We start from the raw sequence: 72089 nt of genomic DNA on the forward strand, positions 1-72089 counted from the left end.
ACAGAGTCAGGACCCCTCCTAAGGCCGGGACTCTTCCCTTGACGGACACTAAACACAGGGACACAAAGGGACAGATCCAAACTCAGTAATAGATACCTCCATATCTTGGCATGGCGAGGCTCCAGTCTCACTCCGGCGGTTGAACTTGACAGCGATACAGGCAAGGAGACAGGCGAGGTTACGGGCAAGGTAGCAGGCGCAGGAAACTGACGAAGGTTAGCGCCAAAATAACTGTTGAGATAAGCTGCCAAACTAACTGCCAGATATTCAGCCGTGCGGTGAAAGAAAAGAACAGTCCAGCTGACTGAAGCTGAATCCCGAAACGATTTATGGAGCCAGCCCAAAACGAGAATCATGTGCCGCAATTAAGGCAGCCACTGGACCCAAGGTAAACTGGAAAACCCGGAATGAGGATCGATGAATCGGACCGTGAACCGGAATGCGGGTTTCATGCACCGGACCATGACACTCACTCCAGTACAATCGCATGTTTTTTGTGATTCTTTTCATCAGTTAATCTGAGAGGGGGTAGGTTCAAAGGAGATGTGAGAGGCAAGTTCATTCACACAGAGATTGGTGGCTGTCTGGAATGCCTGGGGTGATGGTAGAGGCAGATATATTAGAGACTTTTAAGAGACGCTGAGACAGGCACATAAATGTGAAGAACATGGAGGGAGATGGACATTGTGCAGGCACAAGGAATCAGTTTAGTGGCCATTTAGTTGCTAATTTATTTGGTTGAGCTCAACATGATGGGCCGAACTTTGTTGACGTACTTTGTTACTTCAGCAATATTTCAATGTTATTTTCAGTTCGGTGCATTGTTTTACCGTACCGAGCTGCAGAAATTCTTTCAGCCTTTTGTCCAACTTTGCCAACCCATTCCTGATTTCCACACAGGATTCCCACATCACTCTCTGGGACTGGGAGCCTTTCCCCATCACCAGGTCTGAGGAAAAGCGGGGAATCCTCTGTCACGGTTTCCTTCTCTGTGAGTTCTGTGATTTCCTGTAAACATGGAACGTGTTGAGTGACGGACTGAGTGAAAGAGAATGGAGAAGATATTATCTGCTCAATGATGAGACGTCCCAGTGACTTTGATCACAGGAACAGTCACTGGGCAGCCTCTACTCCCATACTGTAAATTACTGGGTTCGATAATTAGCAGCAAAGCACACGACTGTGGAAATTACATATCAGAATATTATTAGAGTCACAGAGCCCAGCAGCACTGAAACAGGCATTTCGGCCCTTCTAGTCAATACCGACCCGTTTGTGTTTTCACTGCCAACTACCTGCATACACTTCCCATCCATGTCCTTACCCAAATTTCTCTTTAGTGTCTAACTCGAACCCACATCCACCACTTCCACTGGCAGCTCATTCCACACTCTCACCAGCCTCTGAGTGAAGAACTCCCCTTCAGATTCCCCCAAAATATTTCATCTTTCAGCCTGAGATATCAAGTGTGACAGTGGGAGAGTGGTTATGGAACCGGAGGAAATAGCAGAGGTACTTAATGAATACTTTACTTCAGTATTCACTATGGAAAAGGATCTTAGTGATTGTACTGATGACTTGCAGCAGACTGAAAAGCTTGAGCATGGAGATATTGAGAAAGAGGATGTGCTGCAGCTTTTGCAAAGCATCAAGTTGGATAAGTCGCTATGGATATGAACATTTGGAGAAGTATAATATGATTAGTAATAGTCAGCATGACTTTGTGAAGGACAGGTCGTGCCTTACGAGCCTGATTGAATTTTTTGATGATGTGACTAAACACATTGATGAAGGAAGAGCAGTAGATGTAGTGTATATGGATTTCAGCAAGGCATTTGATACGGTAACCCATGTAAGGCTTATTGAGAAAGTAAGGAGGCATGGGATCCAAGGGGACATTGCTTTGTGGATCCAGAACTGGCTTGCCCACTGAAGGCAAAGAGTGGTTGTAGATGGGTCGTATTCTGCATGGAGGCTGGTGACCAGTGGAGTGCCTCAGGGATCTGTTCTGGGACCCTTTGTAATTTTTATAAATGACCTGGATGAGAAAGTGGAGGGATGGGTTGGTAAGTTTGCTGATGACACAAAGGTTGGATGTTTTGTGGATAGTGTGGATGGCTGTCAGAGTTTACAGCGGGACATTGATAGGATGCAGAACAGGGCTGAGAAGTGGCAGATGGAGGTCAGCCCAGGTAAGTGTGAAGTGGTTCATTTTAGTAGGTCAAATATGATGGCAGTGAAAATGTCGGGACTGAGATGATGGGAAATGTCTCCACGCCGAGGGTAGTGAATGTCTGTAAATCCACACCACAGAGGGTGTTGAAGACTCGGTGATCGTCCTCACATAAAACAGAGGGTGGCAGATTTGTGGAGACCCAAGGGATCGAGAAAATGAGGATCGGTAGAAGCATGTGGCTGAGATGGGAGAGTAGTCTCCATCTTGCTGATGGTTAAAGGGGCCGAATGGCCTCCTCCTGTTGTTTCTCACTTAATGTTTCAGTGTTCCTGTCCAGTGAGGCTAGAGGAATGTGAATAGAAATGAGTGTTTATAAACATAGACTGATTTAAATGACAAACATGAGGAAATTTGCAGATGCTGGAAATTCAAGCAACACACACAAAATGCCGGTGGAACGCAGCAGGTTAGGCAGCATCTATAGGGAGAAGCGCTGTCCATGTTTCGGAAAGTTTCAGGACTGTCGAAGGGTCTCGGCCCGAAGCGTCGACAGTGCTTCTCCCTATAGATGCTGTCTGACCTGCTGCGTTCCACCAGCATTTTGTGTGTGTTGACTGATTTAAAAGAAACCAGCTCATTTTCTGTGTGGGTCTGAATTGTGTGTCGGGATCGGAAGTGAATCAAAACTATAACTCTGAGAACTCTGTGACGTGGGGCTGGAGCGAAAGGGATCGGGGAAGATATGGAGGGAAAATCTAAATACGTATGGAAATGATACAGGGAAATAATGAAATAATGTGGGAAATGCGGCGGTGGGTAGGGCAGTATGTGAAGGGCGAGGAACAGTCACCGGTCACATGGGAGACCCTCCAGCGAAACGTGATCATGTTTTACCGCAGATCGGCAGCATTTGCGGGGTTGTTTCCGTGGTCCCGCCCACCGCCTGTGACGCAATAAAGAAGCACATTGCGCATGCTCACAGGCCCGAGCCAGGCGGTGATGTTTTTTTCGTTCTTTGTGGAAGTGGGTCAGCGGCGGGTCCGGGTTCGGGAGTGGGTCCTCACCCCCTTGGACGGGGAGCCGGAGACGGATTATTCTCTGCGGGGCAACATCAACAATTTCCTTCGGTGAGTATTGAAGCCGGTCGCGAGCGGGGAGGTCTGACGTTGAGTAGTGAGTTAACTTTCCCGAACTCAAACAAGAGAAAATCTGCAGATGCTGGAAATGCGAGCAACGCGCACAAAATGCTGGAGGAACTCAGCAGGCCGGGCAGAATCCAGGAAAAGAGAACAGTCGACATTAGCGGCCGAAACCCTTCGGCAGCACTGGAGAATAAAAGGTGGGGGTGGGGAAGGGAGAGAGAAACACAAGGTGATCGGTGAAACCTGAAGGGGGAGGGGATGAAGTTTCCCGAACTGGCGGCCTCGCCTCGCTTCCTTCACAGAATCTGCCGGGGTCGGTCCGGTTTGTGAGAACTTCACACCGAACCGTCTGAGATGAGCCGCCGCTCAGCCCCTGTTGTTCTGGTCCTATTAGCAGGATGAAGTAAAACATCCGATGGGAGTAGACTCTCACATGGTGGATTGGATAGTGGACTACTTGACAGATAGACCTCAGTATGTGCGGTTGGGAGACTGTAGGTCTGATACGGTGGTCAGCAGCACAGGGGCGCCGCAGGGAACCGTACTCTCTCCGGTCCTGTTCACCCTGTACACATCAGACTTCCAATATAACTCGGAGTCCTGCCATGTGCAGAAGTTCGCTGATGACACGGCCATAGTGGGGTGTGTCAGGAATGGACAGGAGGAGGAGTATAGGAAACTGATACAGGACTTTGTGATATGGTGCAACTCAAACTACCTGCGTCTCAATATCACCAAGACCAAGGAGATGGTGGTGGACTTTAGGAGATCTAGGCCTCATATGGAGCCAGTGATCATTAATGGAGAATGTGTGGAGCAGGTTAAGACCTACAAGTATCTGGGAGTACAGTTAGACGAGAAGCTTGACTGGACTGCCAACACAGATGCCTTGTGCAGGAAGGCACAGAGTCGAATGTACTTCCTAAGAAGGTTGGCGTCATTCAATGTCTGTAGTGAGATGCTGAAGATGTTCTATAGGTCAGTTGTGGAGAGCACCCTCTTCTTTGTGGTGGCGTTTTGGGGAGGAAGCATTAAGAAGAGGGACGCCTCACGTCTTAATAAGCTGGTAAGGAAGGCGGGCTCTGTCGTGGGCAAAGTACTGGAGAGTTTATCATCGGTAGCTGAGCGAAGGGCGCTGAGTAGGCTACGGTCGATTACGGATAACTCTGAACATCCTCTACATAGCACCATCCAGAGACAGAGAAGCAGTTTCAGTGACAGGTTACTATCGATGCAATGCTCCTCAGACAGGATGAAGAGGTCAATACTCCCCAATGCCATTAGGCTTTACAATTCTACCGCCAGGACTTAAGAACTTTTTAAAAGCTATTATTAATGCTTTTTGAGATGGTGATTTAGATGCATATCATATTTTTTTTACTGAGTTAAGTATTGTGTGTAATTAGTTTTGCTACAACAAGTGTATGGGACATTGGAAAAAAAGTTGAATTTCCCCATGGGGATGAATAAAGTATCTATCTATCTATCTATCTAACATATTTCCATATTGTTACTGACAGAGAATTGTATAATTGCTGTTCTGTGTGTTATCTGAATGTACTTGCCTGTGATGCTGCCACAAGTCAGTGTTTCTCTGTACCTGTACCTTCCCGTACTTGTGCACTTGACAATAAATTCAACAGGACCTGAGAAATCTCAGTGAGATTTGATTAGTGATGATCATCTTGGCAGCTCGGTAGGTCGAATGTATGAGACAGTACACTGTTAAATGCAAAACCCTGAACAGTGTTGATGATCAGAGGGATCTTAGACTCCAAGTTCATTGCTCTATGAAAGAGACTGCACAGATTGATCGGGTGGTTAAGAAGGCAAATGGCATGGTTGTCTTTATTAGTTGAAGCATTGAGTTCAAATGTCGGGAATTTGCGTTGCAGCTTTATAAAACTCGTTAGATAGATAGATAGATACTTTATTTATCCCCATGGGGAAATTCAACTTTTTTCCAATGTCCCATACACTTGTTGTAGCAAAACTAATAACATACAATACTTCACTCAGTAAAAAAATATGATATGCATCTAAATCACTATCTCAAAAAGCATTAATAATAGCTTTTAAAAAGTTCTTAAGTCCTGGCGGTTGAATTGTAAAGCCTAATGGCATTGGGGAGTATTGACCTCTTCATCCTGTCTGAGGAGCATTGCATCGATAGTAACCTGTCGCTGAAACTGCTTCTCTGTCTCTGGATGTGGATAGACCACATCTGGAGTGTTTCATTCAGTTCTGGTCGCTCCCATTCTCGGAAGGATATCGGGGCTTTGGAGTGGGCGCAGAAAAGGTTTACCAGGATATTGCCTGGATTAGAGGGCCTGAGCTTTAACGGGAGGTTGGACAAAATTGTGTTGTTTTCTCCAGAGCCGTGCCAGCTGGGGTGAGACTGGATAGACGTTTATAAGATTACCAGAGGATTAGAAGCCATGTCTCAGAAAGGCAGCGTCCATTATCAAGGACCTCCAGCACCCAGGGCATGTGGTTTTCTCAATGTTACCAGCAGGTATGGAGGTGCAGAAGTCTGAAGGCTCACTCTCAGTGATTCAGGAACAGTTTCTTCCCCTCTGCCATCTGATTGCTAAATGGATATTGAACCCTTGAACACTACCTCACATTTAAAATATATAGTATTTCTGTTTGTTGCACGATTTTTAATTTATTCACAGAAACATAGAAAACCTACAGCACAATACAAGACCTTCGGCCCACAAAGTTGTGCCAACATGTCCCTACCTTAGGAATTACTATGGTTACCCATAGCCCTCTATTTTTCTAAGCTAATATTTCTTTATTTTTCTCCAGTGTCTCCAGGTACCTATCCAAAAGACCATATTCTACCCACCTCCACCACCGTTGCCGGTAGCCAATTCCACACACTCACCACTCTCTGAGTAAAAAAACTTATCCGTAACATTTCCTCTGCAACTACTCCCCAGCACCTTAAACCTGTGCTGTCTTTTCATAACCATTTCAGACCTGGGAAAAAGTCTCTGACTATCCACACGATCAATGCCTCTCATCATCTTATACACCTCTATCAGGTCACTTCTCATCCTCCATTGCTCCAAGTAGAAAAGGCCGAGTTCATTCAAACTATTCTAATAAGGCATGCTCCCCAATCCAGGCAACATCTGTATAAATATCCTCTGCACCATTCTATGGTTTCCACAAGCTTCTTGTAGTGAGGCAACCAGAATTGAGAACAGTGGGGTGTGACCAGCGTCACATATAGCTGCAACATTACCTCTCGGCTCCTAAATTCAATCCCACGATTGTTGAAGGTCAATGCATCATATGCCTTCTTAACCACAGAATCAACCTGCGTAGCAACTTTGAGTGTCCTATGGACTGGGACCCCAGGATCCCTCTGATCCTCCACACTGCCAAGAGTCTTACCATTAATGTTATATTCTGCCATCATGTTTGACCTAACAAAATGAACCACTTCACACTTATCTTGGTTGAACTCCATCTGCCACTTTTCAGCCCATTTTTGCATCCTATCAATGTCCCACTGAAACCTCTGACAGCCCTCCACACTATCCACAACTCCCCCAACCTTTGTGTCATCAGCAAACTTTCTAACCCATCCCTCCACTTCCTCATCCAGGTCATTTATCAAAATCACAAAGAGTAAGGGTCCCAGATATACTGTAAATGATTTAGTTGTTTATTTTTATTATTTTATTTTGTTTTTTTTTCCCTTCTATAATATGTATTGCATTGAACTGCTGCTGCACGGTTTTCAAATTTCATGACACACACCAGTGATAATAAGCCTGATTCTGATTCTGAGTGGACAGACAATCTATTTTTCCTGGGGGTTGAAATGTCTAATATATTTAAGGTGAGAGGAGATGTAAGCAGCAAGTTTGTTTCTTTACACAGAGTGGTGGGTAGCTGGAAAACTCTGCCTGGGGTGGGAGACCCGACTGGTCACGTGATCCCGTTTGCCCCTCCCATTTAACAGCAGATGGGCAGCACCTGTGCATCTGTTTCCGAGGCCCTGCCCTCCGGATGATGTGACACTCACTTCGCGCATGTTCACTGTCTCCGGCCGGGCGGTGTTTTCTTTTCCGCTCAGTGCTGAAGCGCATCATCTGTGGGATCGAGGGAAGGGTCCTCACCTCCTGGGTGGGGGAGCCAGGGGTCGGGATCTCTGTCTGTAGGCCGAAGATATTGCATTCCCATCGGTGAATATTGAGACCGATCCCAAGCGGGGAGATCCGATGTTGGCCGTGAGCCCCGAACTGAGGACCAATTACTCATTTATTTTCCGATTATCTGGGCTGGTCAAAAATGTGTAGACTACACTTAATCTGCATTGAACAATCCAAACCTGGAGCCCAGGCTGTCTATTTCCACAGAGTTGAAATGGGGGACCCACCAACAGGTCACGTGAGGCTGTTTACTGTCAATCTGCCCTACCCTTCACTTTGTGACGCAAGATGATGTGGTGTGTGCTCAGAGTCCCCGGATGGGTCAGGATGCTTCCTCTATGTTGTGTTGGGGGATCTGATGTTGGTCACTGTCCCGTTAACTTCCCCGAACTCGCCTCGTTTCCTGAGGCTGCTCACATTTGTCCTTGAGCTTTCTGGCTGTTGTGTCTTCTCCCGGACTGGGGTGGGTGAGAAAGGAGAACGTCCCAGATTGTGGGGATCTTTGATTTCACTGCCTGCTTTACCGAGGGACTGGGAAGTCTAGGGGGAGAGTGGTTTCTGTGATGTGTATGTGGCCGAGTGGTTAAGCAATCTGAAGGTCATGAGTTTGAGCCTCAGGCCAGGCAGTGCGTTGTATCCTTGAGCATGGCACTTAACCACACATTGCTCCTGCACGTTTATAGCCCAGATGGATCAAATCACCTAATCCTGTTCCTGTGTCTTATGTATTACCATGACAGAATGATGGCTCCTTCTTATCCCATATTGTTTTGTGATGTGTGAGGGGCAAATAAAGATTGTTCACTGAGATGATTATATTTGGCTTCAACGTTTAAATTTCAGTGAGTTTTGTTCTTAGTAACATTAAGCAGAAATGTTTGCTTCTCCTTTTCATTGTTAATGTGCTTCATTATCTCTCTGGTTAATGTTAGACCTGTGGTGAGAGGTTTATTGGAAGAAAAACCCCAACTGGAAGCAAACCATGACTGAAGACGTGGGAACAGCAAGAAGTGAACTGGCCCGAGGACTGAGAGCATCAACTGGAGAGAAGAACTCTGAATCAGCTGACTTGGAGTTCCCAGTGAGTCAGTGAGGAGGAAGTTTGGTGAGACTCATTTACTCAAACACTGGTCCTTTATACATTACATACCTGTACAATAGAAGGTGGGAAATAGTTGGTGAGACTGAATGTGCCCAGAAGAACCATTTATGCCTCTGTCAGGCACAGTTGCAAGCACTCCAGGTCTGGTAATGTGCTTCCAGCAGCCCAGCCCTTTAAAATCACTTGCATTTTGTGGAAGTCAAATCTGGATAAAGTGGTGGAAATCGGGCAGAATCTCAAGTTGCTGGAGATCTGCACTAAAAACTGAAAATGTTTGAAGTCATCCTGACAAAATGTTATTAACCTGAATTGTACAGATTGTTCCTCTCCCCACAGCTGTTCCTTACATGCTGAGCAGTTTGGTAATTCCAATTTCTTTTTATTACATTCACTCTGGATTGGTTTATGTTTCCTGAAATGTACCGTTTTTAATGTGGAAGTGGAAATGGCTCACTCTGTGACAGTTGAACAATGAAGTAACCACAACTTTTCCCTGCAAATTACCCTGGTGCCAATTAGTTTGTTATTCCTAGAAATGTGTTCAGTACAGTTGTTGTGAACAAGGTTTATAAGAATAATCTCAGGAATGTTCGGCGTTATGTATGAGGAGCATTTGATTGTTTTGGACCTGTGCTCAATGGAGTTCAGAGGGACGGTGGGGGTGGTGGAGGGATGTATGGTTAAGTAAACCTACCAAATGCTGAAAAGCCTGGATACAGTGGACATGGAGAGGATGTTTCCATTAGACTGTGATCTGACAGCACAGTCTTGGAATAAAGAAGCTTCCCTTTAAAACTGAGTGGAGAAAAAAATTTGGCCAGAAGATGTCTGATCTGTGGAATTTGTTGCCACAGAGGTTGGTTGAAGCTGCCATTTGGGTATATTTATGACAGAGATTAATATATTGATGATTGCTGAGTAGCTCAGGGTTACAGGAGGAAGGCAGGAATATGGTGTTGGAATGAAAATCAGCTGTGGTTAAATGGTGGGGCAGACCAGATGGATCGAATCACCTAATTCTGTTCCTGACTGAATGATGGCTCCTCCTTATCCCATATTGTTTTGTGATGTGTGAGTGACAATAAAAAAATGTTTACTGAGATCGTTATATCAGCCTTCAACGTTTTGTTCTTAGTAACATTAACTAGAAATGTTTGGTTCTCCTTTTTATTGTTATTGTGTTTCATTATCTCCCTGGTTAAAGTTAGACCTGCGGTGAGAGGTTTATTGGAAGAAAAACCCCAACTAGAAGCAAACCACGGCTGAAGACGAGGGAACAGCAACAAATGAACCAGCCTGAGGACTGAGAACATTAACTGGAGAGAACAGCTCTGCCTCAAGAGACTCGGAGATTCCATTGATTCAGTCAGGAGAAAGTTTGGTGAGTCTCATTTACTCAAACACTGATCCTTTAGACATTACATACCTGTATAAGGGAAGGTGGGATATAGTTGGAGTGAGACTGAATGATAGATAGATAGATAGATACTTTATTCATCCCCATGGGGAAATTCAACATTTTTTTCCAATGTCCCATACACTTGTTGTAGCAAAACTAATTACATACAATACTTAACTCAGTAAAAATATGATATGCATCTAAATCACTCTCTCAAAAAGCATTAATAATAGCTTTTTAAAAGTTCTTAAGTCCTGTCGGTTGAATTGTAAAGCCTAATGGCATTGGGGAGTATTGACCTCTTCATCCTGTCTGAGGAGCATTGCATCGATAGTAAGCTGTCGCTGAAACTGCTTCTCTGTCTCTGGATGGTGCTATGTAGAGGATGTTCAGGGTTTTCCATAATTGACCGTAGCCTACTCAGCGCCCTTCGCTCAGCTACCGATGTTAAACTCTCCAGTACTTTGCCCACGACAGAGCCCGCCTTCCTTACCAGCTTATTAAGACGTGAGGCGTCCCTCTTCTTAATGCTTCCTCCCCAACACGCCACCACAAAGAAGAGGGCGCTCTCCACAACTGACCTATAGAACATCTTCAGCATCTCACTACAGACATTGAATGACGCCAACCTTCTAAGGAAGTACAGTCGACTCTGTGACTTCCTGCACAAGGCATCTGTGTTGGCAGTCCAGTCTAGCTTCTCATCTAACTGTACTCCCAGATACTTGTAGGTCTTAACCTGCTCCACACATTCTCCATTAATGATCACTGGCTCCATATGAGGCCTAGATCTCCTAAAGTCCACCACCATCTCCTTGGTGTTGGTGATATTCTTGTCTCCCAGGGTTACTTTACACAGTCATCCTTTCCCTGCGTCACTGAGACAAGCCTATACTGAACCCCGTGTAACTGCTCCCTAAACAATCCCCACATATCTGTTTCGCAATACCCCGAGTGCATCATTTCCCACTGTACCTTCCTAAAATCCTGCTAGTCGTTCAAACAGGAACGGTCTGTGACTGTTCCCACCCAATCCACTAACTGACTAACAATTCCCCTTACACCACAGATATATCCATCCAGATACCCCCACACAAGACAGGCTGGAGCCAAAGATTGTTTGTCAGGAAAAAATATCCCAGGTTCCATGGTGGGATAGTCACCCCTCTCTGCAGAGTAGTTCTCTTCCTTGTAAGCCTGTCGTACTTGTGAATGTATGCTTGAAAAATTTTGGTTAGTTGGCATATATATTTCCCCACGTCTTCCCCTTGGGTATGAATATCCAATTTTGCTGGTAGACTTTCTGGGAGCAATGGTACACAAGGTCTTAGTCCCCAGGGTGTCTTCATGGGCCGTCCATAAATGATTTCAGCTGGTGACAACCCTGTTTTCCCCTGTGGGGTAACCCTCATATGGAACTGGGTGACGGTAGGACCTTCAACCGAGTCCAGTCTCCACTGTTAGTTTGGCCAGTTTACTCTTCAGAGTGCCATTGGCTCTCTGCACTGTGCCAGCGGCCCGTGGGTGGTGTACACAGTGGAATTGTTGCTTGATAGCTAGTTCGTTACGTATGCCTTTGTTTACTTTCATCACGAAGTGTGGGTCATTGTCAGAGCTCAGCATCTCTGCCAGGCCGTACCCGGGAATTATTTCCCGTAATAATACCTTCACAACAGTCATAACAGTATTATTGGTAGTTGGAACAGCTTCAACCCATCTACTAAACACATCTATAATATCTAAGCAGTATCTATAGCAATGTACTCTAGGCAATTCAATAAAATCAACATGTAGACACAAAACGGTCCACCTGTCAAGGGACTCGTACCCGGTGTGCAGGGTACAGGTTACCAACCATTACCTCCTTTCCCAGGTGTGTACAATTATGTATATAATCGACCAATATTGGTAAAAACTGTGTAGGAACACAAACCTGTCCCGCTGGGTGATCCAAAAACCTATGTTGGGGTCTTTCTGGCACCCCATCTGGGACCACAGTTTTCACTCCTCCTCAGAGGCGTCCCCCTGAGAAGAACAAAACTCGATGTAGCTGTAGAGCGGTGAGTAAGTTGTTTACAAAGGTGGCATTACTAATGGGGTGGCCAGAGGAAGTTAGGAATCCCCACGTTCCCAGAGAGCCCCGTAGTCATGTACAATTCCAAATGCATAACGGGAGTCTGTGTAAACGTTCCCACTTTAGTCCGTTGCTGGGATACAGGCACGAGTCAGAGCAAACAGCTCAGCCTTCTGGGCGGAGACAGCTGCTTCAAAAGAGGCTTGCTCAATTACTTCATCGTCCGTCACTATCGCATCGATTCCCTGCTGGATCCACAAAAGAGCTTCCATCCTCATGAAACGGTGTCTCGGGATTGAGGGGATATTGCTAAATGGATGGGAGCGTCTGTCCTTCTTTCGTGGTGATCCGGACAGGGGGGCAGTTGGTGCAACAGACTTCTTGGCCTGAAATTGCACAGAGATGGGGTACAGCGTCTTGGGATCGGTCAATATTAAAAGGTTGTCTTACCAGATATCCCGTCTTCACCTCAGACTCCTTCCCATATTGGACTAGACCCACGGCCAAGTCTTGCCAGTCTCCCTCGGTGCTGGAGGCTTGTTTTGTTAGGGTGTAGGCCAGGAACCCTGGGCTCTTTGGCTTGAACCCACTGCAAACCCTAATGGTGGTATGGGGAACTACCAGTTCTGTCTGTCGCCAAAGGAAATCTGGAAATTCGGCCAGTAATGCAATACCGTCTCTTCCTTTAACCTGTCTAATCACCGTGACTGGGAACTTCTGTCCATCGAGGGGTGCACAATATTGGCTTTCCTCAGTGGCGCACCCTGTAGGGTCAAAGCACAGAGTCACATGAGGGTCGGCTGCTGGCAGAAGGAGTGGAGTCCAAATTAAGTGCCCTCCACTTGGGGGTCAGAAACTGGGGAAGCTGTCGGTTGTCACCTGTCAAGGGTGACAGCATTGTCTGTGCAAAGAATCTCGATTTCCAACAAACAGAACATGTCTCTCCCTGCTAGATTACACCCCCGTCTGGTGGTGACTGTAAATGAAACCTCACACTGGCTCCCCTGGAATTCCACCTGAGTGGCTGGGTACATGAATATGTACGTTCCGTGCCTTCGAACCCAGACAGAGTGATTGTAGCATCTGATAGCTGGAATCACTTTTCCGATACTATTTCCTGATCGAGAGTGGTTGTGGTTGCCCTCATATCAATCATAAATGGAACTGGATTTCCAGCAACTTGCAATATTACATTGGGCTCTTCCTGATAGTTGGCACTCATGGTTGGAAGCATCTTCTTGTCAATTTCTAAACGGGTTGTTGTCCCCACCTGTCCCTTGGTAGGTTTTTGTTCCCATTTCTGTTCCTCAGATATAGCCTGCTCGCGTCCTTCTTCCAGCTGAGCATATTCACCTTTAATATTAGTTCCCTTCGGGGTTGATCGATATTCGAAAGTTGGGTCCTAATGATATGTCAAAGCTCGTCGCATTAGATTTCGGTCATTGTCAGTCCAATCCATATTATTTGTTTTAATCATGTTGGTGAACTTAGTTGCTAAGCATTGGAGCAGTAGGGCATTGAACTGGGGGGACAGATTCCCATCATTAAAGTCTTGGTCTCCTGCGAAGGTGCCATAGCAGGCCACAAATCGCTCTCAATAGTCTGGTCCCGATTCCCCAGCTTAGGTTTGCATTCAGGTACTTTAGTGATGTTGACAGGTTGCTGGAGAGCCCTTTCCAAGGCTTGAATGATCTGGTCCATCTGTTCATTCTCATTATGTTTTCCCATCTGTAACTCCTGATAGGTTTGGTATCTCAATTCTGCCTTCCATTTCCACCCCTCATCAGCTGAGGGAATCATGCAGGAGAGACCGAATAAATCTTGCAGAGTCGCATTAAACATTTGTATAGTACTGTGGACACACTGAGCAAACTGTGCTGGTTTTTCTTTTCTATCTGGGTCCTGATTCATGATCATTATCATTTCTTGAGGCTTCCAGGGAGCATACACAGGATTCACTGAGGGCTGTCCCTCCTCCTAGTCCTAGGGGGAGCATTTGCTACTGCTGTTGTTACGTATTCAGGCAACAATAATTATAGATGAGTTAGACGAAGGGTTTTATAACAAATAACACGTTTATTAAACACTGATAACAAACCCCCTTCAAATGTAAACAAACCCAAACAATGATCCGAGCTCAGCTGCTCAAACAGTCCTTAATAGCGTTGCAGTCCCAAACAGTCTTTAAAGCGGTATTGAAAAGAACTCAGTTCGTTAAAACGGTATGCCGAAAGAAAACAGACTTTAAAACGATATGCCGACAGTTCAAAAGCTCACGGTACTTTTAAAAGGAGAGACTTTTTAAAGCGATGTAAATTCTCTTCCACGTCGATGTCCTTCGATTCCCAGCGTCGAACTCCCACGTCGAATTTTATTAAATATAACAACTTAAAGTGACTGACCTTCCTTCCACAATATTCTCAATCTCCCGCTTTTTCCAGCGGAGACTATCATGAGAATAGTAAACGAAATCCTTCCGAATGAGGATCACACAAGGTCGAAGTCAATCCATCGAAAATCGATTCTTCTCGATTTGTCTTCCAAACTTCACTCTCCATTAGCAAAGTAACCGTTGGCTCTGACCTTTTAAACTTTAGGCATTATATAAAACTTCATTTTTAACTAAACTGTGTCATCACATTAAATCACACAGTAATATGAAGTCATCTTGGCAAATCCTGCCACGAACTGCCCCACCTGACAGGGTGGGTCTTCCTTTTGTACCCTGTAGAAAAAACCTGTCACATGACCTCTACTGGCGGGAAAATGACATCACTCCACCATTACCTCATGTCCAGTATAACTTCAACCCCAGTCACATGACAAGGGTACCACTGTCACGTGTCACGGGTACGTAACACTCTTCAGGAGGATTTAAACTAATGTGGCAGGGGGATGGGAACAAGTGCACAGAGACAGAGGGGTGCAAAATGAGAGTAGAAGCAAAAAGTAGTAAGGTGAAAAGTAAAAGTGGCAGGCAGTCAAATCCAGGGCAAAAATCAAAAAGGGCCACTTTTCAACATAATTGTATAAGGGCTAAGAGTGTTGTAAAAACAAGCCTGAAGGCTTTGTGTGTCAATGCAAGGAGCATTCGTAATAAGGTGGATGAATTGAATGTGCAGATAGTTATTAATGAATATGATATAGTTGGAATCACAGAGACATGGCTCCAAGGTGACCAAGGATAGGAGCTCAACATCCAGGGATATTCAATATTCAGGAGGGATAGACAGGAAAGAAAAGGAGGTGGGGTAGCTTTGCTGGTTAGAGAAGAGATTAACGCAATAGAAAGGAAGGACATTAGCCTGGAGGATGTGCAATCGATATGGGTAGAGCTGCGTAACACTAAGGGGCATAAAACGCTGGTGGGAGTTGTGTACAGGCCACCTAACAGTAGTAGTGAAGTTGGGGATGGCATTAAACAGGAAATTAGAAATGCGTGCAAAAGAGAAACATCAGTTATAATGGGTGACTTCAATCTACATATAGATTGGGTGAACCAAATTGGTAAGGGTGCTGAGGAAGAGGATTTCTTAGAATGTGTGCGGGATGGTTTTCTGAACCAACATGTCGAGGAACCAACTAGAGAGCATGCCATTCTAGACTGGGTATTGAGCAATGAGGAAGGGTTAATTAGCAATCTTGTCATGCGAGGCCTCTTGTGTAAGAGTGACCATAATATGGTGGAATATTTCATTAAGATGGTGAGTGACATAGTTAATTCAGAACCAAATGTTCTGAACTTAAAGAAGGGCAACTTTGAAGATATGAGACGTGAATTAGCTAAGACAGACTGGCAAATGCTATTTAAAGGGTTGACGGTGGATAGAAGCATAGAAAATAGGTGTAGTAGGCCATTCGGGCCTTCGAGTCTGCACCGCCATTCAGTATGATCATGGCTGATCATCCAACTCAGAACCCTGTACCTGCTTTCTCTCCATACCCCCGATCCCTTTAGCCACAAGGGCCATATCTAAATACAGCCAATGAACTGGCCTCAACTGTTTCCTGTAGCAGAGAATTCCACAGATTCTCCACACTCTGTGTGAAGAAGTTTTTCCTCATCTCGGTCCTAAAAGTCTTCCCCTTTAACCTTAAACTGTGACCCCTCGTTCTGGACTTCTCCAACATTGGAAACAATCTTCCTGCATCTAGCCTATCCAATCCCTTTAGAATTGTATACGTTTCAATAAGATCCCCCATCAATCTTCAAAATTCCAGTGAGTATAAGCCTAGTCGATCCAGTCTTTCTTCATGTGAAAGTCCTGCCATCCCAGGAGTCAATCTGGTGAATCTTCTTTGTACTCCCTCTATGGCAAGAATGTCTTTCGTCAGTTTAGGGGACCAAAACTGCACACTAGGTGCGGTTTCACCAAGGCCTTGTACAACTGCAGTAGAACCTCCCTGCTCCTGTACTCAAATCCTTTTGCTATGAATGCTAGCATACCTTTCGCCTTTTTCACCGCCTGCTGTACCTGCATGCCTCCCTTCAATGACTGGTGTACAATGACACCTAGGTCTCATTGCACCTCCCCTTTTCCTAATCGGCCACCGTTCAGATAATAATCTGTTTTCCTGTCCTTGCAACCAAATGTAATGTTGCAACCTTACATTTATCCACATTAAATTGCATCTGCCATGAACTTGCCCACTCACCTAACCTATCCAAGTCACCCTGCATCCTCCTAGCATCCTCCTCACAGCTAACACTGCCGCCCAGCTTCGTGTCATCCGCAAACTTGGAGATGCTGCATTTAATTCCCTCATCTAAATCATTTATTATATATTGTAAACAACTGGGGTCCCAGCACTGAGCCTTGCGGTACCCCACTAGTCACTGCCTGCCATTCTGAAAAGGTCCCGTTTACTCCCACTCTTTGCTTCCTGTCTGCCAACTAATTCTCTATCCACATCATACCCCCAATACCGTGTGCTTTAAGTTTACACACTAATCTCCTGTGTGGGACCTTGTCAAAAGCCTTTTGAAAATCTAAATATACCACATCTACTGGCTCTCCCCTATGCACTCTACTAGTTACATCTTCAAAAAATTCTATAAGATTCGTCAGACATGACTTTCCTTTCACAAATCCATGCTGACTTTGTCCGATGATTTCACCTCTTTCCAAATGTGCTGTTATCACATCTTTGATAACCGACTCTAGCATTTTCCCTACCACCAACATCAGACTAACCGGTCTATAAATTCCCGGTTTTTCTCTCCCTCCTTTTTTAAAAAGTGGGGTTACATTAGCCACCCTCCAATCCTCAGGAACTAATCCAGAATCTAAGGAGTTTTGAAAAATTATCACTAATGCATCCACTATTTATTGGGCTACTCTGGGATGCAGACCATCTGGCCCTGGGGATTTATCTGCCTTTAATCCCTTCAATTTACCTAACACCACTTCCCTACTAACATGTATTTCCCTCAGTTCCTCCATCTCCCTAGACCCTTGGTCCCTTACTATTTCCGGAGGATTATTTATGTCCTCCTTAGTGAAGACAGAACCAAAGTAGTTATTCAGTTGGTCTGCCATGTCTTTGTTCCCTATGATCAATTCACCTGTTTCTGACTGGAAAGCTCCTTACATTTGACTTGACCAATCTTTCTCTTTTCACATATCTGTAAAAGCTTTTACAGTCAGTTTTTATGTTCCCTGCCAGCTTTCTCTCATAATCTTTTTTCCCTTTCCTATTTAAGCCCTTTGTCCTCTTGTACTGGTCTCTTAATTTCTCCCAGTCCTCAGGTGTGCTGCTTTTTTTTTGCTAATTTATATGTTTCTTCTTTGGACTTGATACTATCTCTAATTTCCCTTGTCAGCCACGGGTGCACTACCTTCCCTGGTTTATTCTTTTGCCAAACTGGGATGAACATTTGTTGTAGTTCATCCATGCGATCTTTAAATGCTTGCCATTGCATATCCACCATCAACCCTTTAAGTATCATTTGGCAGTCTATCTTAGCTAATTCACGTCTCATACCTTCAAAGTTACCCTTCTTTAAGTTCAGAACCTTTGTTTCAGAATTAACTATGTCACTCTCCATCTTAATGAGGAATCCCACCATATTACCCTTACCCAAGCCTCGCACGACAAGATTGCTAACAAATCCTTCCTCATTGCTCAATACCCAATGTGGAATGGCCTGCTCTCTAGTTGGTTCCTCAACATTCATATGCAATGGCAAGCATTTACAGATTGCATGGATGAACTACAACAAATGTTCATCCCAGTTTGGCAAAAGAATAAACCAGGGAAGGTAGTGCACCCGTGGCTGACAGGGGAAATTAGGGATAGTATCAAGTCCAAAGAAGAAACATACAAATTAGCCAGAAAAAGCGGCACACCTGAGGACTGGGAGAAATTCAGAGTCTAGCAGAGGAGGACAATGGGATTAATTAGGAAAGGGAAAAAAGATTATGAGAGAAAGCTGGCAGGGAACATAAAAACTGACTGTAAAAGCTTTTATAGATAAGTGAAAAGAAAACGATTGGTTAAGACAAATGTAGGTCCCTTACAGTTATAAACAGGTGGATTGGTCATAGGGAACAAGGACATGGCAGACCAATTCAATAACTACTTTAGTTCTGTCTTCACTAAGGAGGACATAAATAATCTTCCGGAAATATAGAGGACCGAGGGTCTAGTGAGATGGAGGAACTGAGGGAAATACATGTTAGTAGGGAAGTGGTGTTAGGTAAATTGAAGGGATTAAAGGCAGATAAATCCCCAGGGTAAGATGGTCTGCATCCCAGAGTGCTTAAGAAATTAGCCAAAGAATTAGTGATAATTTTTCAAAACTCCTTAGATTCTGGATTAGTTCCTGAGGAGTGGAGGGTGGCTAATGTGACCTCACTTTTTTTAAAAATGAGGGAGAGAGAAACCGGGGAATTATAGACCGGTTAGCCTGACATCGGTGGTGGGGAAAATGCTAGAGTTAGTTGTGAAAATGTGATAACAGCACATTTGGAAAGAGGTGAAATAATCGGACAACGTCAGCATGGATTTGTGAAAGGAAAATCATGTCTGGCGAATCTTATAGAATTTTTTGAGGATGTAACTAGTCGAATGGATAAGGGAGAACAAGTGGATGTGGTATATTTGGATTTTCAAAAGGCTCTTGACAAGGTCCCACACAGGTGATTAGTGTGGAAACTTAAAGCACACAGTATTGGGGGTATGTTATTGATGTGGATACAGAATTGGTTGGCTAACAGGAAGCAAAGAGTGGGAATAAATGGGACCTTTTCAGATTGGCAGGCAGTCATTAGTGGGGTACTGCAAGGTTCAGTGCTGGGATCCCAGTTGTTTACAATATATATTAATGACTTAGACGAGGGAATTAAATGCAGCATCTCCAAGTTTGCAGATGACACCAAGCTGGGCGGCAGTGTTAGCTGTGAGGATGCTAAGAGGATGCAGGGTGACTTGGATAGGTTAGCTGAGTAGGCATATTCGTGGCAGATGCAACTTAATGTGGATAAATGTGAGGTTATTCACTTTGTTTGCAAGAACAGGAAAACAGATTATTATCTGAATGGCCGATTAGGAAAAGGGGAGGTGTAACAAGACCTGGGTGTCATTGTACACCAGTCATTGAAAGTGGGCATGCAGGTACAGCAGGCGGTGAAAAAGGCAAATGGTATGTTGGCATTCGTAGCAAGAGGATTTGAGTGCAGGAGCAGGGAGGTTCTACTGCTGTTGTACGAGGCCCAGGTGAGGCCACAGCCAGAGTACTGTATGCAGTTTTGGTTCCCTAATCTGAGGAAAGACATTCTTGCCATAGAGGGAGTACAAAGAAGGTTCAACAGATTGATTCCTGGGATGGCAGGACTTTCATATGAAGAAAGACTGGATCGACCAGGCTTATACTCACTGGAATTTAGAAGACTGAGGGGGGATCTTATTGAAATGTATAAAATTCTAAAGGGATTGGACAGGCTAGATGCAGGAAGATTGTTTCCGATGTTGGGGGAGTCCAGAGCGAGGGATCACAGTTTAAGGATAAAGGGGAAGCCTTTTAGGACCAAGATGAGGAAAAACTTCTTCACACACAGAGTGGTGAATCTGTGGAATTCTCTGCCACAGGAAACAGTTGAGGCCGGTTCATTGGCTATATTTAAGAGGGAGTTAGATATGGCCCTTGTGGCTAAAGGGATCAGGGGTATGGAGTGAAAGCAGGTACAGGGTTCGGAGTTGGATGATCAGGCATGATCATACTGAATGGCGGTGCAGGCTTGAAGGGCCTAATGGCCTACTCCTGCACTTATTTTCTATGTTTCTATGTGTAGAAAATTAAAATCTCCCACAATCACAACCTTGTGCTTACTACAAATATCTGCTATCTCCTTACAAATTTCCTTCTCCAATTCTCGCTCCCAATCAGGTGGTTTATAATACACCCCTATAAGTGTTACTATACCTTCCCCATTCCTCAATTCCACACAAATAGGCTCCCTAAATGAGCCCTGTAATCTATCCTGTCAAAGCACCGCTGTAATATTTTCTCAGAAAAGCATTGCAATACCTCCCCCTCTTGCCCTTCTGATTCTATCACACCAGAAGAAACGAAATCCAGGAATATTTAGTTGCCAATCACACCCCTCCTGCAACCATGTTTCACTAATAGATACAACATCATATTTCCAGTTATCAATCCATACTCTAAGCTCATCCACCTTTCTTACAATGCTCCTAACATTAAAATAGATGCATTCAAGAAACTTTCCACCTCTTCCTCTCTGTTTATCCCTAACGGTGCAAATAACTTTATTATCTCTTTTTTTCCCTTCTCCCCTACATCTTTGGTCTGAGCGCTCCTACATCAGGGAGGGAGTTCAAATCATCTGTGTGTTAAAAGTTTAGCCATCATGGTGACTGAAGGCAGCTGCAGGTTCATGAGGGACTGTTACTGTCAGATTCTGCAGTTCTTGCGGCTGCTCATCACACCCAGGACTGAACCCTGGTCACTGAGCATTGGAGGAGTCTGTTCTGCTGATGTTAGCCTTAAACTAGACTGGCATTTAATATTGTGGATCTGTGAAAGATAAATCAGTTCTGTATCAAATCCCATGTCTCAGGTACTTACTGTCTCTACCACACTCACAATGTACACTAGAAAGGCCACTCGGCCCATCTGGTTCCTGCCCAAGTTTCTGTTCCATATCAGTATATCAAAATCTCTCCCTGCCATTCCCCTCTCACTCTCCCTGAGATGACAGGTTGCAGCTAGTCACCACTCCGTGGGATAGGAGATTTCCCATGAATTTCATGGAAACATATAAATTCACAACACATTACAGATGCTTTGTCCCACTTTGCTGTGCCGCCCATGTATCTTACTCTAGAAACTGCTCAGAATTACTCTACCACATAGCCACCCATTTTCCTAAGCTCCATGTACCTATCTGAGAGTCTCTTAAAAGACCCTATTGTATCCGCCTCCACCACTGTTGCTGGTGGTGCTTTCCACACACACACCACTCTTTGCTTAAAAAGTTAGCTCTGACATCTCCTCTGTACTTACTTCCAGGCAGCTTAAACCTATTCCCCCTCGTGTTAGCCATTTCAGCCCTGGGGGAAAAGCCTCTGGCTATCCACACGACCAATGCCTCTCATCATCTTAGACACCCGCATGATTTTCTCCAGGGTGAATAAGACGATGAGCTGACTGTGGTTTTGACGTTCTCTCTCTCTCCCTCTCTCTCTCTCTCCTTGTGTCTGATGTCACAGCCCCGCCTCACTCAGGCACTTAAAGCGACACTCACAGTAAATGAACCCGCGGTCTCGCAACACAATGCACCTCTAAAGTCTGACAGCAGACCAGTGAGTAAATCTTTGATGGTGCAGAGTCAAAAACCAAAAAGTTGCCAGCCTGAGTCAGGGCTTTGGGGCTCCAGAGAGAGATGGGGTCTAGAGTTTATGAGGAGGAGGAGGAATCAGACCAGCAGGATGTGGCTACAAAAGGAAGGTCAGAAACATTTGTAAACTGGTTGACTGAAAAAAAGGTGGTTAATTTCAGGCAGCAAATGTGGAGAGGAATAAAAAGACAATGTTTAGGCCGAGCCCCTTCAGCATGCCTAGCCTGTGTACTCCGCTGCTTCGTTGCTCTCTGAATTGCAGAGTTCCTCCAGCTTTTATGTGTGTGCGTCTCTGTATTTCCAGCAACTGCAGAATCTCCTGTGTTTTATATCTGCATTTTACTTTGGCATTAGATACACGTTGATATTGAGTATATTGTTTATGGGAGCCGCTTTCTGCATTAAAACAGCTGTAATTTTTTTCTATACACACTATAAAAAAAATGAGGTATGGACATTGAACCAGTGCTTGCAGAAATGGTTAATGGCACCGTGATTACCCATAGGGCCATGCGTTAAAAATTTCGCCAGCGCTGAAGCGCCAATGAAATGCGCAGCCGTCAGCCTGAGGACGTCCCTGAGTTTCATGCATGCACGCAGTACACAGAAGGCCTTGAAAATGTCGGGTGCAGGTAAGAGCGATTCTCCATGTTTTTATCTTAAACACCAAATTCACAACAATTCCTGTGAAATCCGGACACCGTGGCCAACAATTCCGGGACAGTCCTGCCCTCTTCCCTCTCTCTCAGCCCCACGATCCGTACACATGCCCCGGGGAGCTTCCGGCTGCAGAGTGAATGGGATCCGATGGATCTTTCAGACAGAGCTGAGCTCCAGCTACCTAAATGCAAGGATTAGGAACTCAGAGAAAGGGAACAAAATCTTTTACATCAGCAATTGAGAAAATCACCTTTGTTCTACCTCCAATCACTAATAAGAGAAAATCTGAAGATTCTGGAAATCCAAGTAACACTCACACAAAATGCCGGCAAAATTCAGCATTAGTACTCTTTTCCGTAGATGGTTCCTGGCCTGCTGAGTTCCTCCAGCATTTTGTGTGTGTTGCTTGTTCTACCTCCTCTTGTTCTGGACTTTTCTACCCATGAGAGCATGTTTTGTCCCATTCTCTCTGAGTACATAATGATATCTGGGGAAGCAAGTAGCTTTCACATCACAAATGTGCCAGACTCCAGTGAGACAGACTACTGCCCTTCCCTTCATATTCATTGGCATTGCCATCACTGAGCTCACTACTGTCAGTCATCGGGGGAGGCTTCAGGGGAATACAGAAACTGGTGATACTTGTGTGTATTCTGATGTTGCAAAAGTTGCTGGAAAATTTGCAAGTGGGAAGAAGTGGAGTGATATTTGGAAATCTGACTTTTTAAAGTGTAACTTAGCAAGCAAACCACATATGGACAATATGCAAAAACTTTGGTGAGAAAATCCTTCATTACCCATTACAGGCCTGCTACATAGGTTGTGAGAGAGTGCAGATGAACTGGATCGAACCCAGAGGAGATCAAAGTTCCTATTGACAGTGATTTGCTAGCTGTGAAAATGAATACCTCTCTATAAAAAAATTCACTGTGCACATCTTGTCACTGGGTAAAAAAAATGCACAGTGCAAGTCTTATGTACACACTGGTTATTACAAATTAGAGGGGGTATTGGAGGGAAGATGGGGAGACCTGTAGTGTCCCTGATGCCCTCACTTACAAGAAATGCATCCAGCTGCAGCTTGTAACCCTGCACTTTAAGGAGTTGGAACTTGAAACGCATATGGGGATTGATGGTCATTCCAGATACCAGCACTCTGCCCAGTCAGGAGATGATTTCTCTTCCAACTTGGGTTTAACCTCACTGTAACAGTGTGATACCAAATCAAAACTTGGCAACTCAAGTAATCTCATCTGAAATGTTGTCCTACACCCATTGATGGATTTTGTAAATCTTCTACAGGTTAAAAACGAGAAGGAATTTGTCTCCAGGGATCCCAAACACAGCATGCCAGTTTTGTTGTCTCTGTCTAGATATTTAAGAAGTGGAGCAAGGGATTCAATCGACCATCCTTCCTGCTCAGACTGTGGGGAGGGATTCACTCGGTCATCTGAGCAAGTAGCAAGCCCGGCATTTTACACAGGAGAAAGGCCGTTCACCTGTTCAGACAGTGGGAATGGATTCACTCTGTCATTTCAACTGAAGGTACATCAGCAAGTTCACACTGGGCGAGGCCATTCATCTGTTCTGTGTGTGAGAAAGGATTCTGCCGGGCATCCCACCTGTGGACCCAAGAGTCAGATCACACTGGGCAGAGGCTGGTCATCTGCTGAATTTCGGGAAAGGGATTCTCTCGGTCATCTGACCTAATGGCACACCAACGTGTTCACACCAGGGGGCAGCTATTCACCTGCACAGTCTGCGGGAAGGGATTCACTCAGTCATCCACCCTACTGGAACATCAGCGAGTTCACACTGGGGAGAAGCCATTCACCTGCTCAGAATGTGGGAAGAGATTCACTCAGTCATCCACCCTACAGATTCATCAGCGAGTTCACACTGGGGAGAAGCCGTTCACCTGCTCAGTCTGTGGGAAGGGATTCACTCAGTCATCCAGCCTACTGAGCCATCAGCGAGTTCACACTGGGGAGAAGCCATTCACCTGCTCAGACTGTGGGAAGAGATTCACTCAGTCCTCCCACCTACTGAGTCATCAGCGAGTTCACACTGGGGAGAGGCCATTCACCTGCTCAGTCTGTGGGAAGGGATTCACTCATTCATCCCACCTACTGAGTCATCAGCGAGTTCACACTGGGGAGAAGCCGTTCACCTGCTCAGAATGTGGGAAGAGATTCACTCAGTCATCCCACCTACTGAGTCATCAGCGAGTTCACACTGGGGAGAAGCCGTTCACCTGCTCAGAATGTGGGAAGAGATTCACTCGGTTAGCTAACCTACAGAGTCACCAGCGAGTTCACACTGGGGAGAGGCCATTCACCTGCTCAGAATGTGGGAAGGGATTCACTCATTCATCCACCCTACTGAGTCATCAGCGAGTTCACACTGGGGAGAAGCCGTTCACCTGCTCAGAATGTGGGAAGAGATTCACTCAGTCATCCACCCTACAGATTCATCAGCGAGTTCACACTGGGGAGAAGCCGTTCACCTGCTCAGTCTGTGGGAAGGGATTCACTCGGTTAGCTAACTTACAGAGTCACCAGCGAGTTCACACTGGGGAGAGGCCGTTCAGCTGCTCAGAATGTGGGAAGAGATTCACTCAGTCATCCCACCTACAGAATCATCAGCGAGTTCACACTCAGGAGAGGCCGTTCACCTGCTCAGAATGTGGGAAGGGATTCACTCAGTCATCCAACCTACTGGTACATCAGCGAGTTCACACTGGGGAGAAGCCATTCACATGCTCAGAATGTGGGAAGGGATTCATACTGTCATTCTACCTACAGAGACACCAGCGAGTTCACACTGGGGAGAGGCCATTCACCTGCTCAGTCTGTGGGAAGGGATTCACTTAGTTATCTAACCTACTGGTACATCAGCGAGTTCACACTGGGGAGAAGCCTTTCACCTGTTCAGTCTGTGGGAAGCGATTCACTCAGTCACACCATCTGCAGAATCATCAGTTAGTTCACACTGGGGAGAAGCCGTTCACCTGCTTAGACTGTGGGAAGGGATTCACTCAGTCATCACAACTACTGGCACACCAGTCAGTTCACAGTGGGGACTGGCCGTTGTTATGAATCCCTGGGTTTCGTTTGCTGTGGACTGTCATTTTAAGAGAGAGAGATTAAGAAGGTGAATCAGTCTGACTTGCAGCTTGTTTACATCACTTGCAGCTTGTTTAGTTTTAACCGAGGACACAGACACTCAGAATCAGATGGAGACGAAGGAGGAAAAACTGAAGGATCGACACCAGGGAACTAGTGGCCAAGGGTCACTGTTTAGAACTTTCCTATCCCCACAAGGTGGGTTAATTATCGATTCACCGTACATCGAATGTGTGGTTGTCACCTTGTTTGATCCATAGGAGTGGATCGGATTTGGCGCATCCTGTGGAGACCACTTGTGTGTTAACCCTTGCCTGGCTGTGGTGTTGTAGTTCACTTGGAGATGATACACCTTGTGACAAGTCACTTTCGGTGATAATTTGTATGTGGATTTGGAACGATGATGGATAAAATCTACAGCGACTGTTCTCTCGTTTTACCACTGTAGAACCTGTGGAATTCTACATATTTGCGTTCTCTCGCCATTTACCATGGATTACAAATCTCTCTCTCATCGCCTGTAGTTGAACGGAACTTTCATACTTTACCATCTCAAGACTCCAAGCCTTGTTTCCCCCGAGCTCAATAGTTTGGGAGTTACATTTACACACATCTATAAACTTAACACTGTTAACTTCTGTTTATCTTGTTTAAGTTGCAATATTACAAGTAGATTCTAATAAAGATAGATTTAACTTCAAAACCAGACTCCAGGTGTAGTCTATTGCTGCTGGTTTGTTTCTAAAGCATTATGGTTTGTAAAAAATTTGGGGTGTGGGTCTGGGATATGAACAAATTTGGGGGCTATTGATCGATGAATTATCGATTTGATTGGGGAAATCCCTTTTGATTTATTTGTGTGGAAATCAGCAGCAGTGGATATTTATAAATTTCTGGAAGTGCCAACCCCTGAGGCATTAGGAAAAGCCAAAAGGAATGAATTGCTGACTGTTGCTAATGGGCTGAATCTTAAGCAGGTAAGGGGGTGTGAAAGACCAGGGAAGCATAAAACTGGGAGAGGAGGTAAAGGTAAAACAATAGGGGTTATATTATAAAATATAGGCATCCACCCCCTTTTTCAGAGACTAGGATCCCTGTTTCAACCAGTAATGATGTGTATTTCAATGTGTTCATCTCTCAGTCCTCGATTCTCTAAATGAAAGGGTTATCACATTTGATTTTTCTTCATATGATGACCCAACCATTTCAGGGATCGGTCTATTGAAACTTCATTGCACACTCTATAACAAATACTCTCTAACCACTTTGTTAATCCTCTGTGCAAAAAATGTCCATCTTCCGCAGCCCTGTGTTGCCCCAAACACTCACCTACTACCCCTGTCATTGGCCCCACTTGCAGGTCAACCGACTGCAGGTGTTTCGCCCCCAACGTGAATCCCTCTGCTCGCCACCAGCGTGGGCTCAGACATTTCCACCGGGACAAACATCCTGTCCGCCCCCTCTCACAGCATCTTTTTCCTTTCAATAAAATCCCTCCTCTCCCTCCCCAGGGAACTGGCATCAAACCGACGGGCCGAGCGGTCTCCTCCTACCTCTCGGCGACACATCAGACTCCGGCCACAGAAGACGCTTCACAAATCCCCCAACTTTCCTTGGAGGAAAATGGAAATAAATCAAAAAACGGACATTTACTCCGCTGTGATGTGGAGTTTGAGGCCGGAGCGGGAGGCGAACTCAGCGGGGGTAACGCCCTCTGGACTTGTCCACCTCTGCAACTGGTGGTAACAAGTGATTGACATCGCTTTGCACCAATGGGAATAGCGCAGCCCCTGAATCCTCTGTTGACAGCAGTGGGGGAGGGCTGGTCACGTGATTATTAGCCCAGCTATTAAACTGATAAAGCCCGAGCTCACCAGCGCATGGATGACGTAAGACGCTGTGCACGTAAGGGCAGATCCCCGTGTGGGAAGCCGATGCGTGACGTCAGGCACGAGGGGGTCTGTGTGACATCACCTGTGGGGATGCGCTCGCATTTAATTGCACCTTAATGTGTGTTTCTTATGATTTGAGAGGGAAAACAACATAAATCACGGGTTTCATTACTGAATCCAGTGTTGTGAGATGTAAAGTCCCCTGTTATGTGTCCGGCTGTGCCGTGTTGTTTGGGGGCTATTGATCGATTAATTATCGATTTGATTGGGGAAATCCCTTTTGATTTATTTGTGTGTGGAAATCAGCAGCAGTGGATATTGATAAATTTCTGTAGGTTAGATGACTGAGTGAATCCCTTCCCACGTACTTCTTCATCCAAGTCATCCACTCTTGGTCTTCCTGGAATCATTCTTTGAAACTTCTCCGGACCCACTCGAATACGAACACATCCTTTGCGCAGATAATAAGTCGGAAGTACAGGTCGGAATCTGCTCATAATACACCAACAGTGATCTGCCCAATGCGTTATAAAGCTATAGTATCGCATCCTTGCTCTTATGTTGCTAACATTGCAGTTGTCATCCTTAATCAACTCAATCTGCAAGCAAACCTTTAGGGCCTCTTGCTCAAGGACTCACAAGCACTTATGCACCTCTAATTTTTTCAAGTTTCTCCCATTTAATTTTTTCTACACCCAATTACTTCTACCAAATGTACATGACTTGCATACACTGTATTTCAACTGCTACTTTGCTGGCATTCTCCAGACCTATCGAAGTCCTTCTGCAGACTCACGCTTTGCTCTAAACTACCTGTCCCGTACCTATCTTTGTATCAACTGCAATGTTCGTCACCAAGGTATCAATTCCATCATCCATATCATTCAGATTTAACATGAAACGATGCGGTCTCAATACTGACCCCTGCAGAACAGCATTAGTTACCGACAGCAAAACAGAATTGCCGACATTATTCTGACTCATTTTGCTCTTTGAGGAGGGAGGAAGGCAAAAGAAAGCAAATTATAGTCCAGTTAGCCTAACCTCATAGTTTCTGCATAGGGAAATCTTGCCTGACAAGTCTGTTACAGATCTTCGAGGAAGTCATAAGCAGGATGGACAAACGAGAGGCGGCGGATATCATTTACTTGGATTTTCAGAAGGCATCTGATAAGGTGTCACACACAAAATTGCTTAACAGGATAAAGTCAGAAGTAATACTGGCATGGATAGAGGAATGGCTGACAGCCAAGAGGCAGCGAGTGGGAATAAAAGGGGCCTTTTCTGGTTGGCCAGCAGTGACTTCTGAGGAGGAATTCCTAGAATGCCTACAAGATGCATTTTTTTTAGAGCAGCTCGTGGTTGAGCCCACTTGGGGATCAGCTATTCTGGATTGGGTGTTGTAATGAACCGGAATTAATTAGGTCACTTGAGTTCAAGGAACCCTTCGGGACAAGTGATCTTAATATGATCAAATTCACCCCGACATTAGAGAAGGAGAAACTAAAGAAAGATATGGAATAAAGAGAATTAGAGAGGCATGGGAGAAAAAATTGTCAAAATTGATTTGAAAAGAACACGGGCAGGAATGAAAACAGAGCAACAATGGCTGGAATTTCTAGAAGCAATTCGGAAGTCACAGAGAGGAAGTGGTATTCTAAAGGTAAGGTGACAAAACCGTGGCTGATAAGAGAAACCAAAGACAACTTATAAAACAAAGAGAGGGCACAGAAGAAAAAATACTAGAAGTTGGAGGATTGGGAAGCTTTTAAAAGCAAACAGAATGCAACTAAAATCATTAAGAAGGAAAAGATGGAATACTTAGGTGAGTTAGCCAGTAATATTAAAGAGGATACTATTTTTTCTTCAGGCACATATAGTGTAAAAGAGAGACAGAAGCGAATATCAAACCACTGGAGAATGATGCTGGAGAGATAGTAATGGGGTGAGGGTGAAAGATGATGGCTGATGAACTGAATAAGTATCGTACATCACTCTTATCTGTAGAAGACACTGGCTGGAATATGGAAGTCCCAGATGTCAGTGGTCAGAATGTGTAAAGTTACGTTACTCGGGAGAAAGTAGAAGGAAAGGTGGGCCGTAATTTTTTTTTACTGGAAGGAGAAATCGATGTTCATGCCTTCAGGTTGGAGCTATGCAGTTGGAATATGATGTGTTTCTCTTTAACCCTGAGGATGTCAGGTGGAGCAACTCCAGCCATTGCTATTCTGCCATCATCCCTGCTAGTGTCCCCTTCAATCAACTTTAGTAATCTCCTCTCCCGTGCCTCCGTAGTTCCCCTCACCCTATTAATAATGATGCATCTTGTTGTACCTTTCCCCTCTCAAAGTGCAGGGTGAATTGTAACATGATCACAGCGTCAACATGGTTCCTTTACCATAAGCTCCCTAATCCAATTTGGTTCTTTGGACAACACCCAATCCAGAATCAACATTTCTCAATAGGGCACAATTACAAGCTATTCTAAAAGCATCTCATTAGTATTTTCCAAATGCCCTCTCTTGAGATCAAGCACCAATCTAATTTTCACAATCTACCTCCACCCATCCCACTCATGGACTACTCATCTCACTCTCATTGGTGGGTAGATGCGCAGGATCCTCACCAGGACTACCAGCCTCTGAGACAGCTACTTTTCCCAAGCAGTAAAGCTAATAAATATCTCTACCCTCTAACCCACCCTTCCACAACACCAAACACCTCGACTTTAACATTTCCTGTCTGTCATCTTATATGCAGGCGTCCTATGCCGAGCGTCACTTTATGAACATACAATCAGTCCGTGCACAGTATATAAGCTGTGGATATATGTTGTTACTATTGTGTTTTTGTGCTGTATTGGAGCCGGAGTAATTATTATGTCGACCTCATTTACACGTGTCTGCTGGAAATGGAATTAAACAACCCTGAATCTTGAAGAAACATTTCAGCAGCTGCAGCGTCACATTTCTGTCTCTCAGCGTTAATGCGGCAGAGCGCCACCTGGTGACAATGGAGTCCACAAATCAGGGGGTCCTGTTATTGTGGTAAATCACCACCAAGCGGCAGTGTTGTCCACAAAAAGGAAAGGTTTGCAACGGTTAGAAGGAGTCCAGGGGCTGCAAGTCGATGAAGTTCCAGACCTGCCCCTAACCACTCTCCTCACCACGAGTCAGAGTCCCAAACAGTCCTTCCATATGAGGCAACTTTTCAGCATCGTGCTTGTTGGGGTCATCTACTGTTTCCAGTTTTCCAGGTGTGGCCTCCTCGACATCAGTGAGACCCGATGTAGTCTCTGCATTCTGCTCTCTGTCCCGATGAGATTCTGCAGATGTTGGAGATGGAGAGTAACATACACAAAATGTTGGAGGAAGTCAGGAGGTCAGGTAGCTTCTATAGAGGGGGATAAATCAAAACAGAGATTTCCTGCCGAGACCCTTCATCGGGACTGGAAGTGGCGAGATGCCAGAATAAGATGGTGTGGGGAGCGGAAAGAGTCCAAGCTGGTAGATGATAGGTGAAGCCAGATAAGAGTGAAGGTGAGTGGGTGGGGGAGGTGGGAGATGAAGTGAGACGCTGTGAGGTGGTAGGTGGAAAATGCAAAGGGCTGAAAAGGAGGAATCTGATAGGAGAGGAGAGTCGACAATGGGAAAGAAAGTAAAGGGGAACCAGAGGAAGACGATCCGCAGTGGAGAATAGAGCAATGAGGAGACAGAATGGAGGAGGCTGGCGTGTGGGTTGATGAAATGAAAACATGGAGATAGAAGTTAAAGGTATCGATGCTCATGCTACCCGGAAGTAATATGAGGTGTTGCTCCTCCAACCTGAGAGTGCACTCATCGTGTTAGTTAAATAATGAAACGGAAGGGAGAGTGGATTCATAATTTTCCCCTGGGATCCCTATTAAATCAATCCCCCCTCACCTTAAAACCGGTGCTGTCTGGTTGTTGATTCTACAAAAATGGGGGTGAAGAAAAATAAACAGAAATACATATACAACCTACAGCACAATACAGGCCCTTTAGCCCACAAAGTTGTGCTGAGCATGTCCCTACCTTATAAATTACTGGGGTTACCCATAGCCCTCTATTATTCTAAGCTCCATGCACCTATCCAGGAGTCTCTTAAAAGACCCTATCGTTTCCCCTGCACGAACACTGCCGGAGCCCATTCCATGCACTTATCACTCGCTGTGTAAAAACGTACCCCGACATCTCCTCTGTACCTATTTCCAAGCACCTTAAAACTGTACCCACTGTGGCAGCCATTTTAGCCCTTGGAAAAAACCGCTGACTATCCACACGATCAATGCCTCTCATTATCTTATACACCTCTATCAGGTCACCTCTCATCCTCAGTCGCTACAAGGAGACAAGGCTGAGTTCGCTCAACTGCGCACATTCCCCATTTCTGTACACTTATAGTTTGGAACACCTGCATAATGTCGGCCTCAATCTCCAGCACTTCAAAGTGTGAAGTCCCAACCTGCCCAACCTCTCTCCAGACCTCAATCTCTCGAGTATCGGCAGCATTCTCGTAAATTTTTCTGCCCTTATTCTAGCTTAGCGTCCTCTCCTATAGCAGAACGACCAAAACTGAATACAATAATCCAGGCGTGGATACCCGAGCAATACCCTAACCCTAATGCAACCTCACTGGCCTCTTCTTCAGACCATGAGCCATGAGATATGAGGCAGAGGCTGCTCAGCCAATCGAGTCTGCTCCGCCATTCCTTCCTGTCCAATTGATTACCTCTCGCAACCCCATTCTCCTGCCTTCTCCCCATAATCTTTGAACATCCCTTTAAAATACACTCAATGACTTGGCGTCTACGCTTGGGTAGCTTTTAAAATCTAGAACAGGCAACTAAAAAAAAAAGCTATATGAAGGGGAAAGGTGAAATATGAGAGCAAACTAGACAATTCAATAAACCATTATAAAATGCGAAAGGGAGGCGAGAGTTGATATTGGACCACTGGAAAATGATGATCATCTGGTAGAAATGGGGAAGAGATGGTAGATGAACTTGGTAGGTATTTTGCATCCGTCTTCTCCGTGGAAGACACTGGTAGTGTGCCAGAAAGAGTGTCATTGCAATTACAAAGGGAAATATGCTAGGCAAACCCAGGTTCTAAAAGTGGATAAGTCACCTGGACCAGATGGACTACATCCCAGAGTCTTGAGAGAGGTTTCTGAAGAGATAACAGGCGCAGTGGTCATGACTTCTCAAGAATCACTGGATCCTGGCATGGTCCCGGAGGACCAGAAGAATGCAAAAGTTATTTTACTCTTTGAGGAGGGAGGAAGGCAAAGGAAAGCAAATTATAGTCCAGTTAACCTAACCTCATAGTTTCTGCATAGGGAAATCTTGCCTGACAAATCTGTGAGAGTTCTTCGAGGAATTCATAAGGAGGATGGACAAACGAGAGGCAGTGGATATCATTTACTTGGACTTTCAGAAAGCATCTGATAAGGTGTCACACATGAGACTGCTTGACAGGATAAAAATCAGAATAAATACTGGCATGGACAGAGGAATGGCTGACAGCCAAGAGGCAGCGAGTGGGAATAAAAGGAGCCTTGTCTGGTTGGCCAGCAGTGACTTGTGGTCTTCAGGGGTCAGTATTCGGTCCGCTACTTCTCACATGGTTTGTCAGTGATCTGGATAATGGAACTGATGCGGTTGTGTGGCTCAGACTGTGGGAAGAGATTCACCACATCATCTCACCTAGTGGCTCACCAGTCAGTTCACACTGCTGTGAGGGATTTCAGCTGCTCAGTCTGTGGGAAGAGATTCACTCAGTCATCTAACCTACAGAGACACCAGCAAGTTCACACTGGGGAGAAGCTGTTCACCTGCTCAGATTGAACTGGCAAAAAGTGGCTGATGTAATACAATATTTCGAAATGTACGATAATGCATTTTGTGAAAAGGAACAATGGTGAATAATTATCTGATTGGGAGAAGGTTCAAAAACAGAACTACAGAAAGAAATGTGAGTCCTCGGGCAAGTCTCCCAGAAGGTTAACTTACAGGTTGAGTCTGGGGTAAAGAAGGTATTTACTTAAAGTGTAGAATATCTAAGCAACGAGATAATGCTGGTACATTATAAGACACTACTTAGGACGCACTTAGAATATTTCGGATCCATATCTCAGAAAAGGTGTGTTGTCGTTGGAGAGAGTCCAGAGGATGTTCAAGAAGATGATTCAGGGAATGAAGGGGTTAAGATAAGAGGAACATTTGCCAGCCTTGGGCCTGTACTCCTGCACTGACCTGTGTTTAATAAATGTGGATGATGGGGGTAAATCTCACTGAAACCCACCAAATGTGGAAAGGTCTAGATAGGTTGGATGAGGAGAGGACTTTTCATTTGGTGGGGGTAGCCATAACAGAGGGCACAGCCTGAAAACTGAGCAGCGACCTTTTAGAGTAGTTAAGGAGGATTTTATTTAGTCAGACAGCAGTGAATCTGTGGAATTCTCTGACACAGACGGCGGTGGGGGACAAGTCTGTGGGTACATTTAAGGCAGAAGATAAAAGTTTGCTGATCAATCAGGGCATTACAGGATATGCCGAGGAGGCAGGTGCATGGGGTTGAGTGAAAACCGGGATCAGCCATGATAGAATGGCGGAGCAGGCTTGATGGGCTGAATGGCCTAATTCTGCTCCTATGTCTTATGGTCTTATACTGCGAGTATCTTACACAGTGAAGATTGACACAAATTACATTCGGCCACTATTTCTTTGCTCTATTACAAAGTCGCCAGCATCATCTTCCAGCGGTACAATATCAACTCTTGCCTCTCTTTTACTCTCTATGTATCTGAAACACTTCTGAAACTTGATATTATTGGCTCACTTACCTTAATTTATCATCTTGTCTCTCTTGTGTGTGTTTTTTGTTGTCTCCTGTTGGTTATCTAAAAGCTTTCCAATCCTCTAAACTTCCCACTGTTTTCTTGCTATATTATATGACCCCGCTTTTTCTTTTATGAAAAAAAAAACAGGAGAAAACGTGTGGATGCTCGGAATCCAAGCAACACATACACAAAGTGCTGGAGGAATATAGAAGGCCAGGCAGCATATATGGGAAATAGTAAACAGTCGACGTTTCGGTGCGAGACACTTCATTAGGACTGGGGGAAAAAAAACAGATGAGATGTCAGAGGAAGAAGTGTGGGGGTGAGAGGGGTGGAAGAAATGGTAGGTGATAGGTGAAACTGGGAGAGGGGGAGTAGTGAAGGAAAAAAACATCTTAGGATATAATTTCCTTAACGTTTCTCGAAAGATCATTGCTAACGCCTCCAGATCTCTTCAGCCACCTCTTTCCGATCTCTGGGGTGTACACCATCTGGTCCAGGTGACCTATTTACCTTCAGACCATCTCTGTTTCCCAAGAATCTTCTCCCGAGTAACATATCTTTCCAATTTTGACCACTGACATCTGCGACTTCCATATTCCTGCGTCTTTGACAGATAAGAGTGCTGTACAAACCCCATTTCCAGAAAAGTTGGGATATTTTCCCAAATGCAATAAAAACAAAAATCTGTGATATGTTAATTCACGTGAACCCTTATTTAACTGACAAAAGTACAAAGAAACGGTTTTCAATAGTTTTACCGACCAACTTAATTTTATTTTGTAAATATACACAAATTTAGAATATGATGGCTGCAACACACTCAACAAAAGTTTGGACAGAGTTAAAATAAGATTGAAAAGTGCACAGAATATTCTTTTCTTTCTTTCTTTTTCAATCTTTTTATTATTATTATTAATATCAACAAAATAAAATTGATACATAGATAATGGGATTACAAACATACACATTTCAACTGAACATGAAAGAATACATAAGCAATGATTACAGTATAAATGAGTATTCCCAAATCATGGACGATACAATTTACAAATAAACAAGGCAAACCTAGGTATATCGTAATATATATTAAAGAAAACAGAAAAAAGAAAAAGAAAAAAAAATGCAAAAAAAAAACAAATCTAATAATCTAATAACTAATAAGGAACAAAAACAAAAAAAAGAGAAAAAGAAAAAAATGGAAAAAAGAAGGGCTGTTTATAATATCTCACAAAAATACAATATCATCAGTGTCGTCAACTCCGATCCTCTCAACATATATAAAATCGAAACTGGAAAAACAAATAGGCTTGGAACAGGGTCATATTACATCATATGAAAATATTGAATAAATGGTCTCCATATCTTTTCAAAATTTAATAGAAGTATCAAATACAACACTTCTATTTTTTTCTAAATTTAGACATAACATTGTTTGAGAAAACCAATGAAATACGGTAGGAGGATTAATTTCTTTCCAATTCAACAAAATAGATCTTCTAGCCATTAATGTAAGAAATGCAATCATTCGACAAGCGGAAGAGGATAAATGGAGTGAGTCCATCATTGGTAAACCAAAAATTGCAGTAATAGGATGTGGTTGTAAAACAATGTTCAATACCGCAGAAATAATATCAAAAATGTCTTTCCAATATTTTTTCAAAAGCGGACACGACCAGAACATATGAGTTAAAGACGCTATCTCAGAATGACATCTGTCACAAATAGGATTTATATAGGAATAAAAATGAGCCAATTTATCCTTGGACATATGAGCCCTATGCACAACCTTAAACTGTATTAATGAATGTTTAGCATATATAGATGATGTATTAACTAATTGAAGAATTTTATCCCAATTCTCAATAGGGATAGTAAGGTTAAGTTCTCTTTCCCAATCATTTTTAATCTTATAGAAGGGCTCTGAAAGTATCTTCATAATTATATTGTAAAGTTTTGATATTAGCCCTTTCTGCGAAGGATTTAGTTCAAACAAATTCTCCAAAATACCTGAAGACATAAAATTTGGAAAAGTAGGAAGTACAGTATTTAAGAAATTCCTAATCTGTAAATATCTAAAAAAATGAAATCTAGGCAAATTATATTTATTAGATAATTGCTCAAAAGAGATTAAAAAATTATCCAAAAATAAATCGGAAAATCGTAGTAATCCTTTAGTCTTCCAAGCTGAATAAGCTTGGTCTATAATAGAAGGATAAAAAAAGCAATTGGATACAATAGGAATATTTAAAACAAACTGAGTCAACCCACAAATTTCCGAAATTGAAAAAATATACGTAAAGTATGTTTAACTATCGGGTTGTCAATTCGTTTCGGCAATTTAGAAAGAGCAAAGTGAAGTGAAGTCCCTAAAATAGAACCCAATGCAAATCCTTGTACAGATTTAATTTCCAGGTTCACCCAACGAGGGCTAAAAGATATATCCCAATCCTTTAACCAACATATCAAATATCGGATATTAACAGCCCAATAATAAAATCTAAAATTAGGCAATGCCAATCCACTTTCCTTCCTTGCCTTCTGTAAATGTATTTGACCTAATCTAGGATCAGAATATTCAAGTAACACCGGTTTGGAAGACTTCACATTAAGCAGGCAAATTGGTAGCAGGTGAGGTGTCATGACTGGGTATAAAAGTAGCGTCCATCAAAGGCTCAGTCTTTGTAAGCAAGGATGGGTCGTGGCTCACCCCTTTGTGCCAAAATTCGTGAGAGAATTGTTAGTCAGTTCAAAAGGAACATTTCCCAACGCAAGATTGCAGAGAATTTAGGTATTTCAACATCTACAGTACATAATATTGTGAAAAGATTCAGAGAATTCAGAGACATCTCAGTGCGTAAAGGGCAAGGTCGGAAACCTTGCTGAATGCTCGTGATCTTCGAGCCCTCAGGCGGCACTGCCTAAGAAACCGTCATGTTACTGTGACAATTATAGCCACCTGGGCTCCCGAGTACTTCGGAAAATCATTGTCACTTAACGCAGTCCGTCGCTGCATCCAGAAATGCAACTTGAAACTGTATTACGCAAGGAGGAAGCCATACATCAACTCCATGCAGAAACACCGGCGAGTTCTCTGGGCCCAGGCTCATCTCAGATAGACCGAAAGACTGTGGAACCGTGTGCTGTGGTCAGATGAGTCCACATTTCAGTTAGTTTTCTGTGCCAAAGATGAAAAAGACCATTCTGATTGTTATCAGCGAAAGGTGAAAATGCCAGCATCTGTGATGGTATGTGGGTGCATCAGTGCCCACGGCATGGGTGAGTTGCATGTATGTGAAGGTACCATCGACTCTGAGGCGTATATTAGGATTTTAGAGAGACATATGTTGCCGTCAAGGCGACGTCTCTTCCCGGGACGTCCATGCATATTTCAGCAGGACAATGCCAGACCACATTCTGCACGGGCTACAACAGCGTGGCTTTGTAGACACAGAGTGCATGTGCTTGACTGGCCTGCTACCATACTGATCTATCTCCTATTGAAAATGTATGGCACATCATGAAGAGGAGAATCAGACAACGGAGACCACGGATTGTTGAGAAGCTGAAGTCTTATATCAAGCAAGAATGGACAAAATTTCTAATTGCAAATCTACAGCAATTAGTATCCTCAGTTCCAAAATGATTAAAAAGTGTTATTAAAATGAAAGGTGATGTAACACAATGGTAAACATGCCTCTGTCCCAACTTTTGTTGAGTGTGTTGCAGCCATCACATTCTAAATTTGTGTATATTTACAAAATACAATTAAGTTGGTCAGTAAAACTATTGAAAATCTTTTCTTTGTCCTTTTGTCAGTTAAATAAGGGTTCACGTGAATTATCATACCACAGATTTTTGTTTTTATTTCATTTTGGAAAATATCCGAATTTTTCTGGAAATGGGGCTTGTACAATACTTATTCTGTTCATCTGCCATCACCTTGCACCCCCACCCCATTACTACCTCTCCAGCATCATTTTCCAGTGTTCTGATAACTACTTCCACCTCTCTTTTCCACTATAAGTACCTGAAGAAGAAATTGGTATCCTCTATTATTATTGGCTAGCTCACCAAAGTATTCCATCTTTTCCTTCTTAATTATTTTAGTTGTATTCTGTTTGTTTTTTAAAAGCTTACCAATCCTCTATCTTCCTGGAATTTTTTGCTCTATGCCCTCTCTTTGGTTTTTATGTTGTGTTCGGTTCCTCTTATCAGCCACGGTTTTGTCAACTTACCTTTAGAATACTACCTCCTCTTTGTGATGTATCCTGTGCCTTCAAAATTGCTTCCAGAAATTCCAGCCATTGCTGCTCTGTTTTCATCCCTGCCCATGTTCTTTTCAAATCAATTTTGAGCATTTTTTCTCTCATGCCTCTCTAATTCTCTTTATTCCACATCAACTTTAGCTTCTCCTTCTCTAATATCAGAGTGAATTTGATCATATTAAGATCACTTGCCCCAAGGGTTCTTTGGACTTAAGTGACCTAATTAATTCATTACAACACCCAATCCAGAATAGCTGATCCCCAAGTTGGCTCAACCACGAGCTGCTCTAAAAAAAGAATTCTAGGAATTTTTCCTCTTTAGACCAACACCATCCTAATTTTCCTAATCACCTGCATGACAATCCCCCATGACTACTGTAACATTGCCCTTTTGGCATGCATTTTCTATCTCCCATTTTAATTTGCGGACCACATACTTACTACTGTTTGGAGGTCTCCACCCAATTCCCATCAGAGATTTTTTTTACTCTTGTTGTTCCTTAATTCTACCCACAGAGATTCTACATGTTCCTACCCGATGCCACCTCTTTCTAATGACTGTATTTAATATTTTACCAACAGAGCTTGTTCTCTCAAGAAACATATAAGTATCTGGGAAAGAAGAGGACCTGCAGATGCTAGAAATCTTGAGAACTGCACACAAAGTGCTGGAGGAGCTCAGCATGTCAGGCAGCATCTATGGATGCGAATCAACATTTTGGGTCAAGACAGACCCTTCATCAGGACAGATGATACCCATGTATCTGGAATATCAACAAGCAAATAAAATAGAAAGTAGTGCGAAATAGGAAAAACCTTTGAAAAAAATTAGCTCAAGGCTTAAAAAGCCCTGCCAAACAGAGCTCAGTAGTTAACAAATACAACAAAGGCAATAAACACTTTCATCAATACCGGCATTGACTTATTTTTAATAAAAAAATATATTGGTCCCATTTCAATCAGTAAAATTTACAAAGGTCAATAAGAACAAGAAAGCTTTAGAAAAGAGTATTTACACTGAAACCCACTTAGATTAACACTACCTTGGACAGAAGGTGGAAGAGGAATAACACACTTGAGGAAAGATCACACAACAGTCAGATAAAACTTCTATATTTTCAAGAAAAATTTACCGGATTCAGCACTCCATGTAATTGTGAAAAGAAATACAGATCAGAAAAATTAAATGAGAGGCCAACTCAGTAAAATGAATCAACACTCTGGAAGAAAACATTAACCAGTGGGATGAGTATGGCATCGCAATGATCTGAGCAGATGAGATGGGGACAAAGAAGCATTGAGGACCTGTCTGACAGTTGGACACCTCTTCCCAGAAACAGAGGGGTTCCCTGCAGAAGTATGGGACAAGGTGGTTAACAAAAGAAAAAAAAAATCGAAAATACATGAAATACAAATAAACAAGGCTTTAAGTGCAGAAAATGCCAAGAAGAACCAGACACAATCCAACACATTCTAAAAAATTTAGAAAACTTTAGAAAAGTCGACACTGAAACACGACCTTGGACAGAAGGAGGAAGAGGAATAACAAACATGAAAAAAAAAACACACAACAGTCAGATAAAACTTCTAAGTATATATTTTCATCAAAACTGAACAGGATTCAGCACTCCATGTGTGTATATGCAATTGTGATAAGAAATACAGACCAGAACACGTACATGAGAGGCCAACTCAGAAAAATGAATCATCACTCTGGAAGAAAACATTAACCAGTGGAATGAGTATGACCCTCCATGGGAGACATTCCAACGATCTGAGCAGACGAGATGGTGACAAAGAAGCATCGAGCACCTGACTGAGAGTTGGAGACCTCTTCCCAGAAACAGAGGAGTTCCTTGCAGAAATACAGGACAAAGTGGTTAACAAAAGGGGAAAAAAAACATGAGATACAAACAAACAAGGCAGTAAGTGCAGAAAATGCCAAGAGAAACCAGACACAGTCCAACACATTCCCGGATCCAGCAGGAATTTAGCTCAATCTGATTACTTATAAAGATACAATATCATTCACCAAATTCTTGCTTTAAATACTGACTCATGATTGCCCTCCATCACTTCATACAGGCACTGTAAGTTCAAGCCTGATCCAGGTTTAGAGTCAGAATCCTATAAATTATAATACATTATTTCAGATAGGACAATCCATAATAACCATCTGGATAGCATATTACAGGATAAACAAGCAGGAACAACTCCCTCAATAGCTGAAACCATTCCCAACACACAGATGTCACCACGGGTATAGTTTGTGTCATCAGTCAAACAACCAAAAGATTTTCTCTGTCAATCAGCTTCCAAACGTTGCTGCTCTGTCATTTGTTGCCACGCCCCGCTGCTCATTCCCTTCTCCTCATCATACGTTCTTACATCGACCATCGTCCAGAGCCCCAAACTCTGCCCTGTGCAGACTCGCCTCTGGTTTCTGACCCTGCTCCGTCTGCAGAGAATTCAAGGGAAACCTGTTCACCCACAGAGTGGTGACTGTTTGGAACCCATAACCACAGAGAGAACAGGAGATGAACAACAGGGGAGGATTTAAAAGGACTGTCCTGGAACAGAATCACTGGCAGGGTCCTGCCGGCCTGAGTTGACTCTCTACTGTACACTAGCTGTGTTATAAATTCACCAAGTACCTGAGACAGAGTTAAAAACAGAACTGATTTATTTGTCTCAGATCCAGAATATTAAACTCCATTCCCATTAAAGGTGAATGTGCAGCAGAAGAAACTCCTCCCATACCCAGTGACCAGGGTGCAGAACTGGGTGTGGTGAGCAGCAGCAATAATTGCAGAGTTCAGCACCGACAGTCACTCTCGAAATTGCATTCAGCAACGGTGACGGACAAATATCCAGCATGCAGCTTATTGAAACTATCTCCCCAGTGTGAACCCTGTAGTGATTAACAAGTGTAACGTGCTGTAAGGTTTCACTGCTCATGTAATGGCCTCTCCGTAATGTTTCACTGCTGAGGTAATGGTTTCTCCGTAGCAGCAATGTTTAGGTTACGACTAGAGATAACAGGGTTTTGGCGTGTGGGGCTATCCAATGAGAGAAATATTCTTTCTTGTGAGTCTGGAAGAGAGATTTTGTGGTCTTTTGCTGGGGAGAGATGAGAAGACGTGAATGGAGAGAGTGGGACCCTTTTCTTTTTTTTTGTTTTCTTCACTAACTCTATAGTCAAAGTAAGAATTATACATCTCAGTCATTTAATCACATATTGTGTACCGTTTGTTATTTTGGGGTCCTGATTTGCATTGCGCAGCATCCACCCAAACGAGATTTCTTAAGTTTGGCCAGGCTGGGGGGCTATCAATCCTATATTAAGCAGCTAGCCGATGCAAAAGTGAAATAAGGTTAGATGACTGAGTAAATCCATTCACACGTTCACACACAGCAGGTGAATGGCCTCTACCCAGTGTGAACTCGTTGATGTACCTTCAGTTTAGATGAGCAAGTGAATCCCTTTCCACAGTGTGAGCAGGTGAACAGCCTCTCTCCAGTGTGAACTCTCTGATGTACCTTCAGTTTAGATGAACAAGTGAATCACTTCCCCGAGTCTAAGCATGTGAACAGCTTCTCCCCAGTGTGAACTGACTTGTGTATCAGTAGGTACCATGGCTGACCGAATCCCTTTCCACAGTCTGAGCAGGTGAATGGCCTCTCCCCAGTGTGACCTGACTGGTGTGCTTGTAGGTGGGATGACTGAGTAAATCTCTTCCGCAGTGTGAGCAGGTGAATGGCCTCTCTCCAGTGTGAACTCACTGATGTACCTTCAGTGGAGATAACTCAGTGAAACCCTTCCCATAGTCTGAACAGGTGAACGGCCGCTCCCCAGTGTGAACTCGCTGATGTACCTTCAGTCTGAATGACCGAGTAAATCCCTTCCCACAGTCTGAGCAGGTGAACGCCTCTCCCCAGTGTGTACTGACTTGTGTCTGTGTAGGGTGGATGACCGAGTGAATCCCTTCCCACATTCTGAGCAGGTGAACGGCCTCTCCCCAGTGTGAACTCGCTGATGTACCTTCAGTTTAGATGAGGAAGTGAATCCTTTCCCGCAGTCTAAGCAGGTGAACAGCTTCTCCCCAGTGTGAACTGACTTGTGTACCAGTAGGTCAGATGACCGAGTGAATCCCTTCCCACAGTCTGAGCAGGTGAACGGCCTCTCCCCAGTGTGAACATACTTATGTACCAGCAGTTCAGATGACAGAGTGAATCCTTTCCCACAGTCTGAGCAGGTGAATGGCCTCTCCCCAGTGTGAACTCGCTGATGTACCTTCAGTTTAGATGAGTAAGTGAATTGCATCCCACACTCCAAGCAGGTGTACGGCCTCTCTCCAGTGTGAACTGACTGGTGTGCTTGTAGATGGGATGACTGAATGAATCCCTTCCCACAATCTGAGCAGGTGAATGGCCACTCCCCAGTGTGAACTCCCTGATGTATCTTCAGTTTATATGAGCAAGTGAACCCCTTCCCACAGTCTGAGCAGGTGTATGGCATCTCTCCAGTATGAACTCGCTGATGTACCTTCAGTTTATATGAGCAAGTGAATCCCTTCCCACATTCTGAGCAGGTGTATGGCCTCTCTCCAGTGTGAACTCGCTGATGTACCTTCAGATAAGATGACGAAGTGAATGCCTTCCCACAGTCGAAGCAGGTAAATGGCCGCTCTCCGGTGTGAACTCGCTGGTGTGCCATTAGATTAGATGACGAAATGAATCCCTTCCCACAGTCTGAGCAGGTGAATGGCCACTCCCCAGTGTGAACTGACTTATGTACCAGCAGTTCAGATGACAGAGTGAATCCTTTCCCACAGTCTGAGCAGGTGAACGGCCTCTCCCCAGTGTGAACTGAGTTGTGTCTCTGTAGGGTGGATGACCGAGTGAATCCCTTTCCACATTCTGAACAAGTGAATGACCTCTCCCCAGTGTGAACTCGCTGATGTACCTTCAGTTTAGATGAGCAAGTGAATTGCATCCCACACTCCGAGCAGGTGAATGGCCTCTCCCCAGTGTGAACTGACTGGTGTGCTTGTAGGTGGGATGACTGAGTGAATCGCTTCCCGCAGTGTGAGCAGGTGAACGGCCTCTCGCCAGTGTGAACTCGCTGATGTACCATCAGTTTAGACGAGCAAGTGAATCCCTTCCCACAGTCTGAACAGATGAACGGCCTCTCGCCAGTGTGAACTCGCTGATGTACCATCAGTTTAGATGAGCAAGTGAATCCCTTCCCACAGTCTGAACAGGTGAACGGCCTCTCGCCAGTGTGAACTCGCTGATGTTCCTCCAGTTTAGTTGAGGAAGTGAATCCTTTCCCGCAGTCTAAGCAGGTGAACAGCTTCTCCCCAGTGTGAACTGACTTGTGTACCAGTAGGTCAGATGACCGAGTGAATCCCTTCCCACAGTCTGAGCAAGTGTATGGCCTCTCTCCAGTGTGAACTTGCTGATGTACCTTCAGATAAGATGACAAAGTGAATCCCTTCCCACAGTCCGAGCAGGTGAACGGCCGCTCCCCGGTGTGAACTCACTGGTGAGCCATTTGGTCAGATGACTGAGAGAATCCTTCCCCACAAATTCCGCAGATGACCAGCCTCTGCCCAGTGTGTACTGACTGGTGTGTCCACGTGTGGGAAGATCGACTGAATGCCTTCTCACACACAGAACAGTTGAATGGCCTTGTCCCAGTGTGAACTGGCTGATGTCCTTTCAGTTGAAATGATTGACTGAATGCATTTCCACTGTCTGAGCAGATGATCAGGTCCCGCCTGTGTAAAGTGACGGGCATGCCAGTGGGTCAGTTGATAGCGTGAATCCCTCTCGACAGTCTGAGCAGGAAGGATGATCGAGTGAATCCCTTACTCCACTTCTTAAATATCTGGACAGAGACAGCAAAACTGGCGTGTTGTGTTCGAGATTCCCGTAGAAAAATTCCTTGTTGTTTGTAACCTGTAAAAAGATTTACAAATTCCATCAATGGGTGAAAGACAACATTTCAGATGAGATCACTTGAGTTGTCAAGGTGTAATCTGACATCACACTGTTACAGTGAAGTTCACCACAAGTTGCAGAGAGAAATCATCTTCTAACTGGGCACAGTGCTGGTATTTGGAACGACCGTTAAAATCCCTGATGTCCTTCCTGTCTCTATAAGAATGGGGCATTTCTGCCATCTCCAATGTGTGACCTGGCTCAGTTTCACTCTCTCTATTGGTATTATTCCATGTTCCATATTATTCCATGATCACACAAACCAATCTTCCATCCTTGGACTCACTTTACACCACACGCTGTTGGAGCAGTGCTGCCAGGATAATCAAGGACACGACCCACCCAGCCAACACACTTTTTGTCCCACTTCCCTCCCCGAGGTTAAGGAGCATGAAGATTCATACGGCCAGATTTGGGAACAGCTTCTTTCCAACTGTGATAAGACTGCTGAACAGATCCTGACCCAGATCTGAGCCGTACCTACCAAATATCTGGACCTGACTTGCACTACCTTACTTTCCCTTTTCCATTTTCTAATTATGATTTATAATTTAATTTTTTGTTATATTTACTTTGATTTGTACTTCAGGGAGCGGGAAGCGCAGAATCAAATATCACTGTGATGCTTGTACGCTATAGTATCAATTGTTTGGAGACAATAAAGTATAATGTTCCTGCTGAGCTGCATGGCTTTCTGGCCCCACAGTAACTAAAACACACTCACACAAATAGCCTGCAGTTCATTCCACACACCCACCACTCTCTGTGTAGAAAACTTACCCCTGGCATCCCCTTGGTATCTATTTCCAAGCACCTTAAAACTATGCCCCCTCGTGTTAGCCATTTCAGTCCTGGGAAAAATCCTCTGGCTATCCACACGCTCAATGCCCCTCATCATCTTATACACCTAAAAAAGGCTCTAAACATAAAGAATGAAACTATACATTGCTTAGAGGATTTGTCAGAAGTATACAAAATTATGAGGGTATAGATAGGATAAATGCAAGCAGCTTTTTCCATTGAGATTGGGTGGGATGAAAACCAGAGGTCATGGGTAAGAGAGGAAGGTGAAAATTTAATGGGAACATTTGGAAAAGCTCTTCACTGAAATGGTTGTGAGAGTGTGGAATGAGATGCCAGCTCGGTTTCACCATTTAAAAGAAGTTTGGATGGGAGACTGGATGGTAGGGGTATGGAGGGCGATGGTCTTGGTGCAGGTAGTTGCACAGCTTAAATGTTTTTTCAGCATTGACTAGATGGGCCAAATAGTTTTTTTCTGTATTGAACTTCTCCATGTTTCTATGTCAGAGAAGCTGGCCAAACTTGTTTGGAAGGGAAAAGGTAGGAGTGACAATGGAGCAGCAATGGCTGGAGTTTCTGGGAGCAATTCGGAAGCTGAGTGATCGATGCATCCCAAAGAAATGGAAGCATTGGAAAGTCAGGACACAACCGTGGCTGGAATGAGAAGACAAAGCCAACATAAAAAGCCCAAAGAGAGGGCAAACAAAAGAGCAAAAACTATTGGGAAGCTTTTAGAAACCAATAGAAGACAACTAAAAAAAAGCCAGATGAGCTCAGGGCGTGGAATGATGATTAATGAGTCTTGGTAGCACCTAAAAGTCTGAGGCATTTAGAGGAACAAAATACCCGGGGCCTCAATATCTCCTGAAAGCCAAGGTTCCCTGCACCATTTACGTTTCAACTTTTACGTTGTTAGGCACATACAAACTCTACACCCTCAAAGTTTCACTTCTGAAGGCCTCCCACTTACTAAGTACTCCTTTGTCAGAAAACAGCCTGTCCCAAACCACACCTGTCAGATCCTTTCTGATACCAACAAAATTGACCTCTCTCCAATTTAGAATCTCAACCCATGGTCCAGACCTCTCTTTTTCCATCTTTATTTTGAATTTCATGGCATTATGATCACTAATGTCTGTCACCAGCCCTGAACATTTCCTAACAGCTTATTGCACACTTCTACGTCGGGAATTCTATGTACTGATTTAAGGGCACATTTGACAAACTCTATCCCATCTAGTCCTTTTACAGTATGGGAGTCCCAGTCAACATATGGAAAGTTAAAATTGCTTACAATCTCAACCTTTGTTTCTTGGCAGAGTCTGTGATCTCTCTGCAAATTTGTTCCTCTAAATCCCTCAGACTGTTGGGTGTAAACAAGTCCCAATAATGGCTACAATATCATAATTCCCTGTCCTGAGCTCATCTGGCTTTCCTATGATGCTTCTTGCATTGTGATATACACAGCTCAGCACATTCATCGCACCATGCTCAAACATTTGATTGCTGACTCTATCTGAGGTCTGAACCACATCTGACTGGTGTCAAGAAAACAACCTCTCCCTCAATGTCACAAAAACAAAGGAGCTGATTGTGGACGACAGGAGGAATGGAGAGAGGCTAACCCCTATTGACATCAATGGATTTGGGGTTAAGAAGGTGAACAGCCTTAAGCTCCTTGGCATAAACATCACCGAGGATCTCATATGTTGTCCTGTCAAAGGGTCTCGGCCCAAAACGTCGACAGAACTTCTTCCTATAGATGCAGCCTGGCCTGCTGCGTTCCACCAGCATTTTGTGTGTGTTGCTTGAATTTCCAGCATCTGCAGATTTCCTCGTGTATACATACCGGCTGTGTTGTGAAAAAAGCACAACAGCACCTCTTTCACCTCAGACAGCTGAAGAAGCTTGGCTTGGGGTCCCAAATACTAAGAACTTTCTACAGGAACACAATTGAGAGCATCCTGACTGGCTGCATCACTGCCTGCTATGGGAACTGTACTTCCCTCAATCGCAGGAAACTGCAGACAGCCCAGTGCATCTGCAGATATGAACTTCCCACTATTCAATCCATTTACAGCATATATGTCAAATTCAAGTCCCGCGGGCCAAATCCGGCCCGCGGTGGAATTATCTTTGGCCCGCGAGATAATATCTAATTACTATTAAAGCTGGCCCCAGTAATCGAAGCGCATATGGCGTATGATATGGCTAATGCTGAGTTTATTTAGGTACCAGGTTTTCAGGGTTTTTAGTGTTTATTCGGCAGTCTTCTTCATAAGAAACGGAATTTGTAAAGTGAAACACTTTGTAGTTATAGCAGAGACTGAGACACATGACAGCAGGCTGAAAAAACGGAGGCAGCGAAAGCTGCGTTCGCACGCGTCCGACTGATCCGGCCCGCATGAAGCTGCATTTTGCTCAATCCTGCCCGTGACCTAAAATAAGTTTGACACCCCTGATTTACAGAGACAGGTGTGTAAAAATGCCCAAAGGATATTGGGGACCCAGTTCACCACAACCACAAACTGTTCCTGCTGCTACCATCCAGGAAACGGTACCACAGCAAAAGGACCAACAGGCTCCGGCACATTTGTTATGTGAAAGCTACTTGTTGCCCAGGACAAAGGTTTCTGATATCATTATCTTCCCAGACAGAATGGGTCAAAACATGTCGTCACGGGTAGAAAAGTCCAAAACAAAAGGAGGTCGCTCAAGCAACACACACAAAATGCTGGAGGAACTCAGCAGGCCAGGCAGCATCTACGGAAAAGAGTACTAATGCTGAATTCCTCCGGCATTTTGTATGTGCTGCTTGGATTTCCAGCATCTGCAGATCTTCTCTTGTTTGTGATTGGAAGTGGAACAAATGTGATTTTCTCAACTGGTGATGTAAAAGATTTTGTTCCCTTTCTCCGAGTTCCTGATTCTTACGTTTAGATAGCTGGAGCTCAGCTCTGCCTGAGAGATCCATCGCTTCCCATGCCCTCAGCGTCCGGAATCTCCCCGGTGCTCCTATACGGATCGTGGGGCTGAGAGAGAGGTTCACAGCAATTGACCCTCACTCGGTTTTTAAAACAGTCGCCCCGACATAATCGCTTACCTGCGTCCGAGTGCAGCTTCCGCGCTGCCGAGGCCTTTTTGTGAACTGCGCGCATGCGTGATATTCGCCAACGTCATCAACTTTGACGCCTGCGCATATCATCGATGCTTCAGCGCCGGCGAAACTTTCAATGCACGGCATTAAGGGTAATCACAGTGCCATTAACAGTTTCTGCAAGCACTGGTTCCATGTCCATACCTCAGTATTTTTTTGTATATAGAAAACTCAGCAGCTGTTTTCACGCAGAAAGCGGCTCACAGAAACAATATACTGTGCCTGCCGGGTAAAATGCTTCACAGATCAGACGTTGAAATTCCAACGCGTCTGGATGTTTCCGTCCTAAGTGGAGTCGAAGCACGGAATGACATTCTTTTATAGAATAATCTGTTACCAATAATGGCAACAACCTGTACAGTGACTGGCATCAATTACCGCTAATTACCAATTTTTTCGGTGCTATAGCGAGCCGCAATGCCAATGGGGAAATAACTCAATTTAGTTAGTAGATGCAAACGCAGCACCTGTCATGAAGCCTCTAGGGACGGCCGATGCTGGGACCGCAACACCAAGTACGATGTTGTCAAACTACTCGGTGTAATGACAGGACGTTATCTGAGCAGGTAGTAGTGTGTAATCCTATGGGTGAGTCCTCAGCGCTGATTCCACTCTAACCCTGCGAGTGGAGACTCTGCTCCGGTGTAATGACAGGACGTTATCTGAGCAGGTAGTAGTGTGTAATCCTGTGGGTGAGTCCTCAGCGCTGATTCCACTCTAACCCTGCGAGTGGAGACTCTGCTCCGGTGTAATGACAGGACGTTATCTGAGCAGGTAGTAGTGTGTAATCCTGTGGGTGAGTCATCAGCGTTGACTCCACTCTAACCCTGCGAGTGGAGACTCTGCTCCGGTGTAATGACAGGACGTTATCTGAGCAGGTAGTAGTGTGTAATCCTGTGGGTGAGTCCTCAGCGCTGATTCCACTCTAACCCTGCGAGTGGAGACTCTGCTCCGGTGTAATGACAGGACGTTATCTGAGCAGGTAGCAGTGTGTAATCCTGTGGGTGAGTCCTCAGCGCTGATTCCACTCTAACCCTGCGAGTGGAGACTCTGCTCCGGTGTAATGACAGGACGTTATCTGAGCAGGTAGTAGTGTGTAATCCTGTGGGTGAGTCCTCAGCGCTGATTCCACTCTAACCTTGCGAGTGGAGACTCTGCTCCGGTGTAATGACAGGACGTTATCTGAGCAGGTAGTAGTGTGTAATCCTGTGGGTGAGTCCTCAGCGCTGATTCCACTCTAACCCTGTGAGTGGAGACTCTGCTCCTGTGTAATGACAGGACGTTATCTCAGCAGGTAGTAGTGTGTAATCCTGTGGGTGAGTCCTCAGCGCTGATTCCACTCTAACCCTGCGAGTGGAGACTCTGCTCCGGTGTAATGACAGGACGTTATCTGAGCAGGTAGTAGTGTGTAATCCTGTGAGTGAGTCCTCAGCGCTGATTCCACTCTAACCTTGCGAGTGGAGACTCTGCTCCGGTGTAATGACAGGACGTTATCTGAGCAGGTAGTAGTGTGTAATCCTGTGGGTGAGTCCTCAGCGCTGATTCCACTCTAACCCTGCGAGTGGAGACTCTGCTCCGGTGCAAATGATCGAAACTTTAATTGAACAATAAAGTCAGCACTCCCTTGTTGTTTCTCTGTGATCACGCATCCTTAATATGATTCACTGTTACTTTGTGCCGGTGATGAATTTTTCACGATATGACACATTAACATTAACGTCACTGTCTGCGCTGTTCCCGGAGTCAGCCGAAAACACAGATTCCGGCAAGTATGCAGCGCGAGGTAGAAAACAAATACGCTGTATGACAGACCCGATCCTCCACCGCTGCTGTCGCGTTTAGTCCCAGAGACTGGGAAACAACAGAAAACATTCTACAACGTTGGTTTTAATGCATAACAATGCTAGTAACTATATTTAATATGTTATTGAGTTAGCAGAACATTTGGAAAGTTGGACTTGAGAAAGTAACTGAGGGAAGAAGATAACGTGCGTATTAAGCTGCTAAACAGAGATGAACCGCGTAATTGGACATAATTCGCGTGCACAGTAAAACATCAGGATATATAAACGAGCTATTCCTGGAGCATACTCTTCTCGTGTTCAGACAGAGAAACAAGCAGAAGCTGGGGGCGGGGGTTCTTTGACATTTCATGAAACATCAGATTACCACAGGAATTCTGCTTCAATTCAGTCACCGGACATTAGGAACAGAGTGGAGGTGCAAGGAGAGACGCTTTCGCAGCACGCAGCATTATGAAACCGGTATCAATAGCTAAGCTTTTTGGCTCTGCAGTGGCCTGAAATTATAGCTGTTCAAATTTCTGCGTGTCGGAGAAAGGGGGTTCATGGTATATCAGGGAGCAGTCTGGCGCTAACTGCCGAGCCCCTTTGTATGGGCATGAGAATAAAATGATTAATTGTCCGCAGCAATCCCCTCCGCGAGGATCTGTATATCATGGATTGTATGACTAATCAAGATAAAGTGTCTCCACCCGAAAGGCCGATATTCCTCCACAGATGCTGCCCGGCATGTTAGGTTCCTTCAGCGTCGCCCGGTTGCTCATACATTCAATCAAATGAGTTGCCGGGCTTGCTCGAGGCCAAGTCAGGAGACGCCAAATTCATTAGGTAATTCCTACTTCGTACTTGGAAAGAAGTATGTAGTTTTTGCCAATTGAGATGGTCTTTATCGCTCTGGAGATCATTTCGCGGTTGCATTTGGTGACAGAGTCACAGAGCAGAGAATCATAGAACAGTTTGTACTTCTGATCATCCGTCAGCGTCGAATCAACACCCTCCCTAGTCCCATGGAGATTGCACCTGGACCATGCCGTCCATAAGCCCCCCCACCCCCGCATTCATGTTGTATCAAATTTCCTATTAAATGTTGAAATCGGACCTCATCCACCACTTCCTCAGGAAGCTCGTACAACGCTCTCACCGCCGTATGAGGATGTTCCGCCGCGTATCGCCCCGAAATATTTCACCTTTCACTCTTAACTTTTGTGCCTTCGCTTTTCTCTAATCAAACCCCAGTGAAAATGTCCGCTCATATTTACCCTATCGATATGCCGTGTAGGTAGCATCCAAACTGATGGAATCAAGATCGAGTTCTCTAACTTCCGGTAATGCCCCATACCACCCCCTTCACCACTTAACACCCCCCTATCCCTCTCTCACTCTATCCCCTTGCCCGCCCATCACATCAATCCTTCCCAGCTCTTTACCTTATCCCTTCCCCTTCATGCTTCACCTATCACCTTGTGTTTCTCTTTGCCCTCTCTCTATATTTTAACCCGACTCCTCAGCTGTTTTTATTTCTCCAGTCCTTCAGCCCGAAACGTCGAATGTACTCTTTTCCATAGATGTTGCCTGGCCTGCTGAGTTCCTCCAGCATTTTGTCTATAAAAGCCTTGGATACATCCCATTCCATCACAGGAAACACCCAAGCTGCCAGACGCGAAAATCCCTTGCCACCGTTGAACACCTAAGACCAGACGACACAGGAGCAGAACAGGCCATTCAACCCATCGAGTCTGCTTTGCCTTTCCATCATGGCTGATCTCGGAACTCCCTCAGACCCATAAACATTCCTTCTCGCCATATCCTTTGACGCCCTGATCAATCATGAAGAATATCAAGAACCGCCTCAAATATACCGCTGAGCTCCTGCTGCCCTCGGTGTTCGGACTACCCCGGTCATGGGGTATGAAGGGAAGTATCTGGACAAACAGGAACATTAGCGATAGTCCGTCTGGGCCAGTCCGTAGTAGGTCATGTCTAACGAATCTCACAGAGCTTCACTAGGTAGTTACCCGCAATGCGGTTGAAAAAATATGTCAGGTTTCCGTGTGGGAGGATGCTTCAGAAGATTCAATCGCTCGGCTTTCACAATGAGGAAGTAAATTGGATTAGCCATCGGGTACGTTGGGGAAGCTAGAGTGCGGTAATGGATGGTTGTCTCTCTGACTGGGGACCTGTGATGAGCGGAGTGCCCAGGGGATCGCTGCTGCGTCCGTTCTTGTTTCTCATCTATATCAATGATCTGGATAATAATGCCGTTAGCTAGATCTGCAAATTTGCCAATGACAGCAACATTACGGGTGTAGGCCACAGCGAGGAAGAATACCGGAGCATGAAGCGGGATCTGGACCAGCTGGAAAAATGGGTTGAAATGTCAGATCGGATTTAACACACACAACTGTTAGATGTTGCCCTTTGGGCGGACCAGCCAGGGTTGGTCTGACACAATGAGAAATAGGGCACTGAGGAGTGCGATAGAACAAAGGAATCTGGGAATGCAGGTCCATAATTCAATGAAAGTTGCGGCGCAGTTAGATAGGGTCGTAAAAACAGCTTTCCGCACATTGGCCTTCATAGACCAACGTATGGAGTGCAGGAGTTGGGATGTTACGTTGCTATGGTTTAAGGATTTATTGGGGCCCAATTTGGAAAATTCTGTACGGTTGGGTTCAACCACCTGCAGGAAAGATGCAAATAAGATTGAAAGAATACAGAAAAATATTACACGGCCATTGCAGGGACTGAATGTTTTTGATTAAAAGGAAAGATTACATATGTCAGCACTTTATTTCCGAGCGGGTAGAAGACTGAGAGGAGATTTGATAGAGGTATACAACATTATGAGGCGTCTCCAGAGGGTAAATGCAAGCGGGCTTTCTCCACTGATGTTGGGCGAGAATACAACTAGAGATCATGGGTGAAGGGTGAAATGTGAAATGTTTAAGGGAAACATCAGGGGAAGCTTCTTCACCCAGAGGGTTGTCAGAGTGTAGACAGTGCTGTCAACGCAAGTGGTAATTGAGATTTCGATGTCAACGTTTGAGAGATGATTGGATAAGTACATGGATGAGAGGGATATGGATGGTCATGGTCCAGGTGAGGTCGATGGCAGTAGGCAGTGTAAATAATTCCTCATTGACCTGACGGGCTGAAGACCCTGCTTCTGTGCAATGGTTTCCTATGGCTGTCTGACTGTATGTCTGGGTTAGAACTTCAGTGTCTCACAGCACCGACCAATCTAGAAACTCGCTGATACTGTTCGATCCCTCTGTCCTTGCACACACTGAAGCATGGAGACTGAGTTAATGGATGGTTATAGCATGAGGAGATGGAAGCTTTGGAAATTGATTATTCTGTATTCTCCAACAGTCTGCGATGGTTTTCAAGGAAGACAAGTGTGAGCCTGATTATTTGCTTTGCCTTCGCTGCGTTTTTAGTTTGTGTAGATTTGTATGTTTCATTTATTATTGATTTGAGAAGGAGACACGGATTCCACACCGGCCATGTGGATTCAGGGTTACATGGATCGAAATATGAGCGTATCCTCACCCGATACGATAAAACTACGATTCAGAGGTAAATTGATATTAGGATAAAATGGTGTGTACTTGAAGTGGGAATTTGGACTTGGCATTTTGGAAGGCTGGTTCTTTTCATGAGCAGCAAAAGCTGCTGCTGAACACTTTGAAATGCTGTTTTTAAGTTGTAAGCCACTGGAAAAGATGCTTTGAAGTCATTGTAGCATTTGCCCTGTAATATGTAAATGACAGGTCAGTTTAGATAACGCACTGGTGCAGTCAATCGCTCAGCCATTTGCTTACGTCATCAGCCCTAATTCCATTAATTATCCAGGTGCTGCTGTGTGATCAGATTAAATCGGTTATTTCCTCAGCCCTATTTCTTGGAGCACTGTAACTGCAGACTCGCAATTGAGTTGTAAAGTGTACCGAAGTTTCGACTATCCATGCGGAACACGGCTGTCCTTTGTCTTCCAGGCAGAATTCACTCTGTCTACTACATCATCCACCTTCTGTTAGGAAGCCAATTCTGAATCAACGCAGCCAGGTTTCTCCAAATCCCATGTCTCCTGACTTTCTGAATGAGTCTACTATGGGGAACTGATCAAACGCCTGACAATAATTAATGCACCCACATCGACTGTCCTGATCCTTCTGTTTGTTTAATTTTCACTTTTTCAAATAATTCAATATGACTCATTAAGGACGACATGCCATGTTGTCTCTCCGTAGCCAGACTACGTTCCTCAAAAAAATTCTCATAAGTTCCTTCTTCAATAATCCCCTCCAGTAGTTTACCCGCTACAGATGTAGGACTCCCTGGTCTATAAGTTCCAAAAACCACCCCTATTATCTTTCATCAACAATTGAATAACATTTTTCACCCTCCAATCATCTAGTTCTACTTCCGTGGCCAGCGAAGACACAAATATCCTGTCCAAAAGCGCAGCAATGTCTTCGCTCGCCTTGCAAATTACCTGGACTATATCCTTTCCGGTATCGGGGAATCATCTATTACAAAGACTATATCCCTTCCGGTATCGAGGAATCATCTATTACAAAGACTATATCCGTTCCGGTATCGGGAAATCATCTATCATAATGCTTTCCAAGTTTCCAGCGCATCCTCTTTTCAGCCTCGGCTTCTTCGAGCATATCTGCCTTTTGACGCTGTGTTCACATTCATCAATGTATTCAGTGAGGAGCTTCACCGCCTCCTTGGACTCCAGACACGAGTTGTCCTCTTTTACCTCTGATCTGCCCACACCCTCTCTAGTCATCCTTCTGTTCTTCACTTATCTTAGTACATCTCTAATCTCCTTCTAACTTTGAAGTCCATTGTAAAATTCTTTATCTGTCTACATGCTGACTCGCCATAATCCTATCATATCCGTTCTTCCTGAACCTTAAGTATCTTCCTTTCTTCCTCTTGACGAGCTGTTCCATATTTCTTGTCAGCAAGGGTTACTTTCCGCTATCTTCCTTTCCCTGCCTCAATGAGACAAGCTTATACTGTACCCCGTGTAAGTGTTTTCTGAACAATCTCCACATATCTGTTGCGCATTTCCTTGAGTACATCATTTCCTTATTTAACTTCCCAAGTTCTGGCCAGGAAGCACCACACATCGCAGATCTCCAGTTAAATACACTGGACGGTGAATGGACGGGAGTTCTTCCCTATAGTTCTGAAATGCTGACCCGCGGAGAGATCTGTCACCTGAACCGTTCTCTTTTCTAATATTAGATCCGGTCTGGGCTGTTCACTAGAGCGCCTTTCTTTTTATATTGACATGAATCCTTCCAGCACACAACTGAGAGATTATGCCAGAACTTTTACCCTGGGAAGGTGCCAAAGAATTTTGTGGAAGTTTCACTTACCCGTCCCAATAACATTGCACATGTCCAATTTCCGCTTCCCGATCGGTTCCTCACCGTTCCCGTTGCAGTTTGTTTTTGTTTTGTAAATCTAGTGGGCGGCTGTACAGAATACTCCAAATGGGGTGATTGTTTTTGTGTTCGTCTCACAGTCTATTAACAAACAAATGCTCCACGTTGTCCTACCTTTCTGCAGCTGCGATGCTATCCCTGGTTTCCCATCGCACTCCCTTTACACTCTGTTACCCGACCCTGTCCATTTTGAAACATCTAAAACCCGGAAAGTCCTGAAGCCATCCCAGTCCTTGTGACAGTCGAGCGTCTGTGATAGTTTGGAACATACTTCAACCAGTGTAACAATCACGCCCGGAGCATTGAGCGTTTGTATTGCTACCTACCTGAACCGTATGAAGTCAGCAATCTTCCGCCAATTCTGCAATTTCCGGATGACCAGGCATATGATTGTTTGAATTAATGACATATTTGCCAAGCCTGTTCATTGTAAAACGGCTTTATTTGAAAACTCCGCTGAATTGTCATTAGACTTGGGCGTTACCTAAACAGATGGCCATTTAATGTAAACACATACTTCATTCCATTCCTCGGCTCTTCTCTGAATTTCCTCTGTGTCAGTGTATAGATGCAAGTATTGGTGCACACGCTGAGCATTTGCAACATGAACCCAAATTGTTGGAAGATGTATACCGGGGAACTGAAATATCTGTCCTGGTAAAAATAGTTTTGCACTTGCCATTTGAGGGAATGGGCTACATACGGCATCCAAAATAATATGAAATTAGCTGATATAGAAAACAACAAAATCATCGATTTTCTGCGCTTTTCCACCTCGGCATCTTTCTGATTGTCGCTGCTGTGCCGAAGCTTTCTGCGGACTCTATTTGCCACAATGATATGTCTTACGGTTAACCCGTTAAACACCAGGATTAAGCCGATTGGTAGCAATGGTGTTAAAATGCTGGCCAGTAATTCGTATCCTCTCCACACGGGTGAAGTAGCGTATTCATATGTGCGGATGCACCGCCACGGCATGTTGTCAATGATGACGTAAGGTTCAAGGGCAAAGTAAAACGGGGCACATCTCCCGCAAATCACTATCACCACGGTCACCATAACCACCGTTGCTGTTCTCTCGGTGCAGTATCGCTCCCGCAGCTTTCGGCAACATATTGCGATGAAGCGATCGAAGGTAAAACTGACCGTGAACCATACAGAACAGTTCGTCGTTACCATCGCGAATACAAGTGTCAGAGCGCATACAGGAGTGATGAGCAGGGATCTGGAATAAATGTAGATATTGTTGGTCTGTCCCACTAAAGCAACAACGATAACCACCATCAGATCCGCTGTGGCCATTCCAACCAGGTAACGGGTGATGCATTTGGAGAGTCCGCATTTTCCCCCAGAGAGGATCACAATCGCCGTTAAATTGACTGCAAGACAATGGGAAAAAAATAGAAATATAATCAGAATAAATGTGGATGTTGTTGTTCTGTTCCACCAAAGTAACATCGATAGCCACCATCAGATTCCTGATGCATTCGATTGGCGACCTTCCGGTGAGCAGTCGATCGCTGCCGTAAACAACACCATTTCCATTATTAGAGGTGAAATAGCTGAAGGGATTGATGTAGCTGTGACAAAGTGGAGTCAATGAGATATAAAGCACGAGTTCTCATTTACTGACTTACGGAAGAACAGGTCTAAGTGTCGGAAATAGACTGGAAAGTCATTTAAATAAGCTGCCGCGTTGTGACAAGGTTGAAATTTCTGCAAGGATTAGAATCACTTCGGAAAGCCCAGCGATGTGAAATTATGAAACGTTGTTAATATCGACACCAACGTAATAGACAAAACAAAAAAAAAAATACTTCGCTCAAAGTACGGAAAATGAAAATAAAACAATCAGAAACTGGAATACTCCATTCCGGAAACACGTTTCCACCGACGGTAGCGTCTGTGCTTAGTAACAGTGCGGATACCGCAGCAGAGTAACGACGGCACCATACATAAAGTAACGAGCTCCGGCATCTTACCGGGGACACCAACCGCTACAAGTGTGGGATAGAAAATTCCCGCGATGTAGTAAATCGCCGGGTATCCCATATTCCGTCAGAAGCAGTGTTCAGTTGTACGGAGCGTTTCAGCTGCTCAGATGGACTGGTGATCGGTTTAGCAGACTTTTATTGAGGTGAGAACAATTCCACTGAGGCAATCAGCGTTGTTATCACGTCAAGGACATTAGTGACAACCAATTACACAAAAACTTACGTTAAACTATTTTTACTCATTGTTCCGGTGTAATGAATTTGACTCCTCAAGGGATATTGCAATCTATGTCCAGGTACCTTAGAACAACAAATGATGTGCTTTTTTCCACCTTATTTCCCATTTTACCTGGCTTCAGCTATATCTGTGTTGCTTTTAAAGTAGGCATTCAACTTGAAGTCATTTTCCAGAGCACATTCGCTTCTGAAATTGAGGGAAGGAGCTTGTTCTGGCGGGTGAAATGGAGAACACTTTTTTATTAAAGGGGAACATTCGTTCATTCTTTTCTTTCGTTTGTTCCAGTCATTCCGGGCGGTGTGAGTGATGGAAATCCCAGTGACTTCTGACATGTGTTACAATAAAATAAACTGCACTCATGTTCCTCGAAATAATTTTAAAGATCCACTGCGATATTCCATAGACCTGTGATCGAAAGTGAACGTGCCCTCGGGAAATTAGCGAGGGCTGTGGACAGTTTGAAGAACAATGTTTTCCAGCGCACACATAGTCCGTTTGGCAAGAACCTGACCTCTGCCAGTGAATGACCTGACCACCCCATACCCGTGACATGCGATGCAGTCTATTTAACTTTAAAGTTATTCGCAAACTTCGGACAATTCCACCACAATTTTTCCATCCATTCTCTGTCTGAACAAAAGCAACAAGTAAAATCTGCGAACTATCCGCAGGTTCCCAGGCTGTTCTATCATTTAACACGAAGTTGTATTTTTCTCTCCTGATTTACTTTCCGGTATATTGCCTTTCGAGCGTCACTATGAGTATGTGCAGAACAGCGGAAGTGTTCAAGCTCACCTGTCAATCACATTTCTTCCTGCTCCTGCAGTGCACCGCTCCATTCCAATTGTTGGACTCCTGCCAATAAGCGGCCCTCGACTTATTGGAGAAAGTCTCACTATGTTTCCATTGTGGAACTCGTACTAACGTGCCACCCTCGGTTGACTCGAGAAAATATCACCTCGGTCTTCAAATTCATTCCTCCAAAGTGCATCACTGAGTAACGTTCCGGGTTGAACTCCATTTGTAACTTCTCATCGCTGCTCTGCGTCCTGTCACTGTCCTGTTGTAATCTAGGACAACCTTCTGTACTATCCATAATTCCACCAAACTCCACATCATACAAATACAATAAATCACCCTTCCACCTCCTCATCCAAATCGTTCATAAAAGCACAAAACTACGGGGGTCTCATAACAGATCTCTGCAGAACTGCACTGGTCACCGACATCCAGGGAGAACACGCTCCATCCACAACTATCCTCTGCTTATGAGGGCGTCATTTCTGAATCCACTAGACAACTTTCCCTGGATACCAAACCTTCTGACATTATGAATGGTCCTACCATAGCTAAACAAAGCCTTATTAAAATGCATTTATACCAGATCCATTAACCCCCACTTTATTTGCAGAAGACCACGTAATAAACCCGTTCTCCCATCTGTTTCTCTCTTCCATTTTCCCCGCTTTGACTCGGGCGAGTGCAAACATGTGAACAATCCTTCTCCTCCGGGTACAAACCGGAATTAGTTGCCCAACTCACTGAGTGGACAACTGCTCTTCATCCGCATTACAGTCGATTGCCTGAAACGTGAATCTAAGAGTATGATCTCTTCTCGGTCCAGAGCATCCCTTTGACAAGATGCTGTCTAGAAGTGAGCTACTAGATGACATTCACTATCTCCAAGGGGCTTGAATTGTTTAATATGATACTAACACAATTTGTTTGGAACAGTCTGAATTCAATATACTGATGGACCGGCTCTGTCAGCGATATCATATGTCCCTACAAATCGCGAAGCTGTAAAGGGGCTCGGCTGATGGAAAGACATTATAACCTTCTGTCCGATTTCCAACTCCCGCGGTTCTGTTCGCACCTCGAAATAAGCTTTACTCTGCTGTTTCTTCCGTCTCGTATTATGCGCAACGACATAATAGACCTACTTAATAGAGTCAATTAATTGCTGTTTGCATTTGCCCTTTCCAATGCCACCAAACTCGGTTGATGATAAATCCAGCCCAAACAAGGATTCTACCCCTTTTATTTTCGCTGGCATTGTCTTTAAAGTCCCGCTCATCCATTCAGCAATTGCACTGTATTGTGGTCGATAAGGGATACCAACCTGTGTTTTTCCCCAGACAGTTTCATTACATTTTGTATCGCCTGTGCGGTGTATCGGGGACCATGATCCGATTCTAGAATCCTCGGCAATGCACGACGGGTAAAAACTCTCTCCAAACAAAATGCTGGCTGCAACGTCAGCGGTTTTCATAATCTAGTTGGGAAAGCCTCTCTCCAATTGGTGAATGCATCCACTATCTCGGGGATATAGTTCAGTCCTCCAGGGGATGGAGGTGAAAATCCAACAAAATAATCCTACAAGTTAATATATGGTCCTTCTACGGAGCGTATCTTAAAACTGCTTCTATTGCCGATTTATCTGGGTTATAACTGTTCACAAATCAAACAATTCTTACAATAATGTACATCTCCTCGCAGATTTGGCCACCAAAACAGATTCTTCAACTGCTCCATAGATCTATCTGCTCCTTGATGCACACAAATGTCACGGTGTAAGTATATCATCTGGTTTCTTTCACAATTCCGCACCTCAAATTTACCACTATCAAGTATAAACCAAATCCGTGCCTGTATCCAACGATATTTCCCATAATCTTCAGAGTCCTCTCCTATTTGTACCTTTGCTAACTCCTGATCCTGTTGCTGTGTGATGACTAAGTCTATATTGGTACAGTTTGCTGGTTTCTCTGTCATCCCTACCTCTATATCTGGATTCCCTTTCAGCACCCAACTTGATTCCAGTTATGAATAACTCACCAGCCTTCCTGCTCCTTTCTGGGGATGTCTTTAAGTGAGCCTCCACCTTTTTAATCCATCAGTGTTTTCTCTTGCCTTCTGAAATATTTACTTCAACAAGGGAGCTGATGATAAAGGTTTGCCTTCTATTGGGATATAACCTTTAGATTCCCATAACGGTAAATATTCAGTCAAAGCACATGAGCATTCAGTGAATGAAGGGACATGGGTCATGTACTGACATCAGAGTTTAGTCTCATTTGATATCGTGTTCAGCGCAGGAGTAGTGAGTCACAGGGATGGTTCACGTTCTCTGCTGTTCCATAATCCCAACATGTCCAGGTGATGTGTTCATATTGTAATATCAATCTGTTCACCATCTTCTGTCCATTCGCCGACAATCGTCTATGTCTTCTGTACTGACGGGTGTAATATCGGACACGGTGTATTGCATCACCGGAACAAGCTCTCCCGCCAGCCATGTCCCTGACGAGCGGGAACAATCCCGGCTGTGCAGTGACGTAAGCCGTGTCAGCAATTTCTCAGAGTTCATCAGCCTGCCGCAATGTGGAACTTTGGATGATTCCAAATGTCAAACTTGAGCTTCTCTCGCAATCTTACTCCCAAACTCTCTCAATGCTGCACAGAACAATGCAGTTACTGTTTCGAATCATAAGGGCTTAGAAGCGAATCATCAGCAAGAGATTATACACTGAGTCAGATTTCAATGTTAATGCTACTATATTTATTAGTACGTATTCATAAAATAGTAACTTAACTAGATAAACAAAAATTAACAGTGTTATGTATAACTATCAACGTGTAACACAACTATCAACACAACTATCAACGTGTAACTATCAAGCTTAAAATAGTTATTGAAGTCTTAAGATTCAAATTGCAAATTAATAAGGTTCAGTAATGCACAGAATAACTTATGATTGGAGAGAGATTTTGTAATTCAGAGTGGAATGTAGAGAGAGGTCGATCCACGTCGAATTCCACAGATTCCACGCTGGTTAAACGAGGTTAACTCGTTTGGTTAAACGAGTCACCAAAGATCATGTCTGTCGTATCACTCCGAATCAACATACGAATTATCACGAAAGGTTATCTGTGACAGGAATATCGTCTTCGATAAGTTACCACACAACATTCCCAGGCAAGGGTCAACACACGTCGTCCCACAGGATATCCCAAAAAATCCACTCTTCTGGATTATACAAAGTGACAGTCACTTTTCCGTTATGTACTGCGTGCCGATGATCAACCCACGCTTGTGGGCATAGGAGAGTTCGGAACCCCAGCAGCGACTAACTGAAGCTATCGGCTTCCACAATCTCTCTCTCTCTCTCTCTCTCTCTCTCTCTCTCTCTCTCTCTCTCTCTCTCTCTCTCTCTCTCTCTCTCTCTCTCTCTCTTTAATCTGCACAGACCACGACAGCTTGTGACTGACGTCATAGTCACGCCTCACTCAGGCGATCTGAAAGATACAGTCTCAATAACGAATGCAGGATCCTAACACTTCCCTCCAAAAAGGTAAATTTTGATCTAAAAGAGCAAACCTGTAACTGCAAATTACAGTATGAGAAACAGTCCATGTATGGTAATCAGGTATAGCATACTAAAGACAAATGCAATGCATCGCAGAAGCGTATACAAATATCATCATAAAAACATTGCGAGCTTCACATCTGGAAGGACAGTCAGCGATTAAATTATCTTGGCCTTTAATGTGAGTTATCATAATATAATATTCCTCTTGAATCAAACTTTGTTGTTGAATTAGAGTTTTATTTGCATTCTTAACCATTTTCGTTAACTAGTGGCATGGCCAAATTCACTCTCAGCTAAGTTAACTGTAAGATTGTCGTTCGAGAGTCCTTTCAAACAACTTTGCCACTGCAGAGGTAGGTGTTTTCCATGTGTCACTTCCTGTAACTAAATCATCAATATCGGCATCTGTGTGTTTAAATCTGGAATTACAGAATGAATCATTCTCTGGAATGTTCCTGGTGCATTTTTCATTCTAAATGGCAAAACAGTGATTTCATACAAAGCAGAAGGTGTTACAGATGCCGAAATTTCTCTACCTCTATCCGTTAATGGAACACACCAGTACCCTTTTAACAGATGAATCTTTGTAAGAAACTTAGCGTTTCCAACCTTGTCTATGCAATCAGCCGCTCTGGGGATAGGATAAGCATCTGTTTTTGTTACAGTATTCACCTTTCTATAACAAATGCAAAACCTAACACTACCGTCTGGTTTAGGCACAATAACACAAGGCGAACACCAATCTGAGTTAGAAGGCCTAATAATACCATTTTTCAGCATTACTCAATTTCTTGTTCAGCAAGTTTACATTTTTCCGTGTCATGCGATAAGGATGTCGTTTATTTGGCTTAGCATGACCGACAGCGATATCATCGAAAGCGCATCGGGACATCGGGAAATAAATTCTTAAAATTCATAATTCACCGTTTCATCTCCAGTCACTGCTGCGCTGTAAATGGACCAATTTCTCATCAATCGAACTCAAAATACATGAGTTCGTTAGTTTAGCTGAAACAATGTCCAGTTTATGATGAGCCTCAGACTGGTCAATCAATTCGTTTCCAGCGTTTCAGACTCATTGTTATATTCCATTCTGGTCACAGTTGTGCATTGTTTATCGAAATATGGTTTTACCATGTTTACGTTTACCAGCTGTGTTGGCTTCCGTCGGTCTTGTGTTTTGACTAAATAATTAACATCATTGATCCTAGCGAAAATTTCATAACGGCCATGGTATCTCGCCTGAAGTGGGATCGTTTAAGTCGGTAAAAACATTAATACGTTGTCACACTTTTGAATTTTTCTCATCCTGGCTTCTTTATCAAAGTATGTTTTCATCCTGTTCTGAGAAACTTTCAGGTTTTTTTTCGCTAGGCTACAGGCTTTGTGTAATCTATTTTTGAATTTCAAAACATAGTCCAGCAAATTGGTATGCATGCCCTGATTAATCCACTGTTCCTTTACCAGAGTCAAATGTCCCCGAACCCTATGACCAAATACAGGTTCAAATGGACTAAAGCCTAGTGAATCCTGTACTGATTCTCTCACTGCGAATAATAGTAAATTAACTCCCTCATCCCAATCCTTTTCACTTTGAACACAGTATAGCTAAATCATTGTTTTGAGGGTAGAATGAAATCTTTCCAAGGTCCCTTGTGATTCGGGATAGTAAGCAGACGACATAATCTGCTTAGCTCCCAGTTCATAATCTACCTGCTGGAATAATCGGGACGTAAAATTGCTGCATTGGTCACACAGAATTTCTTTAGACAAACTAAATAAAGTAAAAAAAAACTTAACAAAATCTTTCGACACGGTTTCGGCTTTTCTGTTTCTGAGAGGTATTGCCTCGAGAAATCTGGATGCCCTACACATGATGGTTAGTAAATATTGATGACCAACTTTAGTATTTGGCAATGGGTAAACACAACCCACAATAACTTTAGAAATGGGTTCAAAAATAGCCGGATAAGGCTGCAATGCAGCCACTGGGGTGACCTGAATAGATTTAACCACAACCTGACAAGTGTGACAAGTCCTGCAAAATGTTGCAACATCTTTCCTCAAACTGGGCCAGAAGAATTGTTTCGAAACTTTGTTCACAGTTTTATTCACACCTGGATGACCACCCAAGGGCCCGCTACGGGCTAAATTTAAAACCTCATTCCTATAGACATTGGGAACTACAACTTGGTGAATAATTGTCCATTCACTACTTGCAGCAATACCAGGTGGTCTCCACTTCTTCATTAACACTCCTGCCTTGAAATATTATCTACTGGCACCTTCCTAATATCATTATCTGAGAGAGCTTTTTCTTTTAGAGCTTCAATCTCAGGGTCTCTGCTCTTTTCTGCTATAAACCCCTGCCTAGACAGAGACAAATCTTATCTTCAAATTTAATACTTCGATCCTGGTGAAATAGTGAAGGCAGAAAAGTCTCTGACAAGTCATCAAAACCTGAGTCCCGATTTTGGCTATCAGGGGTGGCAGAGTCATGCTGCACAGATCTGTCTGTATTGACTGACTTCCTAGTCATACTTCGATTTACTGCGCAGGAAGGAAAAATGTCATAATGCATCAATGATTGGCTTAGCTCTCAGCTGCACTGCAGGAACAACTTTACCATCTGCTAAGTCATTACCTAACAACAAAGAAACACCATCCACCGGTAAGCTGGGTCGTAGTCTTGTTTTAACAGGTCCTGTAACTAACAACGTCTTCTCAATTACCTTGTGCAGGGGTACAGGAACAACGCCGACCCCGATGCCTATAATAAGGTTTACCTCATCAGTGGCAGGCTCATCACTAAACTTTAGAACACTGTCTAATAAAAGTGACTGAGAAGCCCCAGTATCTCGATGGATTTTCACTGCTACCGGGGTTGTCCCTTCATTCACTGACACAGACCCATCTGACATAAAATGATCGAATCTCTTCCTAACTCAGTCAGACCTCTCAGCCCCCGACAGAGTGTCTTCAGAATGTTCAGAACCCCGTGGGTGTCTGGGTGTTTCAACACGCTGAACACAAACATCTGGAACTGCCTCCTTTTCTTTGTTCTTCTTCAGAAGGAAACAGTTAGCTTTAACATGACCAGCTCTCCTGCAATAGTGACAAGTAAGACTATTTCTCTTCCAATTGCTTTCCTTCATCCTTACTTTTGTCACTAGACATAAATTTATTTTCTTGTTTACCCTGACTGTCCATGTTACACTATTGAAAATTATTACTCGAGGTAAATTTAAATTTGTGGGTTAAGGCAATCTCATCTTCTAACTTCAACGTGGCAGCGTCCTTCTCATCCAGATATGTTTTTATGTCATTACGGATGCACCTTTTGAATTCCTCAATTAGACCCAACTCTTTCAAGTTGCTAAAGTTATCATTCACACTTTTAGATGTACCCCATCTCTCGAAAGATACAGAGATATACAGACTTTTCATAAACAAATTCCACATAATTCTGGTTCATAGTTTGCTTCACATTTCTAAACATTTGTCTATAAGCTTCTAGAACCAATTCATAGGCTTTAAGCAAAGCCTGTTTCACTCACATAATTAGCTGCCTCTTCAATTGATAGGGCCGAATAAGCCTGTTGAGCCTTACCCTTAATTACACTCTGTAAAAAGAGAGGCCAGCATTCGTCCGGCCACTTTAGACCCTAAGCCACCTTCTCAACATGCTGTAAGTACTTATCAACCTCAGCCTCCATCAAATGGAGGGACCAGTTTAACTTCCTGACTGGCCACTAACGGTATAACATTTCCCTGGAGCCAGGAGTTTGCCTCCCGAGCCGCACCCTGTCTCTCTCTATCTCAAACTGCCTTTGTTTGTCTCTTTCTCTTTCCTCAGCCTCTAATTCAAATCTCTCTAACTTCATTTGTTCCAGTCTTAATTGGGTCTTAAGTTAACTTTCAGGAAACCTCTCTAACACATCTTCCTCAAATTCCTCCTTGTTTATGTAGGGCTCAGCTATTATCCTCTGAATCTGTACCTTTTTCACAGACCGTTTTACATCAGTAAGTTTCAGCTCCTTAGCCATGGCCAACAATTCATCGTTTTAGGCTTACGAATTGTAACGGTTATAAGCGAATCAGCAGCTGGTCAGGTTTCAACGTTCAATCTTTATTAGAATCTACTCTAAATATAGTAACTTAACGAGTTAAGCAAAAGTTATCAGTGTTATGTGTATATATGTGTAACTATCAAGCTTAAGAACAGTTATTAAAGTCTTAAGATTCAAACCGTAAATTAGTAAATTTCAGTAATCAACGGATTAACTGATGATTGGATTTTGTTATGCAGAGTGGAATATAGAGAGAGTTTGATTCACGTCGAATTCCACAGGCTCCACGCTGGTTAAACGAGATAACAGTCAACAAGATCATGCCCGTCGAGTCGCTCCGTAACCACATACGAATTATCACCATAAGTAATCTGTCACAGGAATATCGTCTTCCAGGGGCTGCCACACAACATACCCAGGTAAGGTTCAACCCACAGGATATTCGAGAAAAATCCACTCCTATAGATTATATGAAGTGACAGTCACGTTTCCGTTAAATGATCCACCCATACTTCTGGTCATAGGAGAGTTCCAATACCCAGCACTCACTCTCTTTCTGTCCCTCTCTGTTTAATCTGCACAGGCCACGACATCCTGTGACTGACGTCATAGCCCCGCCTCACTCAGGTGCTCTTAAAGGAACAATCAGTTACGACGCAGGTTCGTAACATTACAATTTTCTCAATCAAAAATGAAATAGCATATTGCAGACGAGTTCGTAAGAAAATCGAAAATATTGTTATATTATTTATGAATGAGACATAACTCCAATAGATTCACGCTCTGGTTTACATTGAGGAATATGTGACAGACTCAGCCAACGTAAGGGTGCAGAGATACACGGTGTAGGCAGCAAATTAGAATTTATGAGTGAAATGTATTCATATAAATAATTCTGGTACATGAAACAAGCTGCCTTGGTGGGTTTTATTTCGATCAATGTATGAAATTAATAACGCACGTATTTATTTAAATTAATTGATGTATTTATTTTGTTTATTTTCATTCAACATTTCAGAAGTTGTGTTGCCAATCAATAGAGGTTTACTGATCAGATGCTGCTCACTTGGCGTTGTGTGTTTTAGCAACGTATAGCATGCAGAATTACGTCGGGCCGAATGGTCTGTTTGCCATATGACCCTGAGGCGTCGAATGTGCTGCTCAATACAACCGTCATTATTCATCAATGCACTGTCTCTCTCACAATTTTAACATAATCCAACTGCAGAAGACTCTTGTTCTTAGAATAGCTCAGTGAATACAGAATATATTTTAAGAGTATTCACTAGATTGGTGGAACAGAAGGAAAGAAGGAGAAAAAACCCACCGGCTCTCACTGAGTCAGATATTCACAGGTACGGGACTGAGACCACATCCGTAACGCTGGAGAAGACAGATACAGAACGAACCCCACACTTACACGATAGTGGAGAGGGTCAGATACAGAATGAAGCCCAAATTCTCTCACCGTAACGGAGACTGTCAGGTGCAGAATGAACCCCATACTCTCACACTGTAAATGATCAACAGACACAGAATGAAACCCAGACTCTGACACTGTAACAAAGACTGACAGACACAGAATGAAACCCACACTCTCACACCGTAGCAAAGACTGACAGATATAGAATGAAACCCAGATTTACAAGATAGTAGAGAGTGTCAGATACAGAATGAAATCCACACTCACACTGTAGCGGAGACCGTCAGATACAGAATGAAACCCAAACTCTCACATTGTAGCAGAATCTGACAAATAAGGAATGAAACCCACAATTTCACACTGGAGCAGAAACTGACAGATACAGAATGAAGTGCTTACGAAATGTTCAACAAAACAGGGAATGATAATTAACCAGAAGATTTTAATGCTACCAGGATGGAGATTAGGAACGAAATTACGAGAGCCTGAGGTGCCCTGAGAAGGCCTTTGCCAGCAATATTAAGTGTTACGTACTCGTGACACGTGACAGTGGTACCCTTGTCACATGACTGGTGTTGAAGTTATACTGGACTTGAGGTAATGGTCTTGTGATGTTGTAGTGACGTCATTTTCCCGCCAGTAGAGGTCATGTGACAGATTTTTTTTACAGGTTATAAAAGGAAGACCCCACCCTGTGAGGTGGGGCAGTTCGTGGCTGGATTTGCCAAGTTGACTTCATGCCACTGCGTGACTTAATGTGATGACGCAGTTTAGTTGAAAGATGAAGTTTTATCTAATGCCTAAAGTTTAAAAGGTCATTGCCAGCAGTTTCTTTACAATGCTGTTGGTTAAGAATCGGTGGAGAGTGAAGATCAGAGTTCGGGAGTTAAAGATCGAGGAGAATCTACGACGGTTAAACGGGTTCGACCTTATTTTATCCTTATTCGAAAGGAATTCGTTGACTGTTCTCGTGTTAATCTCTGCGGGATAGCAGAAGATTGAGGACAACGTGATAAAGGAAAGGTCAGTGCCTTTAAGCCGTTACGTTTCGTAAATTCTACGTGGGAAAAGTTCGACGCCGGGGATCGAAGCAAAACGACGTGGAAGAGAATTTAAATCCCCTTAAAAAGTCTCTCCTTTTAAATGGCCTGTGAGCATTTTGAACTTTTTGCAACATCGCTTAAAGAACTGTTTTTGCAACATCGCTTTAAGAACTGTTTGAGCTGCATCGCTTTAAGAACTGTTCAAGCTGCCGCACAGTAGCTGATTTCCGGTTACGTTGGTGTTTGTTTACTTTTGTGGGGTTTGTTTTCAGTGTTTAATAAACGTGTTATTTGTTATAAAAACTCTTGCCTAACTCACATATATTTATTGTTGCCTGAATACGTAACATAAATATGGGGGCTGCGTCCGGATTGGATTGTTTGAGTTTAAATGCTTGTTAACTTTTGAGTCGGTGTTTTGGAAACGGGGAATACTCGATGTTTTTTGTTTGATTGGCTTGTGAGTGGTACTCGGCAAAGATGAATATTGATGAGTTTCTGGATTCGCCAGGTGCGGATTTGTTAGCGAAGGCGAAAAAGACTGAGGTGTCTGAGATAGCTAGTAGATTGCAACTTAAAGGTATTTTGCAGACTACATCGAAGGCTGTTATACAGAGAAAAATCGCGTCTCACTATGTGGATTCGGGTGTTTTTGATGATTCGCTTTTAGAATCGTTTCCAATAAGTAATTTGGAGATGCAGTTGCAAATCGAACAAATGATGTTAGAGCGTTGTAAATTAGAGGCTGCACAAAAACAGAGAGATTTTGAATATGCAATGGAGGAATTAAGGTCTGGGAAACAGTCATCTGGTTCTAAAAAACCGTTTGTTGCTAGTCAAGAAATTAAATTGGTCCCTCCATTTAGTGAAACAGAAGTGGAAAGATATTTTCAACATTTTGAAACTATTGCTCGGATGTCAGAGTGGCCGAGAGATAAATGGTCAGTGTTGTTACAGAGTGTAATTAAAGGCAAAGCACAACAAGTTTACACAGCTTTATCTGCTGCGCAAGCATTAGATTATGATATTGTGAAAATGCATAATCTCAGAGCGTACGAATTAGTCCCAGAAGCTTATAGGGAAAGATTCAGAAGTTTAAAGTAGTCTGTGGAAAAGACTTATGTGGAATTTGCCTATGATAAAGCTATGTGTTTTGAGAGATGGGTTTCTTCTAAAAATGTAAATGGGGACTATGATACATTGTGAGAGCTGATTTTAATGGAGGAATTTAAAAGAAGCATTCCTGTTGAAGAAAGGACCTACTTAAATGAGAGGGATACTGATACATTGCAGGACTGTGCTAGATTAGCTGATGAGTATGTTTTAATCCATAAGAATAAATTTCCACAGGGCAGAATTTTTAAGAGGAAAAATAACATGGAGACTCAAGGTAAATTAGAAATTAAATCAGAGGTTAATGGGAAAGGTAAGGAGGAAGGAAACCTGTGAAGGAAAGACAGTTTGGTCTTATTTGTAACTATTGTAAGAAGCCTGGTCATGTAATAGCTAACTGTTTCAAATTGAAAAAGAAAGAGAAGGAAGCAGTTCCAGATGCTTGTGTGCAACATACTGAAGCACCTGTAAAATTACAGGGTTTGGTAAACACAAATGAGGCTTTGTTAGAGTCTGACCAAGTTAGGAAGGGATATGATCATTTTATAACTGAAGGGTTTGTATCCTTGAAAGAAGGATCTACTCTGGTGCCAATACATTAAAAATCCTTAGGGATACTGGAGCTTCTCAATCACTGATGTTAGACAGTGTGTTGAAGTTTAATGAGGAGAGTGATACTGGTGAGGTAAATTACGTAAGAGGTGTTGGGAGTGATTTTATGCCTGTACATTTACATAAAGTAAATTTAACGTCAGGGTTAGTTACAGGATTTGTTAAAATAGGATTACAGCATAGTTTACCTGTGAAGGGTATTTCTTTATTGTTAGGTAATGACTTGGCAGGTGGACAAGTTTTTGCTGAAGTGCATTTGACAAAGGAGTCAGAGGAACCAGAGATGAATTCTAACACGGATTCTTCCTGTGTTGTGACTAGAGCTATGGCTAAAAAAGATTGATGTGCAGAATGAGGTTGTTACTCAGGACTGTTCAACTCAGGATTCGAGTTTTGAGGATGTGTCAGAGACTTTCTTACCTTCGTTGTTTGAACAAGATTCTGGGAGTAAGTCTGACTATGAAGATTTATCTCTGTCTCGGAAGGAGATGATAGCAGAGCAGAATAGAGACCCTGAGATTATAAAATTAAGGGAACAAGCTTTACTAGATAGTGAAATTGAGAAGGTGCCAGTAGGATATTACTTGGAAAAAGGAGTGTTGATGAGGAAGTGGAGGTCACCTACAATTCCTGCAAGTGAGGAATGGAATGTTGTTTACCAGGTAGTTGTTCCTAAAGTTTATCGAAATGAGATTTTGACTTTAGCTCATAGTGTGCCTTTAGGTGGACATCAAGGGGTAAGGAAAACTGTGGACAAGATTTTTAAAAAAATTTACTGGCCTGGTCTAAGAAAAGATGTGGCAATGTTTCGTAAAACGTGCCATACTTGTCAAATTGTGGGTAAACCAAATCAAGTTACACCAATAGCTCCATTACAACCTATTCCAGCATTTGGTGAACCATTTTCTAAAGTTATTGTAGATTGTGTTGGTCCATTACCAAAGACAAAAACTGGTTATCAGTATTTGTTGACTATCATGTGTACTTCGTCTAGGTTTCCAGAGGCAGTACACTTAGGAATATAAAAGCCTAAACTGTGACAAAGGCTCTTATAAAATTCTTTACTTATTTTGGATTACCTAAGGAAATACAAACTGATCAAGGCAGTAATTTTATGTCTGGATTGTTTCAACAGATAGTTTATAAATTGGGAGCTAAGCAAATCACTTCGTCTGCATACCATCCAGAATCGCAAGGTGCCTTGGAGAGGTTTCATTCTACCCTCAAGCGTATGATTAGGACATATTGTGTG

The 72089-nt window shown here is 43.6% G+C and overlaps 2 protein-coding genes across 7 annotated transcripts; one reads left to right on the forward strand and one right to left on the reverse strand.

The window, feature by feature from the left end:
* The first annotated feature begins 3183 nt into the window (after positions 1 to 3183).
* Positions 3184 to 30470, forward strand: LOC140721735 (uncharacterized). 6 transcript variants are annotated; one of them, XR_012097448.1, is made up of 5 exons: positions 3184 to 3303; positions 8423 to 8595; positions 9797 to 9973; positions 22435 to 22560; positions 27225 to 30470. XR_012097448.1 is itself a non-coding variant. In XM_073036534.1 (5 exons), exon 5 carries the CDS (start codon positions 24298 to 24300, stop codon positions 25459 to 25461), a length of 1164 nt encoding a protein of 387 aa, XP_072892635.1. In that variant the 5' UTR covers positions 3184 to 3303; positions 8423 to 8595; positions 9797 to 9973; positions 22435 to 22560; positions 23891 to 24297; the 3' UTR covers positions 25462 to 26462. The 6 variants fall into 6 exon arrangements, 5 of the variants coding, with proteins under 5 accessions (XP_072892635.1, XP_072892637.1, XP_072892636.1 ...); XM_073036534.1 differs by lacking the exon at positions 27225 to 30470 and adding an exon at positions 23891 to 26462; XM_073036536.1 differs by lacking the exon at positions 27225 to 30470 and adding an exon at positions 23891 to 26462 and having other exon boundaries at positions 9801 to 9973.
* Positions 30471 to 40933: 10463 nt separating this feature from the next.
* On the reverse strand, positions 40934 to 48702 carry LOC140721707 (uncharacterized). Its single transcript, XM_073036493.1, has 2 exons — positions 48648 to 48702; positions 40934 to 44278 (listed from the first exon to the last, which is right to left on the reverse strand). The coding sequence occupies exons 1-2, from the start codon at positions 48700 to 48702 to the stop codon at positions 42615 to 42617; spliced, it is 1719 nt and encodes a 572-aa protein (XP_072892594.1). The 3' UTR covers positions 40934 to 42614.
* Between the last annotated feature and the right edge of the window lie 23387 nt (positions 48703 to 72089).

Source organism: Hemitrygon akajei, unplaced genomic scaffold (genome assembly GCF_048418815.1).
Source record: "Hemitrygon akajei unplaced genomic scaffold, sHemAka1.3 Scf000060, whole genome shotgun sequence".
NCBI classification, from domain to species: domain Eukaryota; kingdom Metazoa; phylum Chordata; class Chondrichthyes; order Myliobatiformes; family Dasyatidae; genus Hemitrygon; species Hemitrygon akajei.

Coding starts and splice junctions, on each gene's coding strand:
- LOC140721735 (XM_073036534.1), top strand. CDS start 24,298: ATGGCACACCAACGTGTTCACACCAGGGGGCAGCTATTCACCTGCACA.
- LOC140721707 (XM_073036493.1), bottom strand. CDS start 48,702: ATGCGCGCAGTTCACAAAAAGGCCTCGGCAGCGCGGAAGCTGCACTCG. Junction 44,279..48,647: donor GAAGCTGCACTCGGACGCAG/GTAAGCGATTAT, acceptor CTCACCAGTGAG/TTCACACCGGGGAGCGGCCG.